This window comes from Diabrotica virgifera, chromosome 9 (assembly GCF_917563875.1).
Source record: "Diabrotica virgifera virgifera chromosome 9, PGI_DIABVI_V3a".
In the NCBI taxonomy this organism is placed as follows: Eukaryota; Metazoa; Arthropoda; class Insecta; order Coleoptera; family Chrysomelidae; genus Diabrotica; species Diabrotica virgifera.
Genome location: NC_065451.1, coordinates 100791032 through 100863120, shown reverse-complemented (window position 1 = coordinate 100863120; position 72089 = coordinate 100791032).

Sequence of the window (72089 nt, the reverse complement as noted above, 5' to 3'; positions counted from 1 at the left end):
ATTTTTGTAGGTTGCAGTTGGTCATCTCTTAAAGAAACGGCATACTCTTCAACTGTTTTGCGTAGTCTGCTATATTACCTTTTATAGTGTTCAGTAAGAGGAGGAATTGAAGGGAATAAATAAAAAATCAATTGGTGCAAAAAAATATGTAAAATATTACGACTAAATACCTTTATAAAATTTCATACAACTTATTAAATTCCTTAGAAATAAATGTTACCCTAAATTACATATATTATAGATTTTGCAAATAAATTAACACAATAATATCAAAACAAATTTAGTTCAATCTAGTGTCCCATCACAACAATTTGCCTCTGTACTTTATGGAAACGATTTTCTTTAACTAGTTCCCTAGCAAAAAACTCCTTCTTTGGTTCTGCTTATAAAAACAGTACTTCCTAACAAATGTTTTATATCTTCTTGGTGGTCAACACTCCTTAGCTAAGACCCTCCACAGGACTAGTAATTTGTTTGTAATCTTTGCGTCAAGATATAAGAAATTTGGCCTGGCGCTGGTGGGATGTCCCTACCGATTTAGTATCATAATAACAAACAACAAACCCTCCAGGAGCGGATTCGCTAAAATTAAGGGGAAAGGTACAAAATGCAAAATTTTGACGCCTGTCAAATTTTTCAATGTGTTTTAAATGTAATCATTTTTTTCCAATCCTGAGAAAACTAATATGTAAGTATTTTTGAAAAATTTAAACACAGAATGAAAAATTACTTTATTACCGAGGGCCGAAAGTCCCTTGGAATGAATTAAAAGTTTCTTTTGAATGAGATATTTGAAATTAAAAATCGCACTAAATTTTCTCTTAGTTTTTCACCCCTGTAACTAATTAATATAAACATAGAAGTTTTCAGGGACTTTCGGCCCTCGGTAATAACGTAACGGCTTAAAGCCTTAAGTTCGTACCCATCCCCTTAACAAAAAAAAAATCAAGTCTTCAAGTAGATATAATATTTTAATGGGGTTCGAATAATAAATATAAATTTAAATATCATATCATTATATTTATTACGTATTTATATCTATGTAGTTATAGGTATATTATTATGTACAATGAATTAAGAGAAATGAGCAAATTAAAGAAATTAAGGAAATTAATGATAATAACAATAAAAGATTAAAAGAGTGGTAGCAAAAATCAGAATTAAAAAAGATAACATAATATAAAATAACAGAAAATAACATAGAAAAATAAAATTTTAAGTTTAGACGGAAAAAAATAAATACAAATTACAGCTCTATGTCACTATCGCTGTCATCTTCACCAGAATCGTTATCTAATGTTATAATTATTGGTTTAATATGTGGGGTTAATGTTCTGTAATGATCTTCCGTTTTTATAACATGTGAAACGCAATTTTGCCACAGTGTTGGGGAAATCTTTTTTATTTCTTCTGCAACATGTGACACCGATTCGCTACTAAATTTGGGACAGCAGTGTTTCGCCGTAAACTTTCCTTAAGTTGGCTCCAGATTAATTCAATGGGGTTGAAGACACAGTAGTAAGGAGGTAATCGCAATACATTATGACCATCACGTTTGGCTAATTCGTCTATAACAAATTGTTTCTCAAACACTTTTGTGTGAAGAACTTCCAACATTTCTTTTTTTGTATATGTTTCTTCAAAGTACAAATCATTGTCATACAAAAAATCAGATATCTGTTTTTTTGTCGAACCTACACCGGGGATTTTTCTAATTTGTTCGCTGTGATACGTTTCGTTATCCATTACAATTACACATTTTGGAGGCAAATTTGGCAACATTTTTTTATTTAAAGATAGAAAGCTGCATTATCGGAAGTCCATTTTGTTTAAAGTGAAAACGATATAAAACACATTATAATCTAACTCAATAAAATTCACGTAATGAGCGCATTGGACATAAAAATTGTTTGTGATCGTTTGTAATTGATTCCAAGCAAGTTAATTTCAGATGAGTAAACGAATTCGTCTACAGCAAACAAAATTTTTAATACATTGTCTAGAAATTTTAATTTTAATAATTTATTTGCATTGGTAGGTAACGAGTCAGTTCTGTAAATAATATAAACTACGGCCCTAGTAGCTGTTCCAAAACTATTGCCACCCGTCGCAAAGATAATTGAGGGATTAGTAACGTCAACTATTTATTATGATACTAAATCGGTAGGGACATCCCACCAGCGTCAGGTAAAATTTCTTATATCTTGACGCAAAGAATACTTACAAATACTGCAAACTAGGCTTGGAAATAATTGCTCATCATAAAGAGCGCTCAGTTTAGTTCAAATGTGAGAAGTGAACTAGGTCGCTCCTTTAGTTCACTAGTTGCAAAGTTAAATAAAAAAAAAACAAATTGACCAACTGTAAGTTTAAAATACTAATTATTCCTAATACTATGTAATACTAAATTATTGTTTGTAACAATAGCCTTATCTACGACTTGCGGAACAAACGAAATAAATCAAAAATAAATCAGTTCTGTTTTGTCAAACTTCAGAAAGTAATAGTTTTTCTCGAATATATTGTAATGCGATTAAATCTGTAATAATTGAAGGGGTCGGGGCAATAAGGGACCTAAGCCTCATTTGAAAAGTTTTGAGTAAATCACGTTTAAAGTTTTTGACAAAATCCTGAAATCACATTTTTATATTTTATAATGTTTACCTTAGTTCCTTACATGCATAATAAATTCTTAAATATATTTTTTCAAAGACAGACACAAAATGACACTGCATCTTTTAAGAAAAAATTTATTAAACAAATAAATGTGGCTTATGACCTTTTTTAAAATAACAAAATGAACCACCATTCTAAAATCAAGAGTATACCTACAATATTATTTTTTATTAAAAAATCGGTTTCATCATCCCTGTCTACTTCCTCTGCTTCATCAACTTGGTTATAGTCTTATTCAATGTTACTTGTACTGATTCCAATAATACTGAGATAAAATTGCTGTTTTGTGAGAGGAATATATTGTAAAAGTTTCTTTATATCCTGAATTTTTTTGATGTTCAGTATTATTGGTCCTCCATATGTATATTTTTAAGCTTTTTGTTGTCACCAAACTTTACAACCCTCTTACCAACATTTACTTCATCAAACGCTCCATTTAGGGTGTGTTTAATGAATATGGAATTTGGGTGTTGGCTATCGAACCAAGAAGGGACCAAGCCACCTACTAAATAAAATACTTTTTTGGTCTTAAAACGTGTTATTGACAAACGAATTTAAATAGAATATTAGTGTTAATGGCTCTTTATCAATAAAAAAATTTAGAATAGCCACAAGCCACATATCCTACAGCAAGAAGGTCTCAAGCCACTAAAATGTTTACTTACCTTTTTCGGAGAAGATTCATAACTTTCACTGGAACTCGTATGCGGAGAATATTCTCGATCATTTACAGAATCGTCAGAGTCAAAATCCGAACCAGAACTACTGTATTTGTCCTTATAAAATAATTGTTTTTCTTTCAACACTCTCCGATCATGTGTCGCCATGTTGATTTTACTGTGGCTTATGACGTTCTTGCTTAAAAATTTTCCATGATTTTGCAAATCGGCAACAAGGTCATTATAGCCTGGTGGCCACATTTATTGCCCAATAGCCGTAAAACTTCGCTGGTGGCTTGAGACCATTGTTACAGGGCCTGTTTTACTAAAATCTTCAAATTTCAAAAAATGTGGCTTAGGTCCCTTATTGCCCCGAGCCCTTCAGTTATATTATGTATTTATTTTGGTAATGCAGGAATGTCATTTACGGATGAGATAAGTTTCCTAGAGCCCTTGGCGAGATACATAAATTTTACCTTGATAATTCTAGCAGTTTTTTATAGTTACAGTTGACCGAACTTTTTTTAACAATTCATGACACTGTAACGATAGCATTTCACTAACACCAATATTGCACCCTTTAAAATTTCGTTTTTCAATAAACACTTTATCTCTAAGCCATCTGTTAACAAACACGATAGAGACTGCTCGGGGTGTTTTCATATTACAACTTGTTTTTTACCGTAACAAGTTTTAAAGTCGATAACAAGTAACTAGATTTGTAGGTGCTACATTTGTTTTAAGTGTATTTGTAATAATGTCAGCAATAGAAATCGGCAAATCTTCCTTCTCTTTCTCTTCTATACCATTTATAATAAGAAATCTCTGACGTATGTCCAGTTTTAAATATTCAGTATTTGTATTGTATCGAGGTGTTTATCTGATGTGTGTGTTGTTACCTGAGATTTTGGTTTCGTATTGCCTTTTTTAAGAAACTCTTCTAGCTTTGCAACACGTGGTGCATTTTATTATCAATTTCTGAGTTATTTCTTGTATTTGGCATTTTATTTTAACTGTGGAGCTTCTTATAGATATTGTTTCACTAACTGACGCTCCAAACTAATATAATAACGCACTTAAACATAAATTAGATTTTCTCGAAGACATAAATTAGATTAAATAACTTATTTTACATATTTGTATGTAAAAATATTAATTTCGAAACTTTACCAGATTTTAAAAGAGTTCTACGTTCATACAAATTACTTAGTCAACGCCATATGCAAAATGTCAAATGTGAAGTAGCTATAATGAGTACATTATAAAAGAGATTGAAATAACTTATTTTACATATTTGTATGTAAAAATATTAATTTCTAAAAACTTTACCAGATTTTAAAAGAGTTCTACGTTCATTTAATATTTGAAATCGATTTAAAGTTAATGAATATAAATTTGGATAAATATTTTGTCTGTGATCCTACCATTCTACACGGAAGTTCACATTCAGATGGCAGCATTACAGATATGCGCCTGCGCTTTCTATATGGCAGAAATAACTGCAAGGTTGTCAAAGTTTTTAATCGTACGTTATGGGCTGACTCCTATAAAAGAATTATAATTTGGGAAATATTTATGAATCTAAAATGGAAAAATACTACACTTTTATGAACTTTTTTTTAGTTTGGCCCTGCTTATTTTAAAAAAGTAGCAAAATTTACAATGGCAGTAGAATTGACAACACTGTTATCCTTTTTCCGTATTCTGCCATCTGAATGTGACTTACACTATAGTGGATCATTCTTTCTATCTAGATGGTCCTCGGTTAAATATTTGTACAACTCTATAATGCCAGCCATTTGTTTATTTTCTGGTCTAACGATTTTTACAGTTTTTGCACCATAGTTATCCCAAATGCTTTTCTGCTGGCTTCTGTCTTTACTAAAGACCTTTTGACTCCAAAGACCTTTTGGCCCTCTACTAGGACATGGTTTATTTTCCTCATCGGGACTATCAAACTGATTTGGATTCGACATTATGTTGTTTTGTTTATAATAAATGCTAATTTTGCTATCACTTTCTGGTTAATACAATTTTTTCAAACGACGCGTTACTGTAACATTTATGTTTGTATTGTTTGTATCATTTTCTTGATTGACTTCCGGCAATAATACGACATCTAGTTTATTTCGAAGTCCGTGGAATGCCTTCTCATAAGCTTCGACATTTGTAGAACCTCAATTTCTAAACCTTATTATAAACCTTCATTATCTTCTATATTTTGAAATTGACTTCTCATTTACTCTTTTAAAACATCTAATAACGCGTCTACTTTTGGATTGTCTGAAGAACTTTTTGCTAAAAATTTATTAATAATTTTACAAAAAACAATAACTATTGATAGTGTTACACTTTTTTTTCGGAACAAAGTTTTGTTGTTACTTCATAAAATGGCTGCAGGAGCGGTCTTACCTCTTCGATAATGTCCCAATCGTCCTGTTGCATGGAAAGGTCGTAGTCCAGGGCGCATCTGTTTTGAGATGGACGTTGAAAGGTGACTCAAATTTGTTTGCAGAAATTGCTTGAAAATAAATCAAATAATAATATTTGAGTTATCCTCCCTCTCAAAAAGGTCCGGAACATTGTTTAAATAATCAAAATGTCAAAAAATTAAGGAAAAATTCGATTTTTTTTCGTTTTTTGATTATAACTTTAAAAGTATTCATTTCCAAGGAAAGTTTTACTGACAAAAGTTGCGTATTTAAATTTTCTACAATATAGAATTGTTAATAAATTTAAAAAATAGTCACCCTTATTGCAAAATAGCAATAATTGCGAAAAACCCATACAAAAACAAGTATTCGCATTTTACGTTTTTTAACCATTTATGCTATACTTAGGACCTTCATATTTCACCCAGAAAAACTTTATGATACAGTAAAACAATACTGTAAATTTTATTAAGATCGGTTCAATAGATTTTGCAATCCAGCTTTCGCAAAAAAAAATTATTTTTTCAAAATGTTACAGGACTGAAAATAAAGCAGATAGCAAGTTGAAATTTTTTTTGCTTATCGAAGTGTACTGTACCTTTCATTTGCAATTTGCAAAATTAAAATTGAATAATTACCACGGCGCAGCGTCAGGAAATTTTTTAAATAAACATTAATTTTTGGTGCTACGCGCAGAACAGCGGTGTTCGATTCACACAAGTTGATTTCTTCCAATCTTTATCTAATATATTATTTTCTTACTCTATATTTTGTTGTATTTTAATATTTTAATTCCACAAAAATCAAACTAATTTTATTATTGTTTGTGAAATATTGTTTGAACAATTGCATATGTTTAAAAATAATAAACTTTTATTATATAAGTTAAAATTTATGAACAATATAGTTTTTGCTAATAAAAGTGTTATTGCAAAGGATAGGGTATGTGTTTGTATTTTGCAATGAACAAATTTATTTATTTATATCGAAATGTAATAAAAATTAAAATGTATCAATCATTATCAAAGGTCATTGGAATGCCCAATTAGAGCAAACTATCCGTTGTCCTGCGCGTAGCACCAATAATTAATGTTTATTTAAAAAAATCCTGACGCCGTGGTAGTTAATCGATTTTAATTTTGCAAAATTGCAAATAAAAGTTACAGTACACTTCTATAAGCAAAAAATTTCAGCTTGTTATCTGCTTTATTTTCAGTCCTGTAATATTTTGAAAAAATGAATTTTTTTTGCGAAAGCTGGATTGCAAAATTTATTTTGCAAAATCTATTAAACAGATCTTAATGACATTTACAATATTGTTTTACTGTATCATAAAGTTTTTTTGGGTGAAATATGAAGGTCCTAAGTGTAGCATAAATGGTTGAAAAACGTACAATGCGAATACTTGTTTTTGTATGTTTTTTCGCAATTATTGCTATTTTGCAACAAGGGTGACTATTTTTTAAATTCTTAACCAATTCTATATTGTAGGAAATTTAATTACGCAACTTTTATGTTAGTACAACTTTTCTCGAAAATGAATACTTTTAAAGTTATAATCAAAAAACGAAGAAAAAAATCGAATTTTTCCTTAATTTTTTGACATTTTGATTATTTAAACAATGTTCCGGACCTTTTTGAGAAGGAGGATAACTTAAATATTATTATTTGATTTATTTTCAAACAATTTCTGCAAAAAAAATTGAGTCACCTCCCAACGTCCAAATGTACTAATATTTTTACAGATGAGCCCTGGTCTATCGTTCTTTAAAAGTGCTGTAGCTGTAATAATACTATTATTATAATAGCATCTTTTATTTTAAGTATACGATCTAACATTTCAAATGAAGAATTCCAACGAGTTGAAACCTCTTGTTTCAATTTTAGAAGTGGTAAGTTCATTTGTCTTTGGGCATCTTGTAACTTACGTAGTAGGTCTGGATCCCGCGTATGAAAAAAAAGTTGATTAATAGCAAGCTGAAAATTTGTTAATAGTTTAAGGGTGGCTAGTCGGATAAACTTTGATAATATGGCAACACTGGAACAGGGGCAGTTTTAATTGTGGAACAGGTTAAAAATTTGGAACGGTCAGACCACGAAAACGGCACATTTATTTTTTTCCGACAGAATAGACTTAAACTCTTCAAACAGAGATTAATCTCTCATGCAAAAAATCAGACTGCTATTTATCACCTGTCATAATTCCCGTCACTTGACATATTCTACATGTTCCACTCATTAAAACGCCCATTTGGTAATAAATAGCAGTCTGATTTTTGCATGAGAGTTTAATCTCTGTTCGGAGAGTTTAAGTCTGTTCTGTCGGACAAAATAAATGTGCCGTTTTCGTGGTCTGACCGTTCCAACTTTTTAACCTGTTCCACAATTAAAACTTCCCCTGTTCCAGTGTTCCCATATATCAAAGTTTGTCCGACTAGATACCCTTAAGCTATTAACAAATTTTCAGCTTGCTATTAATCCACTTTTTTTTCATACGCGGGATCCAGACCTATAGTCCCTAAGTGCTTCTTTTAAAATATTCTACAATGGATATACTACTTTGCACTAGTATCTAATATTGTCTGTTTTGATTTCTGAACAACCAAATTTAATGAATGTGCAAAGAATCCAACCAATGTCCAATTGCCCATTTTAACAGTGAATAAAATAATTGGCGCATTATCACTTACAACAGTATTTTATGAGAAATTTGCGATTGTTTCGTTATGTTTTTGAGGAAAATAAACATGTTTTCAGCACTATACCTTTTATTATATTGGATGTAGTCTAACGTAGAAGAACAAAGCTTCGATTGTTCGTCAATATAATGAGTTATGTTCATTATTTATTTTTATTTGTAATTGTTCTGCTATTTGCTGGTGTGTTTTTATAAGCAAATTTTCAGACAATTTTTCCTAGACGGAAATTGATAATTTGGACAATGCGGTACTATTTTAATTAGTTCTTTAAATTGTGTTTCTTCGACCATTCTTAATGATGTCCTTTAGCGATCATTTTGATAATTTGTTTATAGATTTGTTCTATTTTATGTATTGATGAAGGCTTTGAAAGTAATATCTGTGGCCAGAAACATCTTCACTATTCATTACTTGGATTTCAGGTGTCAGTTCAGATTTCGATGGTTTCACTGATGATAAGACTAGGGGATGGTTGCTTTTAATATGGCAACTTAAGTTACCATTTGAACCATTAGCAATGCTAATGGACTGGGAGCAGTAATTGCATTTGGCTTTTGTGTCTGTTCTGTAAAATAGTCCCAAAGAGTACTGTGCCTTCTTTTCGAACTCACAGTATTTTTTCGAATCCATAAATAAAAAAGATTCAATTAATTTCTTACAATTGAATCTGTCATTTTGAAAACAACATTAACATAAGTCCGTATTTAAGGTAAAATGATTTTTCGACGTATTGATGATTTCCAGACTGGAATCAACCATTCCGCGCGAAAATAACGCAAGTTATTGGTTTAAATATTGTATGGCTGGTCGGTATGTTTCTCGGTCAGTTCGAAAATAACATATTATGTCCTTATCCATATCAATATTAAAAATGATGATTCATTTCGAATACAACGTAACTTCACAAAATTTAAAACTTATTATCAAAAAAACTAAGTAACATTTAGTCTTTTTTGATCTTTCAGAAATATGCATTTATAACTCATAATACTTATAAATAAGGATAAAATATAGTATTACCTCAAAATACCCAACTATTAATGGACAGATTTTTACGTTCCCTGACAAATGTACATGTTGTGACATGTGCTACTTTCGAAATGACCGATTCAATTATACACAAAAACAATTTTTACTTACATAAATATATCACCAGTTATCAGTTCACCTTAAAGTAAACTAAATTATAATATATTATGAAAATAAATGCACCACAAACTTGAAATTAATAAGCTCAACTATATGATTTCGCATCAGATTCAGCGCTCACCTACGCCAACTGATCCATAGTTCTTTAGTTAACGCTCTTCCGGCTATTCCTTCCTACCCACTCAGCTCCTAAGCTTACGTATTTCGTTCGTCACGTCTCGACTCATCTCGGAAGATTCGAACTGAACCGCTCCTGCAGTGGGACCTTGTAACTGTTAAAGCAGTTGTGAAAGCGAAACCAAGTCGTAGCGAAGCAACGGTTCAGTTCGAATCGTAATCTGTATTGTGTGAGTTCGCTTCGCTATACTATCGCAATACTCTACGAACTAGACCGAATTGAAACGAAAGATTGGGTAAAAAAGTAACGGGAACACAGCAAGTCATTTAAGATTTTAGGGTTATGTAATAATTGTCTTGTTCTATGCCGTAGATAAACTCCGTCCTGTGGAAGTGTGATTAGTGCAGTCACTGAAGGTTTTCAGCTCCGATTTCGTTGAACCTTCATCGATTTTCATGAAAATATTGGTGAATAGTTAGAGGATACCACAAGGAACAAAGGTGACATGATGCCAACTTGCGCTTTTACCTTGGGGGTGGTTGCCACACCTTCTCGGGGGTGAAAATTATTTTAATAAAAATAATACTATAAGTCGATAGAGGGACAAATTTTAAGCAAAATTTGTTATATAAAGGTACATCAATACTTTTTGAGTTATTAAAGATCAAACATTTTATTTTTTCCTAAAAAATGCCTGTTTTAAAGCGTTTTTCACGTATACCTCAAAAATATAAGCTTTTGCAAAAAGTTATTATTACCAAAATTGAAGCTAATAAAGAACTGAACTAATGCTAATTAACAGTGAGTTATGGGTAATTGAATGTATATTTTTTTCGACGAGTACTCAAATCTAAGTATTCAGGCTTAAATAACGGGAAAACGATGCAATTTATTAAATGTATCTTTTAACACTTGTCAAAGCACTTCGGAATACCTATCAAATGGGCTCCAGAAAAAGTTAATATTATCAATATTAAGCAAGTTATGATCAAAATAAGAGGACCCTTTCGAATTTTTTTGGAAAAAGTGAAAAATAAAACATAATATGCTATTTCCGGAAAAATTAAAATTTATAGTAATTCTTACAATAATTTTGACCAGTTTAGTATGCATATTTTTGAAAAAAAGATGTAATTTAAAAAAATCAGAATTATTAAAATTATTGTAATTCTCATATTCTTTTGATAATAACTCCAAAAATACTCAATATACGTAAAAAATTATATATAACTAAATTTTAGTTTTTAAATATTTTACCGCTTTTACTATTTTTATAGGGTAAAAAATAACCGAGATAGAGACGTTAAAGCTTACATTTTGCTGCGAGAACAATGTAACCGGGGCCATTAACCATTTATTAAAAAACGAAGGGGTTTAAAAGATTAAATTTAACGCGGTTTTATAGCCCTTGGAATAAGCTTTCAAATGGATTTTAGTTGAACCTGATAGCATAAAAATTAACGGAGTTATTAAAAAAACAATAACATTTTTAATAAATTGTTTAAAAGATAACTTTTGAAAAATTTTTGGCGCATAATTTTTAATGCTAATCGACTCGTTCGGGTGCTCATTTGAGCACCCTAAGTACTTTGACAAATGTTTAATAAGTTTACGTTATAAAATACATTATTTTCCCGTTATTTAAGCTTGAGGATGAAAACACAAGTTGGCACCATGTCACCTTGTTCCTTGAGATATCCTCTAACCACTCACCAATTTTCATGCAAATCGATGGAGGTTCAACGAAATCGGAGGTAATAGCTTATATCAACCTTCAGTAACTGCACTAGATGTGGTTCTACGCATTTGACAGATTTAACTAACCTAATTAAAAATCATAAGGTAAACAAAAACCTAATAAGTGTTTATTGTTGGGATGAAATAAAATGTTGCCTATAAATTTAATAATTTTCGACGAACAAGAACGTAGGGATTAGGGATCAGTTACGGCTGATTCGTGAAGAAGGTATATTTTTAAAGGATAGAAGTGATTATTTTGGTTTACCGGATTTACGATTCATAGAGTTGTTTAGATTGAATAAAGATTTAGTCCATTACCTTTTTAATGAATTGCAACCGTTGATGGATAACAATATAAGGAAAATCAGAGTTCATTACCAAATACGAATACTGGTAGCTTTTATGCTAGTGGAAACTACCAGCGAGGAATAGGACAGGAATATATTCTTTCTCTAATCCAACAAGTTGTCAGTCGTCGTATATGGGAAGTATCTGAGTTGATACAATATCATTTTGGAGCACTGTGGATCAAATTCCCTGATAATAATGAATTTGCAAATAACATAATAAAGTTTTTTGAACTATGTGGGATGCCTGCTGTTATAGGTACAATTGATTTCACACATATTGCAATAATTTCTCCACAAATTGAGGAGAATAATTATGTGAATCGAAAAGTTTCCACTCAAAAAATGTGCAATTAATATGTGATACAGACTAAGAGATTTTGAATGTCAATGCTAACTTCCCTGGAAGCTGTCATGATGCGTTTATTTGGAGACAGTCAATAATAGAACGGCTTCAAACTAACTTTTAAAATGGACAGAAAAATACTTGGTTATTAGGCGTTTCTGGATGTTTTGGCAATATAAAAACACCAAAAGTGGAATTTCGAAAACTCTGTTTAAAGATATGTCAAAAGAACATTTTAACCATCCATGTCTTAATTTTCCAATATCGCACATTGTCTGTTTATCAGATTATGTATTATACAGAATCCTCTGTATTATTTTGTTGGCTTAGCAGCAATAATAAAGTGCATAATAAAGAATGTGTAACTGAGGTATTTCTAAAAATTGTTTTAAACATTTGAATCTTAAGCAATAGTAAAAAGTGCAAAATAAAGGATTCGTGAAGTTATTCCTAAAAATTGATTTAAAAAATTAAATATTTACTATAATTATTTTAAACTTTAAACATGGGATGATATTTTCAATTTTCTATCTTCCGTCTTTTTTTTACTTTTTAAATCCGCGTTAAAATATTTTAAAGAATAAAATAATCTTACACAAATAAATAGTTTAAATACATATGTATATGGAAAGGAATCACATGGATGTTAAAAATGAACTTCTTTCATTACCCTTAAAGTATGAGTGTAATATTCCACCTTTAGTTAATATATCTTCATAAGAAGCAGTAAACATTTTTTCCAACTTATAAATATATTGTTGACTATTAGAAACTTTTTTACATTTCAATCCATTAAACGTTTATCTAAATCATCTTTGCAATTCATTTTGTTAGAATACATAAAATTTTGACAAAACAATTTTTTAAATGCCCTCTGAAATTGTATGGCAGTTTCAACAGAGTCTTGGTTAAGTCCTCTTGTTTTTAAGTATTTAAAACCGCTAGATGATAAGTTATCCCAAAGGTTTTTAACACCATTAATGTTACAATCCAACTATTTTTTGATCTAGAACATGTTACATCTTTTCCTGTTTTATCTAATATTTTCAGGTTATGTAGCAAATCTATCATGGAATTTAGGAAATTGATCTGAAATTCAGTTCCCTCAAATACATTTTTATATTTGTTAGGATTATTCGTATCAGTAGTATTTAAAATATCAAACAAATTATTAAATTTTTCAATAATCTCTATTGTTCCTGATGCCTCTGATGAAAGAATACCAAGAGCAATATATGTATTGATAGAACTTGCAACAGTTTTACTTAAAATTTGGGATACTAGTTTTACTCGCATTTTCTCAAAAGATGTGGGGTATATATGAGAGTATGTTAATTTTGGCCCACACATGATAAAATGTTTCTATAAAGGACCAAGAAGTTTTTTTGGTATTAAAATGAAAGACATTATTAATTAAGTTATTTCTAGTGGCTTTAATTAAATAACATGAGTCAAATACATAAACAATTTTTTGTCCATTGACATCAAATTCTGGGTAAGATGGAGAAATCCCAAGTAATTTACTCAATTTTAGAAAATTCGATCCCATATCAGTAACAAGACAATTTACATATAAACCTGATTGAAATAGTTTAGAAATACATTCTTTTATAACAGGAAGAAGGTGATTTGCTTCAAAGGTAGTATTCACAAAGAAATATGCTAGTTGCTGTTTCCAATTTGAATGCAAACCTCGAACCATTATCACAAGTACATTTTGTGCAACTATTGATTCCTTTTTCCCAGTTCCTATATCATATAAACCAACTATTTCATCATGACCTACATCAAAAAATAAATTACTTTTAATTGACATTTCATCAATACAAATACTACAGTGCTTGTCCTGATCTAACATTGTGTCCACTTTTAATTTTAGGGCATCAAATATTTGTTCATTATTTAAACCAGGTTTACAGACCAAATTTTCAGTAATTTTTTGAAGACTTCATTTTGAGGGCAAATACAATATTTTTTCCATAAAAGCATATGCTCTTGGACCCAAAAAATATAGTGTTACCGCAAATTGTTTATATTCATCAGAATACCTCCTACTTTTTGGAAGTTTACTTTTTAATAATGCCTGAGCATTTACTATTTTGCTAAAGGCTTGTTTAATAGTTTGTCACACATTTGATTAAATTTATTTAAATAAGTAATATCACTTTCCTTCTTCTTCTTGAAGGACTGGCATCTCTTAATATTTTTTCGTAGAAATTTTATTTTCAACCTCAATTTAACTTTTCTTGGGGTACTACAGGACAATTTGAGTGGGGTTTGTGTTCCAGCTGATTGTACTGGAGTATGAGCTCTGGAAGACACTTCCTTATTGATATCAACTTCTAAAATATAAAAGTATATGTAATAACCAAATAATGTATAAACATTCAAAGCAGATATGGTTGTTCCATTATATCTTTCCACAAACGTTAGATTCATTTGCAAACAAACCAAAACATTTTGAAATGTATGTCGATATGTAATATCATTGATATTGTACTGTCAATATAATAATTAAAGAGTTTGGTGTAACAACTGGTCAAATACCACTTTTGTCGAAATTAAGCTTATAATAATTCTTGCCTTCAAAAATACCTCCGCACAGTTTGGAGCAAAAATTGTATAGACTTCAGTCCATGATTCTTTACCTGTTCGTCATCATTCAAAGCATACGAAATAAGTCGGAAATATATTCCATGCAACAGTAAGTAACAGAAAATGGCTATTACTACGATCATGTATATAAAATTTGACGTTATAAGATAAATCAAATTTAAAATTCTGGTGCAGAATTATAACTACATTTGAAGTAGCTTAATAAATTCTTTTTTCTATTCTCATACTATAATATATCAATTATGATGTCACTATCTGTATCATAATGAACTTCATTATGATACAGATTTTCATTAAGATACAGACTTTTTAACCAATAGAATCGCGATATGGCATTCGCGATAAAGGTGGTACACGCGCAGTGACCAATGGCGAGTCAAATACATACGCTTTGACAGTTCTCAATATGTAAACAAACCGTGAAACTGACAAACTACTGAATTTATTTGACTTACAAAGTTAATAAATTTGGATATATTTTTTGTTGTGAATGATCATAGAAAAATAGTGTATACAAATTGCATTTAATTATCATTATGAAGCTCGTACTCTATACGAAATTCGCCGCATACGGCTCGTTTCGTAACCCTCATACTCGCTTCATAATGACCATCATTAAATGCTCGTTGCATAATATACTATTAATATCATTAGTGATATTAAAATTTAATATTTGTTATAATATAAATATTTGAAAATAAAATATTTTCTTTTTGTTTACTCCCCCTGGTTAAAAAATAAACCATAATAGAACAGTAAAATACCCAAATGCTTAAAAACTTAAAAACATCTTGTATAATTTATCTTTTGTACACTGACCGGCAAAAAAGTGGGCTCCCTATAAATTTCGGAAAATAAAAATTCATTGGAAGCTTTAACCTCTTTCATATTGGGTCTCAATTTTTAAATTTATCGTGATCATATATATCGCCAATTTGATAGTTATAACTTAACCACAAGATAACTTTACATTATATTTAACATAATTTCATGCATGTGCAAAGATATAATGGAAGAACTACATTGATGCGCTATGAGCTAATAACCGGCAAAATAACGCAAAAGATGGAAAACAAATTAAGTTGTGAGATAAAAAGAAATGAAACTAGTGGAGGTGGGCGATTTAGTGATAAAACCTGTAAATTTACATTCTACTTATTGTTTCCAACCTTTAGAAATATCAGATGAGTTTGGCAACTGCCACTGTGATAGTGGCAGTTTTAGTTGACATACTCCTCTAATACATCTAAAGGTGGGAAACAATAAATAGAATGTAAGTTTATAAGTTTTTATTGCTAAATCTCCCACCTCCATTAATTTCATTTCTTTTTATCTCACAACTTAATATGTTTTCCATCTTTTGCGTTATTTTGCCAGTTATTAGCACGCTCATCACTGTATATGTTATACATATTAGTGATTAGTTGAATGCATAATAGAGTTGTAGGAGCAATAAATAACATTGCCTGTTACCAGAGATTCTTCCATGATAGTATCAGGTACATTATGAGCGGCATCAGTTTTGTTGTCAATAATTGCAACTGGCTGTATAATATATCAGTTTTACCTAAAACCAGAACATAAATATTACTTAGTATGTAACCCTAAGATAGCTTCTTACAAAATAGTGTTTTAAGGCTGATATTATTCATCCACTCTAACTTTTTCCAAGCGTCACAATTCATTTTCAGACAAATTAAGTCAAAACATAAAGTGAAACGAACATCGATGTGTATATATGTACATTTTTTGTACTGTATACTATATATACTACACACATCAGCGTACGCTTCACTTTATGTTTTGATTTATTTGTTTGAAAATGAATGGTGCCCCATGGGCAAAGATAAAATGGAACTACGATAAAGGATCATTAAATTTCAAAATTCCAGATCCTGTTTATATTATGAAAAACAACAAGCAACTTATATAAGTAGATACTGATTTTTATGACTTTTATGAGGCACTATAATTGTGAATAAATAAGCTGTACCTACCTTCAAGTCTTATGATTTTTCTTAATGGTTCATCTGCAGATAGTACATCTTGGTTTTGGTTGTGTGGTGGGAATATCGTAGGATGGGCTTGCATAAATAAATGTTTTCTTTCGTTTCCCCCCTTCGATATGAAAATTTCATTTCATTCACATTTAATGTGGTTGAAAATGTTTCTCACATATTCTACAATATTTATGCCATTCATTTACATGCTTTGAAAGCAAATCTTCCCTATTAGCAGCTTTTAGCCATAATTCAGCTCTGGAAAAAAGTATATTAAATTAAAATATTAATGTTCAAATAACTTTTGTAATGCGTTTCAATTTCAAATTAATTTGTTTACCTGCGAGGATCTCTATGTAAAAGACTTATTTGTTCCCCAGATCGAGTGGGGCATCCACGAACCACACAAGAAAATCCACCTTTACCTTTTCGTGCAGCCATCACGATGAGTTTATTAGTTTATTTTAACAATTTTGAATATTATTAAACTTTACACACTAAACACTACACTACACTAAACACTGTTTAACACTAAACAACACATAAACAACAAAATTTTAAAAATATAATAATATTTACGTTCAACAAACAGTCATTTGTCTTTCTTTGTTGTCACGTGTCACGTTGAGAAATAGCACTTACACATAATCAACTAGAAAGATGGCGGCTGAATCGCACATGCGCAAAGAAATTTGGATCCTGAAATAGTCGATGCTTTCGCTTCTTGTTGGGTGCTATATTCTTATATAAACTGGCTAGTGATTTTAGTAAGTAGTTTTGCCAATTTGTTAAAATTGGCAAAAAAATAATTACTAAATAGTTAATAATTGCTAACTAGTTAGTAATTTTGTTAATTTTGTCAATTTTGGCAAAATTAGCATCAAACAAAAAAATTACTTACTAAAATCACCAGCCAGTTGTCTGAGTTTAGCGATTTTAACTACATATCGATACCTAAACTCCAAAACCACTCAACTGTTTTTGTTACGTTTTCGTATTTTGCTCTTTATAAACACACACCCAAACTTATATGGAATCATCTGATATTTCTTATTATTTCGGGCGAATTTTAAAAGACGATCACACGAAGTCAAGCAATATTTATTTTAAAGCAATTTAATAACAAATACATAACAATTAAATAAAACAATAAAGTATTTAACAAACAAATTGAATCTAGTTGTTTTACACTCAACATTATAAAAAATTTCAATGTAAAACGAATAATCGTTTTTATTTATTTTTTTGTTTTTCTTGGTAGTCAGTGTTATCACCTCTAGTCCTTATGCAAGCTTCAGTTTGCGTGGGCACACTCCTAATCAAATTATCTACATTTTGTTGTGGTAGGTTGCTCCATCCTTCAAGAGCAGCTTGTACTAGCCGTAGGGTGTTGGTGGATTATCCCGGAGATCTCTAAATTTTCTTTTAGGCATATCCCACAAATACTCTATAGGGTTAAGCTCGGGTGAGCAAGCAGGCCACTCCAAACAAGGGACACCTTCTGCTTCAATGATGTCTCTAGTCAATCTAATGGTATGTGGAGGTCCATTATCATGCAAGAAAACTAAATTTTCTCACGTTGCACCTTTCCAGAGCCTAACTACAGGTTATCAACATACCTGTCAGCACTTAAAGTTGATTGGATGAAAACTAAAGGGGTTTTTTACGGATCACAATTCCTCTCCAGAACATTACACTTCCCCTTGTATATTTGTGAACAGAACTGCCAGTTTTCGTTCTTGCTTGTCTTCCTCGACCTCTAAGTACACGATTTCGTGGGTCATCTGATTTTACACAAATCCTGACTTTTTCTGAAAATAGCACATTTTGTCAATTCCCAATGTTACAGTTTTGGTGGTGAAGACACCAATTTAGGCGATCAATCTTGTGCTGCCTGGATAACTCGGGAACCCATAACTGTCTCCTGCTGTATACTTCTTGGCACGAACTCTTCTTATCGTTGCAACTGAAAGAGTTACAAATGTAGCTTCCAAAAGCTGCCTTTGGAGCTACAGGTGAGAAATGGTTGAGTGTCTTCCAGCTGATTGGACAATTAAACGATCGTGGCGAGCCGTTATTACTTTTTGGTGACTTTCCTTTGCTTTATTTTTGAGCTTTCTTAGTCCTGTTACCTAGCATAGGTTTTGGACAGAACGCCCTGTGTTACACCTAGCTCTACAGCTATGTCCCCCTGAAAACATTACTTTGTCCACAAGACCAATAATCTTTCCCGGTTGTAAGTTCTATAACCCCACATGACGCATATTTTCGTTTTTGGACGCAAAAGTTAGTTTATTTATTTTCGTTCAATTTGCAACCCAAGCAAATAAAATATACCGTACCGAGCTGTACTATTTGATTGTCTTATAGATTTGTTTATTTTCAATTTAAACCTTTATTCTTCGCCACAATAACAAGTTTTTTCAAAACATTTTATTACTTAGAAATACATGGTGATTCCATATAAGTTTGGGTGTGTATATTATATATATACATAAGGACCAAAATACGAAAACCGAACAAAAACAGTTGAGAGGTTTTGGAGTTTAGGTATTGATATACGAATACAACTGCACGATTCATGATAATTACCTAAATATTATATGACAAATCTCATCATTGTATCTTCTTCCTATTTTGTAGATTTTTTTGACGACGCACATTCATCTTTTTTGAAGTTATACTTCTTTACGGGCGTAATGACGGTGAAATTTTATATGGGAAAACCTAGCGACCGGGCGCATGCGCATTATAACTTTGTTCTGATTGGATGTTCAAATGACATGACAAAAATTATCCAATATGGCAGCTGTGGCACAGCTGTGGGACTGTGTTTGGTTATAATGTATGCTTGTTGCGTTTTAAAATTTGTAGGAAGAGAAACAACAAACAAAAAGTTAGTTAATGGTTATACTGCCTTTTTAAATAGTTTTCATATTATATTTTTGGACTTATTTACATAGAAGAGATGATTGTTGCATGCCAATGTGAAAGCTCATCAAACTGTGCCTAGTATGAGTGCCGCAGATCTCGCTTATTCAAAGCTAAAGAATCTTTCACTGGTAAGTGTTTTATAAATAGTTGATCAAATTTTGTTATGATATTTGAACATAGCCACTTTGCACGACGCAAGTGATTGCGAAATGTATTAGTCGTTATACGGGCTCCGATACCTACCTTGAACCTACCAAAATACATAAGTAGTATGTAATACTTTTTTTTACATAATTTGATTACCATCAAAATTTATATCAATATTCACCTAATATATTGTCTTCTTACTCTATGTTTTGTTGTATTTTTTCAATTCTAAATCATTTCAATTCAAAATCAAAATAATTTGATTTACATAAGTTAAAAATGTCAAAAGGTTAATCTGTTTAGTTAGACGATCTTCGCACATAATGACAAGCTGCCTCTGTGGTGCAGTTTTAATGCGGGTGAATCCCAATACAACGCAAATACCAGCCGCGTGGTAAGTTGGTTCGAATCCCAATAGAAACTTTTATTTTTTTATTTTTTTTTATACATTTTATGATTGTAAGTATATTTATTATATAATTTTATTTTCAGAAAATACGTATTTAGTTAAAAGTTTTTCCGACAATTAATGTTCAGAAATCATTTGTGGCATTTTTAATGTGTTTGTGTGTGTTTTATTTTTTTATTATTTTAATTTTTGGCACTGTTTTAATAAAAATGTTTGAGAAGTATTAAGTATAAATTAATTTAATATTTAAATAAAATATAAATAAAAAGTATATTAATTTCGTTTATAATCATATAATCATATAATCATATAATAGAAGTATAACTTCTTACGTGCGTACAAAGTACACACACATTCTTTTTTTTATTCCATTTATTAAAATACAATAATAACAATATACAAAAAAAATACATTAAAAAATCAAGAGCCGTAGCTATGCTGGTTTTGTGGTAACATAATAAACATAAATATAATAACAGATTACATAACAAAAAACTTTTTAGACTGCTTTACACTGAAGGTTAAGCTTTCCTATATAGATTCATTAAAGAATTGATTAAATTAAAGGATTAAATTATTATTTATTTTTAAATTATTATAGAATTTTACTCAATTAAACTTTTTATACAAAATCAAACCACTTGAGTATATACTTCTTCGTGCACCAGTAGTTCGCATTCTTACGGTTGGAAAACTACCTCCCTGTCTGGTATTATGGTCATGCACTTCTTCTATACGTCTTAGAGTAATATTTGTAAGTGTTTAAGAAAGCTTAATTTTATTAATGAATATACAAACTTGTAAAATGTATAGCGACTCAATGTTCAGAATTCCTCTCTGACAGTACAGGTCGTCGGTTGGATGAAGTCTTGATAGTTGAAATATATATTTCACAGCCTTGTTCTGTAGCACCATAAGGGGATGTAGCTGTTTTTGATTTGTATTACCCCAAACGATTTGTATTACCCCGAAATGTGAATTCATTAAAGAGTGATAGATCATTTTACGCTGTGGGATACTTATAAATTTCACAATTCTCCTAAGCATACCCACTGCTGGAGCTATTTTTTGACACGTCTTCAATATATGATGTTCCCATATCAGTAGATTATCTATGTGTAAGCCAAGGTATTTGGTAACATTTTTTTTAATGAATTTGAATTTTCCAAAGTTTAACTGTAACTCTCTGTGTTCTTCTATATTTGAAATTATTGTGTAACTTCACTTACTCATATTAAGTGAGAGCTTGTGATATCTGAGCCAGTCATCTATATCTGTCAGATCTTTTTCTACAGCATATTCTAGCTTTTTGGGATCTTTCTCAGCATACAAGAGTCCTGTATCATCAGCATATAGAAATAGCGTTGATTTTAAAAGTAGATTGGAAATGGAGTTTATATAAATAAGGAACAATATTGTTCAAGCACTGAGATAAGTAACTCATGGTTAACTGTATCAAAAGCTTTTTGTAAGTCTAGTTATACAAATACACAGCTTAATCCTTTGTCTAACGAACTATTTTATCTGTAATCAAGTTGGTAGCTGCTGACACTGTGCTGGAATTATGTCTGAAATCATATTGTCGATTAAACCAGGCACCAGTTGTATTCAAGAAGTTTACTATTTGAAGATCTACACATGATTATAATATTTTTGACATAGCTGTTAAGAGAGATATTGGCCGATAACTTTCTGGCTGTTTTGAGTCTCCTCAAGAGAGCGACTACTGCCATTTTCATAGAGTTTGGGATTGTTCCAGTGATAGAAAGGTTAACTAATTTAGTTATGATCGGTAGAAACTCCTCCTCAAACTCCCTGATAATATCAACACCGAAGTCATCCTAGCCAGGAGATTTTCCTTTTTTTAGTTTTCTTACAACCTCTTGAACATGAATTTCTAAGACTTGTTGCCATTCAAATATATATTCTTTTGACGATACATTTTGAAACAAAAAACGAAGAACTTCTGTTGGAGTGAAAGTAAAAAGAAAGATATAATCCAACAGAAGTAAGGAAAAAAGAAAGTAACTAGTGGGACAAAAATGAAAATAGATGGGGTATAAGGAAGAGAGTGAAGTGGCATCTACGTTGAGAAGCCGCAGTAGGAAAAATACTACTTTCCGGTAGTATTAGTGGAGGAAAGTGGAAGGATGTAGAAGTGAAGAGGAGAAGGCTAACTGAATAGAGTTGGCTAGCTATAGATGCAAGAGAACAACTTGACACTCAAGGATGGATACGGCTCGTTTGCATGCCTGTCGAAGAACAGTAGCTCAAAGTAGAAAATGATCTTCGATCATTCTCCCAGGTGTCTTACACTGCTGTCAAATATTAACTATATTAAATCAGTAATAATGAACATAAAGGGAATAAAAAAAACAAATGATGTACAAAAGAAATAAACATTTATTAAAATTAACTACCAGATCTTTAACAATCTCTGAGTTAGACAAAGCATATTATACTGTGACTCTAACATGACAAAAGTTATACAAAAGTAATATCTAAGATAACAATAATGTTACCTATTACAAAATTATGTAAGTACCTCTTACTTACATATAGGGTACTACTCACACGAGTCCTCTTTACCAAATGGTTATAGTACGGTTGCTACGTACAACTAAATTAAAACCCGAAAAATATTGAAAATATGTAAATAAATAGACACAAGCCTGACGAAGAGAAAATACAATGATGAACTCAGCAAAATTAATTAATAAAAGTTATAAAAATGAAGCTAAGATAAATACCGAAACGATGATCTAAATTAACCGAACAAATGGAATAAAGCAAATAAACAATAAATATTTGGGAAACAAGCAAGTAATATTACAAAAATAAATATCAAACCAATAATAAAATATAAAACCCTAATTTTCTAGGCCTGATTACCTTGTGCACACAAGTAACTTACCATAGCTACAATAGTTTGGGAACCAAATATTAATATACAAATATGTCATATAAAAAACCAAAGGTAAACTAAATCTGAAAAAAATTAATAACATAGTGCATTAAACCAATGTCTGAAATATAAAAACCAATAGTTACTCAATGCGCAACACTAAACGTTCCCAAACAAACCTATTCATCGAACGACTTCCAGATAAGGTTCGATGCTGCAATCCGTAGAATGAGCACTCGGAGAGTGCTAACCTGTCCTATCCGTAGGTGCAGGTGGAAAGATGGCAGAAAATGGGACTGGAACGTCCCAAAGTGTGTTTCCCAAATTGACATATTCCCGTGATGACTGTCGCTGTAATGGTTTCCCTGGGTGCTCAAAAGGGCTACGACTTCATATTAGGGTTTCTCCCGAATGGCTAAAAACATTCCCAGTTTTATTTCCCATATAAACATGAGCAAAAAGTAAAGAGAAGAAATAAATGAGGAAACTTTTTAGAAGCATTAGAAACATAGAAAAACCGACCATTAAAATGGAACAATAACTAATCTCAGGTAGCCTTGAACTATTTTGAGTGTGAAAACATGAACAAATGAACCTACAGAGAAATGATAATTATTTCCAATATTAATTGAGAATTGCATATGTTTGGTTATGTCTAACCAAAATCTATTAATATATAAGTTCCCTTGAATGGATATTAAATAATCGAAATAATCTATATATTTCACTTAATCAATGGACTAAGAAAGTTTAACAATGGGACTAATATTTGAATATTCAAGGCTAACAAAAAAATTATTATAAAAAAGATTTTATTACCGGTGATTTTTATTCCAATTCCAGAATGAGTTGTGTTACACATGTCTCCCTACTCCAGACAACCCTTGGTGGTAACTTTTTCACTTTAAAACTGATGTTGAATAAAATAATTATGATGGAAATCCACCGCCATTTTATGGTACCAACTACCCACCTCACAGCCACAAGTCAAGTAAGTAACCTTCCTCGATACTTCAAAGATGAGGACCTCAAACGACCACAGAACATGAATTAAATGTCCCGGAACTATTCGACAAGTGTTCCATGGACGTCGACGTGTGACGTCACATAAGTGGTCCTTTACGAGAAGGTTACAGAAATTAATTAAGCGATCAACAGAAAATTATAAAAATAATTAAAGCGCTAAAATGATATAACGGGTGGACCGTTACAATTTATCGGAGTACTTGTTGAAGGTATTATGTTCTTTGAAAGAGATTTTCCTACTTGTAAAAAATATTTGTTTAATTGGTTTGATAGTTCCTCAGATTTATTATATATCGAGTTCTGATAGTGTAGATCATGTATTGTTATTGGTTTTTTGTATTTTCTGCATTATGAATAAGGTGATTGATAGTTGCCCATAATTTTTTACTATTGCCCTGTGCATCGGATAATTTATTCGAGAAATAGTCTTTTTTTGCTTTGCCCACTGCTTTCAGTAGTTCGTTTTGCACGGACTTATAAGCATCTTGTAAGAACTTACTATTTGGGAATTGTCTATGCCTTCTATAATGAAAATCTCTTTTTAAAACAAGGTTATGTAATGTGATGTTAAACCAAGGTGCACTTTTTGGTCGAAATCGATTTTTGATTGTTTTTGTATTAAGATTATTTAAATAAACCCGTAATATTTCATCACACAAAGAATCAGGTTCATTCCAAATTTAATCTTGCAAGCTGTATATTTCATTTTTGAATTTCAGTGTGTTCAAAGTTGTTACTGTATAATACTTGTCAGTGGTTATAAATAATGTGTTTTTTACCTTTAATAGCTACAGTTGATGATCACCGAAACCTTCATCTACTATATATAACATTGCATCAAAGTTTAAGGTGTTTGTCATCACATAATCAATTCAGGTAGCCGAATGATTGGTGATTCTGGTAGGGTTCTCTCTCGTTCCATCCCTCCTTGTGGAATATTGGGCGCTTATGCGTTTCTTGGCCAAAAGTGTAAGATTGCTGTCTGGCCGGGACAGCGCATCTTCTTTTGTTTTTATTCTCTGGATAAATTGTGAACTAACTCCCTCCACTCTCTTCTATCTTTTGCTCTCTTTTTGACTTTGCTCCATCTTAGTCCAGTTTTTTCGAGTTGTCTCGTCGTTGTTCTTTTCCAGCTGTTGTCTGGTCTGCCCCTCTTTCTTTTCCCCTCTGGTTGGTATTCAAGTGCTTGTCTTGCTATGCTGCTTTGGTCTTTCCTCAAAAGTGTGGCCGATCCATTTCCATTTTTTTCCTTGACTGTAGTAGATATGTTAGATTGCTTTGTCCTTTCCCATAGTTCTGTATTAGTTATTTTGTGTGGCCAGTATATTTTCAGGATTTTTCTTAAAGATTTGTTTACAAATGTTTGTAGTGTTTTAGTTGTATTTTCGTCCTGTTTCCATGTTTCTGCTCCATAGAGCAGTGTACTTTTAATGTAACTATTAAAGATTTTAATTTTTGTTGTTTCTGATATTTCGTTTGTTTGCCAAATTCTATTTAAAGCGTTGAATGCGTGTTGCTCCTTTGTTATTCTCGTCTGTATATCCTTTTTGCACCCCCCGCTCTTTTCCATGGTCGATCCCAGATATGTGAACTACTTCTTTACCGTTTATCATTATTTTATTATTTGGATGGTTATTATTTTTTAGAAGTTTAGTTTTTTCTTTGTTTATTCGAAGTCCGATCGTGTCGGAGTACTGTGCCAATTTGTCAATTTTTACTTGCATATGATTTCGGTGTTCAGTTATCAGGCAGATGTCATCTGCAAATTCTAGATCTTCTAACTGTTTGAAAAGGTTCCACCTGATGCCTGTTCGATCGTCGATTACTTTTCTCATTACCCAATCTATCATAATAAGGAGTAGGGTAGGGGATAGTACAAAACCCTGTTTGACCCCACTTTCTATGGATATTTCTTCTGTTACTTCACCTGAATGTTCTAGTTTGGCTTTGTATCCTTCGTAGAAGAGTTTAATAAAGTTTATGATTTTTAGTGGTATCCCATATAATCTAAGGATTTTCCACATCTGTGCCCTATTTACACAGTCAAAGGCCTTTTCGAAGTCGATAAAACTAACATCTATATCTTTATTCCATTCATTTGTTTGTTCCTAGATAATTCTAAGGGTGCAGATGTGATCAATAGTGGAGTTGTTGGAACGGAAGCCTGCTTGGTTGTTTCTCAGTTTTTTATCTAGTTCCGGCTTCAATCTTTCCAATATGATTTTGGTCAGCACTTTGGATGTGGCACTTAATAGTGTTACTGCACGCCAATTGTTGCATTTGCTCAGGTCTCCTTTTTGGGTATTTTTATAATCAATCCCTCTTCCACTCCTTTGGCAATTCTTCGTCCGTCCATATTTTATTCAAAAGTGTATGTAGCATCTCTACTGACTGCTCGGTGTCTGCTTTTATTATGTCAATGGATATATTGTCGATTCCTGCGGCTTTGCCATTTTTTAGTAGTTTTAGGGTGTTTCCAATTTTATCCCTTGTAATTTCTCCAGTATTCACTTCTAGCTCTGGTGCTTCTACTTCATCTTCTATGATTTGAGTTATTTCATGCTTAGCAATATCTTCGAAGTATTCCTTCCATCTTTGTATTATTTCTTTCTCATTTTTTATTCTATTTCCTTGTTTATCCTTTACTTCTCGTATATTTCGTTGTGGTTTTTCTGTTAAGATTCGTATGATTGTATATTGTGTTCGTAAGTCGTTTTCTTTCGCTGCTTCTTCTGATATATTTAGCATCTCATTTATATAGTTTCTTTTATCTTTTCTGGCTTGTTTTTTTACTTCTGCGTTTTTTCCTTGTATTTCCTTTCAAGCACCCTCTCTTCTTCCGATCCTTCCTTTTGTAGAATTTCTTCTTTGATTTTTTTTCTTTCTTCTATCAGTAGTAGAGTATCTTTGGTAATCCATTTTTTATTTTGTCTTCTTTTCAGTCCGATTGTTTCTTTTACTGTATTCATCATCACTTCTTTAAAATATTTCCATATTTCTTCGCCTGACTCTCCAGTTTGTTGTGATACTATTCGGTTAATTGCCAGTTTCTCACTGAATTTATTTCTTATACATTCTTGTTTTAGGACATCAACGTTGTACTTGTTCCTTCTGCTTGGTTTTTATCTCTGGCTAATTTCATTTTTAGTCTCGCTTAGCATGTGGTCTGATCCCACATCAGCACCTCTTAAGCTCCTGGCATCTTGCAGCCAGCTTCGCCATTTATATTCAATTATTATGTGGTCTATTTGGTTCTTGTATCTCCCTCCTGGTGATTTCCATGTTTCCTTATGTATCCGCTTATGTTTAAAGATACTTCCGCCTGTTAAAAGCCCGTTTTGCTCACAAAATTCGATTAATCGATTTCCATTGTCGTTTCTCTCTCCGATTCCCTCCTTTCCCATCACATGTTCATGTCCTTTATTATCATTTCCTATTTTTGCAATAAAGTCTCCGATTACTATTTTTATATCTCTTCTATATTTAGTATTAATCCTATTAAACGTTGTTTGTAGTTCCTCGTAAAATTCTCCCTTCTCATTTTCGTCGTTTTTATTTGTGGGAGCATATACATTTATTACTATTATGTTATAATATCTTGCCTTCAGTCTCGCCCAAATAATCCTTTCTGACACTGGTTCCCACTCTACTAGAGCCTTTCTCCCCTTTTGGGCTAGCAGTATTGCCACTCCCTTTTCGTGTTTGTCATTTACATCCGTGTTCCCAGAATATATCATTAGTTGCTGGTCACCTACTCGGGTTAATCCACTACCATTCCATCTTGTTTAGCTTAGTCCGACAATGTCTAATTTGTACTTATCAATCTCTTGGCTTACCTGCTCCAATTTTCCGGTTTCGTGTAGGATTCTTACATTCCATTCACCTATAAATATGTTCTCTCTTATGTCTATTTCATGTTTATCTTTCGTTTTTGCTCTATTTCTATTTTCGTCCTTGTTCAATTCCTTTTTCTGTGCATTGTCTGTCGTGATTTGTGCTTTTGTTTGTGTATTTTTACCTTCTGTTAGTTTTTTGGGTTTTCCTGGTCTTCTTCTAGTTGGTTGCTATATTGATTCCATTTGTGTGTTTTTCCATCTATTATTAATTTATTATATTTTATTGTAACACTTTTACCCTTACTAATTTCTTCATTTGCGACTTGTCTTATTTTTTCTGTGTTTGTAGTTCTTCTTTTGTTATGTCATTATTTATATACACTTTATAGTCTTTTATGTGTTTTAGTTTAGCTTTATTTTGCATGATCTTTTCTTTTTCAAACTTGTTCGGTAGTTTGACCAAACATGTCTTTTCTCCCAGTTTGATAGCTTCTTCGATTTGAACATTGATATTCATTTCTTTTTCCATGAAGTTTCCTACAGCTTGTTTCAGTGCGTTTATATCGATTGTATCTATTGGCAAGCCTTGTATTACAACATTATTTACTTTGGTTTCCTTTTCTAGTCTTTGTACACGTATTTTCATATCGTTTAGCTCTTTTTTCATTTCTTCCTTCTCCTTGTGTTTAGTTTGGTTTTCTTGTTTAACTTTCTCCAATTATGTTTTCAGGTTGTTTAATTCCTCCCAGTACTTTCTCTGTTCCTTCTTTATCTCTTTTACTTCCGTTTTTAAATTTTTTGTTTCTTTGGTTGTCATGCATCATTTTAATAATTTGATCGAGCTTATTATCTTCGTTACGGGTTTTTTTTAGGCGATCTAGACACTTTCTTACTTTTTCGGAACAATTCTTCCTCTTCTTCTCTGTTCCTCTTTCTATGGTCTTCGGATGTGTCGTCGTCCGAATCCACTATGTATCTATCCATTATTTTTACCGGTGTTAACAAATTCGAAGCCATTTTTTGTGGCGCAGCGTGCATGTATTATTCACTCCCGTTACTTAATAGTCCAATCGTTATTTTGTAACTGTTCGGTTTGCGAAAAAGTGCCGAGCTCGCCTCAAAAGCTCAGAAGCACGTCACCTTATCAAATCCAACTAGTTACTGTTTTTATAGTTCGTTAATTTGCATGCGTTATTTTTGTTCTTTCCCAATAAATTAGGAAATTGTACACATATACAGATTATTTTCACTTACTTATATTCACTCCCGTTACTTAATAGTCCAATCGTTATTTTGTAACAGTTCGGTTAGCGAAAAAGTGGCGAGCCCCCCTCGATGACTCAAAATCAAGTCACCTTATCAAAACTAATTAGTTTCTGGTTTTTATAGTTCTTAAATTTGCAAGCGATATTTTTGTTTTGTTCAATAAATGTAAATATAAGAAATTTTACTAACAAACTATTCTGCTTGTTTTCTTGGCTCACTTTATGTACAATTTCACTTTTTCACTTTATGGTTTCTTTGGCGCTTTAAAAGCTTTTTAATTATATCCGTAATAATCACAAAATTTGATAAAAATTACGAGCACTCATAAACACGTCTTACTAATTCAATTAGAGATCGCTGCCCGATTATGGTAGGGTTAGTTTTATTTAATATACTAAAACCGTTGGACACAATTGTTTGACAAATTAATTTTTGTGGGATACTCTCTTGAATAAGGTCTATGTTAAAGTCACCTAGTATCCAAACTGGAATTTTTTTATTCACAAATATGTTTAGTGCTGTATCCAGTGCATCAAAAAGTTCATTACAGTAGAAATCTTGAGGTCGATATACTCCACCACATTGTGAATGTAAATTGGCTCAGAATCATCAGATTTTCGTACATATTCCCTACTAATTTTTGTCCAACAGTATTTGTATTTCCTTTCCATTTTTAGTTTATATGCCATGTTAAACAAGTTTCTGTTTGTAAAGGTGAGCTACTCGTTTATATAGATCTTTGAAGTATTGTCTTTGTTTTTTTGCAACTCAACATATTAGATTCCATTTTACGATTTTTTCGTGCTTTGATAAACTTAGTTTTTATATCACGTGATCTCGTCTTTGCAACAATTATTGCATTCTTGGTTTATTGTTTGAAGCAGTCTGACACATCTTGACTATTAAAATTACATGATAAAAGATCCTTGCTGTATTTGTATGTATTGTATTTCCTTTCATTGCTCCAGATTTTTCTGCACACTCTCGTGAAAATAATTTCCCTTACAAATGCTGCACATTACAGCATAAACTACCCTTTTTTTTTAGAAAAACAAAATTTTTCTGTAGAGCTCATTTTTGTACTGCTTTCTTTTATTTAACCTCAATCATTATCCATAAATACTGCCATTTTGTAACAAAAACACCTACGCCGAAGTCGTTCATCCACCAACTTCACTTAAACTGAAGCAAATACTACTGAACTAGCAAATAACTCAAAAGTGTAGTACATTCTTCTATGCACCTAGTAAATAGCAGCATATGCTACGGAGGAAGTAAGTGCTTTGTCAGTGTAGTAAAAACTTCAAAAATGTAGAACATACTTAAATTATTAGCAGATATTACGTTTTATGCATTCCACCCATTATTTGTTTAATTGTTACCATCAATTTAACGTGTATACTGACTAAATGGCTGCATAAAATACAAACTTGTACATAGAGGAAAATGCCTAAACCGGACCCCCATTTTGTTTTTCAATTTACGTGTATGAAAAATAGCAAAAAAACCACTGCATTATTTCCTCACTGTAATAAGTTTTGAGACAATGAAGCTTTTATGCAAAGGTTTTTTGTGAAGAGTGAGGTGGTATGGACACAATGGTGGTAACATGGTGTGTTTTTGTCAAATCGATCACTTAAATATTTTGAGTGTAGCTATAATGGCCATCTACAGGCTTCTCCTTTGTAGGATGGATAAATTCGATAAAGTGCTTAAACCATTGACTTGAATCCAACCTGAAGAATGCAAGGCAAAATTTGTTCCAGATCGAGCTCTTTTTTTCAATTGTTCAGTCATGTTTTTCTCGGACAAATTACTAAAGGAGGGATGAAGTGGCATTCATACAAACAACAAACTGTCTTTTACCTTTAAGGCCTATAACTTTGGGTATTTTAGACTGCACCCCACTAATTCCGCTCTAGTTTACGTTATAGACTCTATCAGGAGTAAATTCATTTTTAACGTACAAATCCTCCAGAAGTTCATAAAATGTTTGCGTATTTTTCTTATTGAACCCAAAAGCCCTGCTATAAGATATTCCAGTGGGCTTTCTTTCCGACAGTTTTGTTTTGTGTCGTTTAAGAAATATATTGGCCCACATTTATTTGGGCCATCTGTGCGGCCATTCTAGTGAGTACAAAAAACTACTTCCATTGCACAACAATATTTAACTAGCTAGTCTTCCAGATATTCGCCCATTATTGTAGGTCTCTTTTTGTTAGGTCTCTTTTTGTTTGTGCTGCTTCAATAGGCGTACTTAACTTTGCTTAATCTCATCAGTGTTTTCTTCGGAATTGGGGAGGTTATTCGCCACGGTTGGGTGAATCTCACCCCACCGTGGCGAAAAGGGGTAATTATTCCCTTTTGCCTAATTGGACATCGGCGAATGTTTTAGGACCACGCACAACGTCCGAGAGAGAATGCTGTCCTTCGATAATGAACTTTAAGATAACTGGTTCTACGATGTATTTGGTATTGGTTTAAAGCAGCAAAGAAACGGGAATAAAGGGTTGTACCTGAGGAGAGAATGAAATTAAAATTGTTAAGCGACAAAAATTTATTAACACGTTCGCTACCAAGATCTTAAAATTTTGGACATTGAGGACCACAATTTTTTTTATTATTTTGAAATAAAATTATTTTAATTGTGCTGTGAATCAATGTAGTAAATATCAGATGCATAAAAAACACATTTGAAAGGATTTTTGAAAGCGACTCATATATGAGACACTGGTGTATTATATGAATTTTTCTTTGATATACCATGTGTCTAACTTATGAGCCACTCCAAGAATAATAATTTCGACTGATTTTTTTTTATTTTTAATTTCTGTTGTTACAAAACGAGCATACATAATGTTAAAAAGAAATTAGATCTTCGATTCGTGATATTCACGAAAACAAGGGTCTACACAAAGTCCAATAGTTTCTCCATATTTGTCCTTACAGTCTGCACAAACAAAGTACGTTTGAGTTCTCTTCTTTTTTTAAGAGCAAACACGACATCTTTTCCTCTTTTCCACCTTCTTTGGATAACGTGGCTTTTACGTATATGTCGGTTTTTTTAATGATGGAGCACGTGTGTTTGTGTTTGCTTTTAAATATTGAAATACAAGCACTCTCTAAACTTCAAATAAGTATTTTTTTCTTTGCACTTTATTATATAGGTACGTGCTATTCCAAATGCAAACATCCAATAAGTGGAAAAACACTTTCAGGTACCAACGGACTGTTTTCCGGGGCGTTGTGTAGTACGACACCATTTGGTCACTTCGATCTATGCCCGACATATTTTTGTTATAGTCTAGTATGACATTTGGTTTCTCTAGTTCAACACCTCTCTTATTAGTGATTTTACCAAAAGCAGCGTTATGTTTTGTCGATATTAGTAACACGTCCCGCTTATCTTTCCACTTTATCACAAGTACATTTTTCTTTTTTCGAAACACACTTTGTCCTTTTCTTAATTTAGTAGTTATAACTGATTTGGAATTCCCCTTACGATCTTTCCGTGACGTTCCAACGATATGTGTTTTTTGTTCATATAAATATTCAGCCAGACTTACACTGTTGTAATAGTCATCAAGGAACAACGTATGTTCTTTGCCTAAATAGCGTCCTGCTAGTTTCGTTACTACCGATTGAGCGTGACTAGTCTCTTGAGAAACTGTCCCTTTGCCCGAATAAATTAGAATTTCTAGCACAAATCCATCTGGAGTGCAGAGTTCGTATAATTTAATTCCGTATTTGGCACTTTTATTTGGAATATACTGACGAAATAAAAGTCTCCCACGCCAAAGTAATAATGCTTCATCCAGTGAGAGATTACCATCGGATAAAAAATACTCTGTATATTTTGGGTGATGTGATTCAACAGCTGTGAAATTTTATGTAAACGTTAAGTTTTGTCATCAGCTTCTTTGTAAAAACACATACATCTAAGGATAGATTCGAAGCGATTTCTAGACATTGTATTTCCAAAAAGTGGATCAAAGTATAAAACATTTGTACTCCAATAATTTTTAATGCTGGGCATACTAATGTTACCCATTAGTATGCATAAACCAAGAAATGTACACAGCTCATTAGTATCGACTGGTGTCCAATGTTTCATTGTCGAATACCTTGTCAAATTACGCCTGAATATTTCGGCACGTAAATTTATCCACTCGCATATTTGTTCCTTCAATGATTGGTCAAATATTAATGCAAATATATGCAGCTTGCTATGTAAATTTAAACAATGTGGGTTCACTGTCGATATCTACCCACTCGTCGTCGTTTTCAATTGGACCACCATCAGGATTTCTCTCGGCTTCCTCCTCAACATCTTCTTCAGTAGTATCTTCATTATGTACACTTTCATCAGACGACTTGAGGTCTTTAGCGCTTGAGCTATTTGGTAATGAAGGTTCATAACTACTTCCTGAATCCGAGTAAGCTTCCGGTATTTCCTCAGAAGTACATGCCAAAACTTCATCGTTGTTTTCAGCCATTATTTTATCAGCTTCTTCTTGAAGCTGTTTTTGAGTTAAGTCTTTACGTCGTGACATATTTCAGAAAATCTGAAATAAAATTCTAATATTAGGTACTGCTTTATTTTAAGTTCAACATAAATTAAAGTATGCAAAATCGTAATTATAAGAAAAAAATTATATAAACCAGGTTGAAAAGATACTTAAAATAATATAACGGATCATTAAATGTGATAAAAAGGTGCTATTGTAAAATTTAAAACCAGAATATCAAAAAAGAATAGTTGAAACCCATATTTATTAACATAATGTAAGTAGTATATTGAGTATATATGTAGTTACTTATGACATACTCTGTATATACAATTATTTGTAAAGAAACAATATAAACCATTTTCAATATTGAAATTTTAGGAAACAGTTTTGACTTACAAATACGTATAAATACATACAACACATAGTTATAACGCACCACAGTACTTTCTAAAATATAACCTCACTTTTACACATTTTACGTAGGTAATTAGCCGTTTACATTACTATTAAGACTACAAAATAAGGAGTCAGTAATAAAATAAAATACTTACTTGCATATAAACACCAAAACAGCGATTTCAATCAATAGAATGTGTTAAAATAGCAAAACACAGCAGAGCAGCAAAACACGTCTTGTTTGTCGGCAGTTACAAATGAAATTATTGGTTAGTGACTGAGAGACCATCCGACACAATCACGAGCCAGACCTTACTATAGACCACTGAAAAATATGAAACCTTTACAGTAGACGGGTACAACGGAAATCGAATAAAATAGTAATATTGCTGATGGCCCATATTTGAGACGGCAGTCCAGCAGAAAATTGTGAGTGGCTGTTATATGGGACGCGTGGTAGCGAACGAGTTAACAAACAAATGAATTTAACAAATAAGCGATTTAACGATTAAATTGTCTTTATTAGCGAAACAGAGTCTATTTATACCGGCTTATCAGCGAGGGTACACGCTAACAGAAAAAAGTATTCCATACCATTCATTCGCGAGAAAAACACACCGAGAGACAACAAACTGCTCGTCAAGAAGGCTGAAAAGGGACTCTACGCAGTCCACGCTAAATCACTGTATATGCGTATACACTTGCCTTGTCGAGGGTCACATGTTAAAAATGTAAACCATTTATGTCTCTTTTATCTTTGTGCCTAAGCGTACGTTCAGAGTGGACGAGCAAAGAGCAAAAAGTGCACGTTCAGAGTGGAGCGAAGAAAGAGTACGAGCAAAGAGCAAAGAAGTGCTAAACCAGAGTGGGAGCTGGTAGTTACGCGAGACTAGAGTTTAGTTCTTTCCCACTGAAAGTTATTTTCTTCTTTTTTTTTTTTCTAAAACTCCTCATTGAAAACGTGGTACTTCCTAACTCGCGGAAAATGTTAGAGAATTGATCGTAAAGGCAGGTATACATATGCGCTCTGCTCGGTGTGCGAGCCGCTCGCGCGCAGCATGTTCGTCAGAGTAGTACGTGTTTTCAAGTGGCGCACAAACGGCACGCACACGGCGCACCACAATCTAACTTCTGTCGGTTTTTCAACAAAAGCTTTGATCGTTCGCAATACGTATTTGGACGAGTTTGCGAGTGGTTTGTTGGTTTTGGCGCGCTTGAGTTGAAAATATCAAAAAACACATTCATAAATTAAAAATTTAACTTTGTTTCCACATAAAAATGGTATATGCTTATTTATTCAAATAAAATGTTTTTAATAATTTTATATTGTGTTCCCAGCATTCTTCAATACCGACATCATATATGATCGATTTTGAAGGCATCCAGATCACTAGCTGGCACACCTTCATTTTTATTATTTATAAGTTGCCTTGAATTTGGTTGTAATAATCGTGCTTTGTGTTCACTACTCATTTTTTTCTTTCATTAAAATATATGATATAGTCCTTATAAAACATATCATTAACCAATGATTTGGACTCTTCTTTGTTCTTTTCCAAATTTTATGGCTTTTATTTTCTGAAAAAATAATAAGAAATATACTTCCATTTTACCTACTTTTAAATCACTTTATTGTCTTTTATTTATTTATTTCACTCTGAAGCAACAGTTTGAAGCCTCATCGAAAGATCAGTTGTTTAAACTTTGCTTAGATTTCATTTCTTTATTGTGGAATGTTGAAGATGATGTGTCACCATTATTGCAAAGTTAAAACGAATTTTCAATTAGCTAAATAATGGGCTTGAAATGAAGCAACTAAGTAAGGTACCAGATGTAATGATTATATGCAAAATTCTAAATTATTTTACCTGGTCAGTATGAGAGGTAACTTACAATTAGCAATTCAGTGCATGTAAACAATGATTTAAGTTGTTAAAGATGTTCAAAATTTATTATGATAGCTACAGAGATGGCGAGACTTAGCAGCATCCAAACGAGATGTAAGCCAGATGAAAATCACTAGTTTTTTTCACGCATTCAAAACTATTCTATCTACAATGTCCGATGTAAATCAATGTTAAACTGATTCTAGTTTTGTTTTAATCTTTTTTAAATTAATATGTACATACAGTATACAGTACATAATTAAAGACTTTGAAGAGTAAGTCCATTACAATAGACGTAAACTTGTGTTTCATTTAATCCTCTCTATTATCCGCCATTTTAGCTTATCTGCCCTTTCGTTGGCCCATTTATGGCGGTAACTGAGACTCTACTGTATTTATAGTAAATTAACAATAACAATGGACCATCTTCAAAATAATATTCTAAAAGAAAAATATGTTACCTGTTAATGTTTTAAACAAGGATGTTGGGAATCTACTCCTGTTTAGGCTCTAGGACATTTTGCCGTCGCCATTTCGCCGTCGCCGTTTCGCCGTCGAGCCATTTCGCCGTCGTTGTTTCGCCGTCGAGCCAATTCGCCGTCGCCATTTCGTTGTTAGCATTCGTACTTATAATTTCGGAATGATCATTACTTGTATATAAGTTTTGAATGGTTTTCGAACGATTATATACTATCACTTTTGCATAATGAAATTTTTTATATTTGATACAGTAAAAACAATTGAAATTGAAATCCCTTTTCTTAATATTGTTTATTTCCGGGAATCTGATAATAGTCTTCTGATAATAGTTCTTGTAAACTTAACCAATGCCGGGATGGCGACGGCGAAATGGCCGACGGCGAACTGGCTCGACGGCGAAACGGCCGACGGCGAAATGTCTCGACGGCGAAATGGCGACGACGAAACGGCGACGGCGAAACGGCGACGGCGAAACGGCGACGGCGATACGTCCCAGTCCGCCTGTTTATGGCTCACAAAACAATTCCAAAATTGTTAGAAGTTATCAGTTTTCTCAGATATTTCTTCTATTCTCCTTTCAGAAATTTTTAAATCCAGGTATTGTTGGAAAAATACAATGATTTCTACATCTACTATATCCTATATAGGTTCCCAATTAAAAAGACATCTACGATTTAAAAAGAGGAAACAAAATATAGAAAAAATTGAAATGCTAGAAGAACATGAACAAAACATGAAATAAAACTATTCTATAAGGAAATAAATCTTGAAAAAAAAGGTTTCCAACCAAGAACAACTTTATGCAAAGACAAAAATGGTGACCTAATAGCATACAAAAAAGCAGTGCTAAAATGAAGGAGAGAACATTTCAAAGAACTGTTGGATAGACAACTAAGATAACAACTAGAAGAGCTAAGATTAGTCAGAGAGGCTGAAGTAGACCAATATGCACTAACAGAAGCAGAAATACAAGACGTAATAAAAAAATGAAAAATAACAAGGTCCCAGGATGCGATACAATAACTGTAGACATATTAAAATATGGAGGACATAGAATACAGAGTGAAATATCAAAGTTAATACTAGAGATATAGACCACAGAAATAATGCCGGAACAATGGAAAGTTGCAGTGATATGCCCTATACATAAGAAGGGAGATAAGTTTGCAATAATCACAAGGGAATATCACTACTAAACGTTGGATACAAAATATTGGAAGGAAGACTGAATAGCATAATGGAACAAACAACAGGGGATTATCAAGGAGGATTCAGAAAAGGCAGGTCAACTATACATCAAATATTTACAGTAAGGCAAATGCTGGAAAAATTATACAAGCGGAATACCGAACTACATAATCACATCATCTATTTGTAGATTTCAAACAAGCATATGACTAAGTAATTAGAAAGGAATTATATAGCTCAATGCAAGAGGTAAATGTGTCAAAAAAAAACTAATCAGATTAGTAAAACTATGCCTAGCCAACACCAAGGCAAAAGTAAGGATCCAAAATCAACTGTCCGATGAATTTAACATTAATGAAGGTCTAACACAAGGGTATGCGCTGTCAGCAATACTTTTCAACCTTGCGTTGGAATAAGTAATCAGGAAAACTCTTATAGATAGGTAAGGTACAAATTTACAAAGCTCAATCAAGTCGTTACTTAGGCAGATAATATAGACATAATCAGTTGAACATTAAAAGACAGAAAAAATTTATACATATTTTAAAGAAGCGGCACAGACTATGGGCTAGAAGTTAATGTCTCAAAGACAAAGTACATGATAACAACTGGGGAAAAAGTGCAAACGAATGGCAACAACATATCCCTGAGTGGGCAAATATTTAAAAGAGTAGACCGTTTCAAATATTTAGGATCAATAATTACAGAAGGAAATAACAGTGATGAGATAACAGCGAAAATTTCACTTGGAAACAAATGCTTCTAAAGCCTTCAGAATATAAAGTCAAAATCAGTATCTATTAATTCAAAAGTAAAAGTATACACAACAGAGACCTCTAGTAATGTATGCATCAGAAACATTGACTTTGACTAGTGAACAAGAGGAACAACTTCTTAGATGGGAAAGAAAAATATATGGACCTATACAGGAGAAAGGCGTATAAGGATGAACCACAAACTAAATAGAGTGTTTAACAGACAGACTATCATAAAAGAAATACAAAGTAAAAACCTGAGTTGGTTGGGACACGTAGAAAGGATGGATTAAATACAAAAAAGTACTTAAAAATTAATAAACGGGAAGAGACCGAGAGGTAGGCCTAGAAAGAGATGGATTGATGGTATTCACCAGGATTTGAAAGACCTAGAAATATGAGAATGGGAAAAAAGCAAAATAAAGGAAAACATGGTCAACTGTAATCAAGCAAGCAATACACATAACGCCGAAAAGACCTCCTCAAAAAAGAAACAAGAAAGTAATATATGGTAGATAAATAACGTTTAAAACTTTTGAGGTGTTAGGGGTGTAGCTGGCCTTTGCCTTGCAAAACTTTGGAGCCTAGAAACCCTAACGTGCGTCCATGGGCTGTTAGTGCTCACCGATGATGATTTAATTTAATAGATAAAAGTGAGGTTAACATACTTTTGTCTTCAAATAGCACTAATCCATGTTTTTCTTTGATCCTGCCTATATTTGATGTAGGAAAACGAAAGAATTTCATTCCACTATTTCTCCATGTAAAACGACAGTCAAAAACGACACAAGAACCGTGATGGGGCATTTTAAAAAAAATTACCGGAATAATAATTATTATGTATCATTTAGTACAGATTAATAAATAATGTTAAAAACCTACTTGCCTTAAGTATTTCATATTTAAACATGATCAATTTTAAGATTCCTATCCTGGCTGCAGTCTTTCTTTTTCCTCATTTCAATATAAGAAAGATAAATATCCTTGCTTACAATAAATTTGTTAAAATAAACCTTCAATAATTTCAAAATAGTTTATGCTTTCATTATTTACTAATCATTTGAGGTTAGAAACTGCTTCTTTTACTTTTGACGTCGTTTTAATTTTTGTCAAGACTAGTGTGAATCGAGGCAGTGTGGTTCTATGGTTCATAGGACTACCTATTTTTTGAATTTCTGTGTTCGGGGGAAAGGTGGCGTTTCTCATAGCTGACTTGCGAGCTTTCTTTTGAATTTGAAAGGGACGCGTCTTTGGATCGTGTAAGTTAGGTAAAATTTGTATGCCAATTATTTTGAGGCATCTGGCTTTCCTGGATAAATTTACCTATTACACATAGTGGAGCTAGATAATAGGTGTAGTGTGTATTGGATAATTTAGTATTTAGCCCAAGCCGAAAAGGGATTATTTATTCAAAGACGTAGTCACTTCGCACGCTAGGCAGCGCCGTATATGAGGTCTATAGGGAGTACTATTTTTAGTAGAGAAGCTGCATAGGAGATCGTAGCATGATTGACCGTAGTAAAAACCCCGATAGGCTTAAACGGGTTTTTGTTGGATTTTTGGATTTTTGGTTTTTGTATTTGGTTTCTGGTTTTACTTTTTGTGGATGTTTTTGGTTATACATATTTGGAAGTTAAGGGTCGTCATTGGATACAAGTATATGTGGTGAATAAGTTTTCTACTAACGATTTGTAGTTTGATACCAGACTATGGAGGATATCAGGTTTTTATAACAATGTTAAACATTTAAATACATTTGTCCTATTTAATTTATATATTTAATGATAGTAAACATTTTAGGTTCTTTTTTTTTTGTTAACAAATTAACGTGTTCTCTTTGTCATTTTTTTATTATTAGAAGTTATTGGGATAGTTATAAATTTAACTTTATATACATAAAACTTATTATAGGGATCAATATAGTACATTACTTTTTAGATTTGTATTAGTGGCACTCATGAGCTCATGTGGCAACTATAGGGTAGGCACTACTAGTGCCGCACTAGTATCGCCAATATTTAAAATGTTTCTAGTCTGTAAATTTAAATTAATTTGATATTCGTTTCCTTAGCCACTTTATACTAATAATGGCTGTACTTGTTTATTTTCATACTTATTTGTGTTGCAACTTTTTAATAAATAGATGTAAGTAAACCTATATCGAGATTTATTGGTCAACTGGTAAATCGGGTGAATTCTTTGTAGCATTTGTAGTACGAGTTGACTGGCACCCTAAATTCCATCATTTTTAAATAGTTTTAGCTAACGGACCCACTCCGTCTCCACTGTTAACTTTAAAAGCTAGCCGCAAATGCTTGTGTCGCCTCCACATTCGTTGTGATAGTGTGGGAGGGTGACACTTATAGTCACGGAAGGAAACCGCGACAGTCTTCTGGGTAGAAACTGGTTTGAGAGGTTAGGATTAACCATAGCAGGGGTAAGTCAGATTTATTCCATTATTAATTATCCTGAAGAATACCCAGATGTATTTAACACGGATTTAGGATCTTACTGGGGTCCCCCAGTAAGTTTTTCGTTAGACAAAAATGTAAGGCCAATTATGCTTAAAGCGCGTAAGGTTCCCTTTGCACTAAAAGACAAGATTGAAGCTGAATTGGACAGGCTTATAACGCATGGTGTTTTAGAGCCGATTACACACCCAAAATGGTGCACCCCAATTGTGACCGTTTGCAAATGCTTGTGTCGCCTCCACATTCGTTGTGATAGTGTGGGAGGGTGACACTTATAGTCACGGAAGGAAACCGCGACAGTCTTCTGGGTAGAAACTGGTTTGAGAAGTTAGGATTAACCATAGCAGGGGTAAGTCAGATTTATTCCATTATTAATTATCCTGAAGAATACCCAGATGTATTTAACACGGATTCAGGATCTTACTGGGGTCCCCCAGTGAGTTTTTCGTTAGACAAAAATGTAAGGCCAATTATGCTTAAAGCGCGTAAGGTTCCCTTTGCACTAAAAGACAAGATTGAAGCTGAATTGGACAGGCTTATAGCGCATGGTGTTTTAGAGCCGATTACACACCCAAAATGGTGCACCCCAATTGTGACCGTTTGCAAATGCTTGTGTCGCCTCCACATTCGTTGTGATAGTGTGGGAGGGTGACACTTATAGTCACGGGAGGAAACTGTGACAGTCTTCTGGGTAGAAACTGGTTTGAGAGGTTAGGATTAACCATAGCAGGGGTAAGTCAGATTTATTCCAATATTAATTATCCTGAAGAATACCCAGATGTATTTAACACGGATTTAGGATCTTACTGGGGTCCCCCAGTAAGTTTTTCGTTAGACAAAAATGTAAAGCCAATTATGCTTAAAGCGCGTAAGGTTCCCTTTGCACTAAAAGACAAGATTGAAGCTGAATTGGACAGGCTTATAGCGCAGGGTGTTTTAGAGCCGATTACACACCCAAAATGGTGCACCCTAATTGTGACCGTTTGCAAAGAAAACGGAGAGGTTCGGATCTGCGGAGATTACAAATCTATATTGAACTTAGCGCTAAATCCAGAACCTTATTCAGTACCAGCGGTACAGAATATCTTATCCACTCTCGCGGGCGGTAAAGTGTTTGCAAAACTAGACATGGCGCAAGCTTATCTACAGTTAAGTGGCAACCGCGAAGCTGAGGAGGCACAAACAATTATTACGCATATAGTCCAGTCGGCAAGTACTTTTAGCGACGAAAAATTCCGAAGTTAATGATAGGGTGTTGTTTGTACATGTTTAGTGATGTCAAATCCAAGTTTTCGACCTCGAGGAAGTTGTGGAAAATTTTTGGCGGCCGAAAAACCTCGAAATTTTCGGACTTGTTTCAGTTTGTTGCTCATAACTCTAAAACGGTCAATCCTACGTGAAAAGCTATTATATAGTAATTTAAAGAAGGCACAATTTCCCGTCGATCAAAAAAAAGTCCGGAATCGGTCCAATAGATAAACTTTTACGGGCGATCAAAAAATGACAATTTTTTCTAATTTTGTTAAAATCTGGCATATCCTCATTTTCAAAGTGCTGTAGCTTTACAACATCACTCCCAATTGCCTACCCCCCTCCCTAAACGTTGTAGAGCATCAACAGGAGAGTTCAAAAACAACAAAAATTTTAAAATTGGCCTAATTTTTCAAATTTTAGATACTGTTTTCCTAAAATTGGCATTTCTCGAAAGTAGCTCCCACTTGGTTTTATGCTCTTTCCTGGGGCCTATTCACTCCTATAACCCAAAATCGTCTCTGATACCATTCCGCAACCGTTACGTAAAGACCTAAGGATGTAATAAGGATTTACCTTTGCATGTAGGTGTACTCGTATATGCGGAGAACCAGGTCATACCCAAATGGTAAAAAATGTAGTAACTTCAAAACACTTCATTTCGCTCAAAAAGATTATATTAGTAATTAAAATGGAAAGTACAAAAATGAAAATACATGAAAAACTAATGCATAATGTGTAAATACATTTCTTCTTGTTCAGTGTTCGCTGAGGAGAAGTCTCGTACATAAGTCTTCTCTGCGGAAAGAAAGGCAAAAATGAAATATATGATGTGAAAGCTTTATGATGCTAATAAATAATAATGAAAAAAGTTACTTACATTGATAGCGAGATCTTTTCGACTGCGGTTCGGTGTCATAGTCCTCGAGTTCGTGCTCCTCCTGAGCGATGAGTTCTTCCAGAAGGTCCTCCTCATCAACGTCCTCCTCGTCATCGTCCTCATTTAGGTCAGGCTCGGGCGAGTTCTCGCAGGCGTGGCCGGAGCAATGTTTGCAGACCACCGAGTACCGCAGGCCTGCCTTCTTGCAACTGCATGCCGCGGTGATGCAGCCTGTGGCACACTTGCAGGCAAGTATTTTTAGGAGGTGATCCGGGGCTGCGTTCTTCGTGGTGGTAGTAGGTATCAGTCCTCGCTTGGTTACGGACCACCCCCAGACTGAAGGGATCTTTTGGTTCCCTAGCCAAGTTTGTACCTGCTGGTACGTTCGATAGGAGTGATACCTAGCAGCATCACTTGTCGGTGGAAGCCTGGCAAGCTGAAATTTGGTTTTCGCCACCGACTTCGTGAACATTTTGTAGCGCAGGTCATCCAGTTTGTCTCTGGAGTCTCCTCCATAAATTGCTACAAGAAGTTTTTCACCAGCATCACAAATTTCCGAGGCAGTGACATCCGGTTTGGTAAAAGTTGCCACGATTGGCTTAAGGGAGGCATCCTTCTCGTAAATGCGGCAAAACTTTTTCTTACCCAACCCATAGGGTGTAGAGGTTGTATCGCATCCGCTTGCAGCGTGTAGAACAAGGATTTCCATGGGCTGGAATTTACATGATGCAGAGGAGTACAATACGTTGGGGGCGTTCCCTTTTCCACTCTTCTGGAACCACACATTTTTAACCGAAGACCCTAGGGCTGTGAGAAGAACTAGCACGTCGATATCTTCGGCTGTGATAACCACGGCATCGGAGTTCAGAGCTTTCGCGATGGCCGTGGTGACGATCATGACGTCGGCGTCTTCAATAGCTTGGTGAACCTCAATCCCGTTGGCTTGCATCTCCGTCATCACCATGGAAATGAGGTTCTTCTTATTGAAATCATTGGATAAGAATTTCTCTTGAGCCGTGGTGACAACGGTGGAAGCGTTGAAGGCGAATTTTGTTGACTGCTGCAGAAGAGCCCGACGACACCGCTCGGCTGCCTTAGTACTCTGGTACATGACATCAGTGGGGTACCCATCAAAAATTACGGTAGTATTACTCCCGAAGTGTCTCAAAATATAATCGACGTAGTTCCTACACAACGTGCCGAATGTGGCTGTTGGAGACTTTGGCCAAACCACTTTGTGCAGCAAGTACCCCCCGTCGATAACTGCGGTTACTCTGCTGCCAAGCTCGACATCTTCTTGAGGTGTAAACGCTGAATACAAGGAAGACTTGGTGCCGTTCCTTAGGCCTTCCTCAGTAAAGAGGAACATTGGAAATGGCGCAAGCTCGTACTTGAGCAAGTCTTTCATGTCATCTTCTGACTTCTTAGCTATACACACTCGTTGAAACAATGTAAGAGGGTCAACTGCAACCTTTTTATTTGCAATTTTCAACGTACAGGAAACCGAGGCAAGAGTGATCACCTTGTCCTTCCTATTCAGCTTCACATCGTCGAAATTCTCTCCCACCATCTTCTTCAAGCATCTAATGCCAATTTCTCGTGCTAAGTAACAATTCACTTCATCAAAACTAATTACTCCAGTGCTTAGCGATACTATATCCTCTATACGCACAAATGGTGGGTGTTGTGAGAGCCATTCTGTCAGCTGTTGTTTATCCAGGTTATCTCGCTTTACACGAGTGGGCCTCATGTCCACATGTTGTTCACTGGTTCCTGTTTCAACCTCAGTGAATACCTCTATTTGCTCACAGACCTCTTGAAGACAAAGCATACCCAATATCCAGCGAGCGAGCACGCTGTCGCTTACTCCTCGACCTCTCGTCAATCCTCCATAACTATTCATGGCCCTCATGAGGACCTGCTCAATGCTCATATCTGACCAAATCCCTGACCAAAATTTTTCAGTTCGGCGAATGGTGAAACAGCCTTGCGTTGTAAAACTCATAAACTCCTGGGGATCCATTTTTTCATTCAGATTGATCATGTCTTGGTAGTACAGATGCGAGCTCTTGGCATAGTTTAAATGTCCTGCTGCATGAAAGAAGGGTATCATTTCTTTGACGGTTTCAAGATGGAGATCCCAATCACCCATTCTTTCTGCTTTGATAAAACTTTTCATGAGCGTACACATGCGGAAATATTGTACCCAAAGAGCAGCTGTTGGTCCTTGACTTTCAATCGTCTTCAGCATCTCTGCAAATTTGACAGTCACTGCACGGAAGGCTTGGTCATCATTTGCTCTCAAAATGTCTGGGGAATTGATCACGTTATCCAGAGCTTCCAAATCTTGAGCATTCAAGTCTAGCTGCTCAAAGATTAGGCCAGCCAACGCAGAATGAGAAAGAATGTGTGCACGGACAGCTCTGGCGTACGCATGACCAGAGAAAATATTTTCCACGCTGTTCCCAGCATAGATCGTGCTAAACATCTCTCTTAGCCCACTCCCTTCCATGATTGATCCCATAGCTCCCATGAACGACATCAGGAGATGAAATCCTCCCAATCTCACAACAACATTCTTCAGTTCTGGAATGGACTGATCGGCTACCACTGCACGGACTTTCCAGAACAATGGCTGGTCGAATGTTACTATGCAAGTTTTCTGTCCGACTGCTTTAGACTGACCAAGAGCAGCAAGCAAGGATGTGAACAGTGTGCTATAGTCGCCGGGAGGGGCGTTGATGAATGGGAGACAAACAATTTTGGAGCATTGGTAAGTCTCACCACGGGTGCCGAGTTCCATGAAACCGTTCCATCCGGGAACTGATGACGAACATCCAGAGTTCTTTCCGTACAGCCAAGCGATATCGTCGGCAGATGGCACAATTTCGTGTGCATCGTCAATGTTTACATCAACAACTTTAACAGTTTTCAAACCACCATTCACTGGTCGGTGATAAGGGATAACTTGTACACTTCCAGCCTCAGCAATCAATTTAGAGGAAGACCTTAATTGCAAGCGGGACACTGTGGATTCTGTGATAACAGCTTCTCGTGGGGTCACTGCCATGATTCCTCCCATGGCGTGGAAAGTGTCATGCCCATCCAACGTATTTACGTTACAGTCCGCATTGTCAAATACGCACTGTAAGAATGGCCGAGGTGTCTTTCTGATTGTGGCTTTCTTTGACTGCAGAACGAAAGAGCCCTCCAATCGATTAGCTTCCTCGTATGTGGCAGACAATCCCAAACATGCTAGAAGATTTAGTAGATGTTTAGACCCAAACTTCTTGTAAATATACACTCCCACTGCTATCATGATTGAAGATAGAAAAGATTTGGGTCGCGTTGCTATCATGATGGCATGCGCCAAAGCAAGACACTTTCTCCTCCACCCTTCCAGTGAGCCTCGTTTGTGGGTCAAAATTATGGTGTGAAGTAGAAGGATGAGGGTTTCAGGGATAACAGATCGAGCGTTACCCAAAAAATTCTCCATTGGAGGGTAATCGGCTGTGTTAAAAACTTTGCAGCGGATATCTTCGAGTATAATTTTGCCAGCAGCCTCCACAACTCGAAGCCTCTCAGCCTGTTCGTCTGCTTTTTTTCCAGCGTACCAGTCGTTGGAAAGGATTTTTTGGCTTGTGCTCTTCAGGCATAAAACAGTCCCATTCCGTGTTTCCGTGAATATGAGGTTATCTCCGTATTTTTTAGGCAGACGGGCTTTTATAGTCTCTCTGTGTGGTCGATTGTCTCTATCAATAAGCTCCTCTATATGCTGAATGGAAAATTGACATTCATCACAATTGTCGTCCAGATATTTGAAGATAACTTCCATGGCTACATCCACCCCTGTAGACGGAGGTCTTCCCTTTTGTCGTTCCCCCGTACTTAGTTTGTAAAAACTCGCGAGACATTGTTCGTGGTATTCAGCGTTGACAGCAACTAAATCTGTGTTCATTAGGGTGAGTTGGCTAATACGATCATGTATTTTCTGTCCAAGAGCATCACCACGCTTTTGAGCTGCAGCCAAAATTTTGTTTGCCAACCCAGAAAGAGTCACTTTCACTGGGTTGTTACGACTGGCAGTAAGCAGCTTGGCCTGCAGTTCCCTGTATTCTTTTGTAAAGTAGCCATCACAAAAAAAAACATCGATTATTATAATCAAATGGTTGCACTTGTCCTCGTGTCACGGTGGTAGGTGGGGGAAAAGCACATCCACGACCTAGGTAAGCCTGAATTAATTTTTCGTTGGTGTAATTCTTTTGGCATGCAGCGTGCACTCTGATTTCCTGCACCCCTCGTAGGAATCGTTCATCATCATGTTTTTTCCTCTTAATACTGCATTCCAGAAGTTTGGCAACACCTCTTACCTTCACATGATTCACCACACCCTCTGTCAACGATGATCTGCATATGAAACACTCCTCTCTCGTAGGTGTTGACGAAGTTGAGGCCATGTTTTCTTCACTACACTACTAACAACTATATACTACTGTACACACACTACTATAATATACTATAATAATAACTATATAGTAACGAACGTTTTGGAAGGATATCAAGTAAAAGTAGAAAACTTCGCACGATAAATACGACCCGATACTTTGGGAGGCTTCTACACAACTGGCCTAAATATTTATATTTGTTTTTACTTCTGAAGGGACGAGGTCGAAAGGGAGGAGGGAAAAGGAAGGGTGAAGGGAGAAAGAAGGCATGATTGACCCAACCAAATCATACTTTTGACGTATTTCCCGTTAGCTTTTATTGCTTTCACCTTAAAACTATTCAGTAAAAGGTCATTTGCCTACTGAAAGGATTAACCTATTGTTGCATAGAAAAGAGTTTCAACTTATACCTGTAAAAGATAAGTGAACTTTTAGTCAGGGAATTCCTTTAAAATGTGTTCAATTTTTATAAACAATAGCCATTGATTCAAGTGTTTTTATTTTCTGGCAAATAAAATGAAAATTTCCAATCAAATTAGTTTTTTTTTCACATATACATTTTGGATATTTTTCCTCTTATTCAAAACAACACTAACTTTTACAACTATTTTATTTTAATTTTATTTTGCTTTTCGTCATAACATCAGTCAGATTTTAGTAGTATTTATTAAATAATATTGAGAACCGTTATAAAATATACATGAATTTATTAAATAAATGCAATAAAAGTAAGGAGTTTGAAGTTTTAAATTAACTTGAAAATATGAATCGGGTTTTAGGGTCCTGCACTGAATGTGTTAATTCTGCGGTATAATATTTACGTGTATTTATATTTGTATATATTATCAATTCTATCAATAAACCGCAAAATGTAGGTGCAACCTTATTTTTTTAATCACTTTGTGTATCAAATACAAATTCAACTTAAATACGTTCAATCAGTTTTTATTTATATATCAATACATTCGTTTTTGTTTCATTAAGAATTGAAGAAAAAGTATTTAAGAAATTTTCAGCCTTCTTTCAGCTTTAGAGGCGCATTTTTCGCTCAAAGCAAGATATGTTGCATATTCATAACCTTCTATCTTTTACCGTAAGTTTGATAGAATAAAAGATTTTACATTAGGGAACCAGTTCAAAAAACATATTAAAAATTGGAACAACGGGATTATTTCTTAGTTGACCCATTTTTTTACGCTATTTTCATTGGCCTATACCTACAGATATTTTCTACTAAAGGATAATAAATCCTGACCGATGAAATATCCTGATAATATGGATACGGTAGATTTAAATACATATATCTTCAATAATCCTACATACATAGGTAAATCCTTATTACGTCCCTAGGTCGATACGGAATGGTATCAAAGACGATTGTGGGTTATAGGGTTGAATAAGCCCCAGGAAAGAGCATAAAACCAGGTGGGAGCTACTTTCGAGAAACGCCAATTTAAAAAAAAAACAGGTTCTAAAATTTCAAAAATTAGGCCAACTTTAAATTTTTTGCGGTTTTTGAACTCTCTGGTTGATGCTCTACAACTTTTAGGGAGGGGGTAGGCAATTGGGAGTGATGCTGTAAAGCTACAGCACTTTGAAAATGAGGTTATGCCAGATTTTAACAAAATTAGAAAAAATTGTCATTTTTTGATCGCCCGTAAAAGTTTATCTATTGGACCGATTCCGGACTTTTTTTTTGATCGACGGGAAATTGTGCCGTCTTTAAATTACTATATGATAGCTTTTCACGTAGGATTGACCGTTTTAGAGTTAAGAGCGACAAACTGAAACAAGTCTGAAAATTACGAGGTTTTTCGGCCGTCAAAAATTTTCCACAACCTCCTCGAGGTCGAAAACTTGGATTTGACATCAGTAAACATGTACAAACAACATCCTAAAATTTCATTAACTTCGGAGTTTTTCGTCGTGACGCCCCTTTTCCACAACCTGCCGACTGGACTAATAAGGGAGCTTTTAAATGCAATAGTTTACAGTTCGATATATCCGTGGCTCCACAAATTTTTCAAAAATTCATAGACACTTGATTAACGGGTATTTCGGGTGTACTACCGTATTACGATGACATTTTAATAGTAGGTAACTCAAAAATAGACTTAGACTCAAAAGTGCGCGCAGTATTATGGCTTTTCCAGGAAGACATTATGGCATTTGCGCAAGGAAAAGTGCGTTTTTCGAACAAAGACAATAGAGTTTCTCGGGTTTCAAATTAGTGAAGACGGTTTACGTCGCGGCCATCACCAATGCGCCTGCTCCGACTAATAAAACCGAATTACAAGCTTTTCTTCGACTTCCAGTGGCGTACCATAATAATAATAATAATAATAACAGAACTGCACCCTGGGAAAAAAGACTTCTCGGAAAAATTGAATTACTGCGTAGGGATATTGGTCAAGTTACAGAATATATAAGAGGTGTAACAAGTAGAAAAGTCATTAAGAGAGCTGAAGAAATAATGCGGAGCACTGCAAGACACTCGAGATACGATCAAGAAAATAACACAGCCCAACAGTGTCTGGATACATTAAAACAAAAACTCTCCATCTGTTCAGGACGATTAAGAAGGTATAAAGTTAGTAACAACCGAAAATGTGACAATGCACTTTTTGAGAACTCTGAGAAGGCATTCTACCGAAAACTCAATTCCACCGTAGAAAGTGTCGACCAGTCTTACCCAAGCCAAGAAGAGATTCATGAGTTTTGGGGAAACCAACTTACCACACCAGCTGCTCTTAACAACAATGCTGGGTAGATAGAAGATACGACGCACAACTGTCGCCACTACGTCACAGCTAACTACGAACCATTCACTACCGATGAGGTCTCAAATATCATCAAAGAGCTTCATAACTGGAAATCTCCTGGACCAGACGGAGTTCAGAACTTCTGGCTTAAGAAGTTTTGGAGTATTCATGAGTGCTTATCAACGTTAATGAATCATGTTATTTCTAACCCGCAGGAAATTCCATCATTTCTAACTCAGGGAACCACTTATTTAATACCGAAGGATCAAAATAACACCCAAGATCCAGCCAAGTACCGCCCAATTACAGGTCTTCCAACTTTGTATAAATTGGTCACATCCTGTATAACCCGCCGTATCTACCAACACTGTGCTCTAAACAATATCATAGAGCCTCAACAGAAAGGATGCGCGAAGGGTTCTATGGGTTGCAAAGAACAACTGATCATCGACTCAGTCATTTCTAATCAGGCATTCACCAAAAAAAGGAACCTCTTTACTGACTTTATTGACTACAAAAAGGCCTTTGATTCAGTGCCGCATGAATGGCTTATAGATATATTGAGAATATACAAAGTCGATGATAACATAGTGACTTTTTTAAGGCATATAATGGCAAGTTGGAAGACTAAAATTCGCCTCCAAATACCTGGTGAAAACAATATCGAAACGGAAAATATCGCAATCAACCGGGGCCTGTTTCAAGGAGACTCGCTGAGTCCATTGTGGTTCTGTTTGGCTATGAACCCTCTATCACAGCTATTAAACTCCACTGACTCAGGTTTTAGCATTAAAAACAACAATACTGTAGTAGCGAAGCTTAATCATCTGTTGTATATGGATGATTTGAAATTGATGGCTTCTACTCGAGACAATCTAGAAGAGATGCTAGAAACAGTAGAAACATTCTCTAATGATATTAATATGCACTCTGGACTAGACAAGTGCCGTATTTTAAATATAGTCAGAGGAAAAGTACAGCCCGGAGGATTCGATATGCAAAATGGCCAGAACATCGAGGCCATGGGTGAAAACGATATATACAAATATCTTGGAGTAGAGCAGGCGCGGAAAATTGACCATAAGCAAATGAAAACTGAAATAACTACTGAGTTTATACGAAGGATAAAACAGCTGCTTCGTTCACAGCTTAACAGTAAAAATTTGTTTAAGGCACTAAACACCTATGCTTGTTCCGCGCTTAGCTATTCATTTGGTATTGTTAAGTGGACAAAAACAGATATAGAAAATCTTCGGCGAAAAGTAAGAACGAACCTCACAAAGGCACAAAAACACCATCCAAAAAGTGCAGTAGAAAGAACGACATTACCACGGAATTTAGGAGGAAGAGGACTTATGGATATAAGTGAGCAATTAGACAAACAAATTGCTAATTTAAGATCTTATTTTCAGATGCAGGCTGAAACATCTACTCTACATCGCGCTATCTGCGCAGTAGATGACACAACACCGATAAAACTGAGGGAAGCAGAACTACGCATAAAACACCTTACTAAGGACGAAAAAGTGCGCGCCTGGATGGGTAAACCTCTGCACGGGCGACATCCCAATGAGGTCAGCCAAGATTATGTCGACAATATAGCATCGAACTACTGGTTGACTTCAGGAAAGATGTTCCCTGAAACGGAGGGTTCATTACTGGCCATTCAGGATCAGGTTATACCAACCATAAATTACCTGAAATATATCATCAAAGACCCTCATGTTCAAAACGACAGAATGCCGATATGGATGTCAAGCCCAAGAAACCATCCAACATCTTACACGGGGCTGCCAGGCATTTTCTGCAACTGAATACAAGGAACGGCATGACGCAGTGGGAAAATTCCTTCATCAGGAGATATCTATCAAGCTGGGACTTCTCCAAACCGACCATCTCCCATATTTTCAATACGTCCCTGAGAGTATGCTTGAGGATGGCAACTACAAGCTATACTGGGACCGCACTGTGCTCACAGACCAAACAGTGGCGCATAATAGACCAGATCTCGCATTAGTCAATAAATTAACGAGACAAACAACCCTCATTGATGTGGCGATTCCTAACATCAATAATCTACGTACTAAATTTACTGAAAAGATCGCCAAGTACAGAGATCTGGAAATTCAAATACGGAGACAAAGGAGAATGAAAAGTACCCAGACGATACCGATTATTATGTCTACTACTGGAGTCATTCCGAAGACCCTCCTCGAAAGCATAAAAAAGCTGGGTCTTAATGAACATCTTTATAAGACCATGCAGAAAGCAGTACTACTCGCAACGGCCAGATGTGTACGAAAATTTTTGGGAGATACACCTGCATAATAAGTCACCTAGGGCTCGATAACACGGAAAGAGTCGCACCAGAGCTCAATCCTTTTGATACCGTAGGTATCTGGGATGAGTCAATTTTCCCCTTAGAGGGAGTGTGAGCCGTATGGCTAAATCTGGATAATAATAATAATAAACACTTTATTACAGAGACAAAATAAAGAAGTACAAGTACCAAATATAACAATATAGGAAAAACATCTCTGTAAAAGGGACAAGAGAACAACATGGCACAACACGAATGCTGTGCCTTCTAATCAAAGCTTTGGCCCTTTTTTAACAATTAAAGAACATTTTCTGCTGGCATATATAAATCAAATATATAACAGTTATATTACAGTTAATTAAATTTAAATAATAGAAATAAAATAAAAAAGAAACAATACAGGTGATAGGACATGAAAAGTAATGTTTATAGGGTATTATGTGTTGACTCAAGAAGATGTAATTTCATTTTTCTTTTGAATGAGTTAATAGGTAGTTTTTTCATTGATTCAGGGATACTATTATATAAATTGTAAATATTATAAGAGTATAACTTACGGAATGTTGTTTTGTACGTGGGTGGAGATATCAAACCTTTGGATCTGACATTAATATTGTGAACGTCTGTCCTGAACTTAATTCTGTCATATAGATATGGCAAACATTTTGTTACTATTATACGATGATAGAGACAAAGAGCATGGAGTTTTCGTCGGTTCACCATATCAAGCCATTTAGCATCCTTAAGCTTATAGGAGACACTCTTATACTTCCTAATACCGTAAATAAATCTGGCATGACTTCTGCACTTTTTGTATTCTATTTATATCAAACTGGTCAAGACAAGGACCATACACGACATCTCCATAATTGAAATGCGATAAGACTAAAGACTCCGTTAGTAATATTTTATGCCTAGAGCTTAAAATATGTCGATGCTGAAATAATATTTTTAATGAACTGTATGCTTTTTGAATACAAGCCGATACATGTTTTTTAAATTTAAGATAAGAATCTAGGAATAAACCCAAGCTTTTGGACACATCAGTGCAATTAATTTTATTATTTTGCAACAAAATTTGAATATTTCTCCTAATACTGTCTTTGTTTTTACCGAAAACCATAGCGGATGATTTAATAGGATTTAATTTTAGTTGATGTTTTTCAGATTTAATTACGAGTTTAGATAAATCACTATTAAGCTTTTCTGAAGCACTTGCCAAATCTGTAGGAGAGAATGTATAATACACTTGAGTATCATCAGCATAACAATGAACACTAACATTATCTAAATTGGATGTTAAATTAGAAATATAAATACTAAAAAGAAGTGGCCCAATGATAGATCCTTGCGGAACACCTCTAGTTATATTTAATAAATCAGAAGCTCCACCGTTAGTTTCGACATATTGCTGCCGATTACTAAAATAACTTTTCAATAATTTACCGTATCTAACGAAAATCCGACATAGTGTAAAATACCAAACAGTAATTCATAAGAAATAGTATCAAATGCCTTAGAAAAGTCAAGAAGAATCAATACAGTACATTTATTCAGGTCTGTCCCTTTTAGAATAGCATCCACAATATTTAGTAAAGCAGTGCTACAGCTGTAGCCACTGCGAAAGCCAGACTGGAAGGAAGGAAGTATTTTATATTTATCTAAGTGACTTTTGATTTGGAGATACATAATTTTTTCTAAAACTTTTGATAGTACAGGTAACAGACTAATAGGTCTTAATTCACCAAGCTCTTTTACTTCCTTTATTTTAGTAATTGGTAGAACTCTAGCAATTTTCCAAGCATCGGGAAAAACATTATTTGCCAAACAAGTATTAATTATGTCAGTTACATAACGAACAATGAGTGGGCAACACATAAGTATCATATCAATAGTGAGTAAGTCAGAACCTGTAGATTTGGATTTTATTTCTAATAGTAATTGATAGACGAATATTTCCCCAACAGTCTCAAACTTAAACAAATGTGAAAAATTTTTTCTAACATTATTATTATAAAAGTATAAAAGATTCAGATCAAGTGGCATATTTGTTAGAGCATTAGACAAGAAATGAGAATTTATTTCATTGGTCCTATTCAAAAATTCTGGTAGAATATTGTTTTTCTTTGTACTGTTAATATTTAACTGATTAAATTTTTTCCACATTATTTTACTTGAATTACCCCCCAAGAAATTTACTTCTAAATAAGACTTCTTCTCATTGCGTAACATAATATTGGCTTGGTTCCTTAAAGTTGTATAATAATTCCAATGAGCTAAATTTTTAGTCCTTTTACAACGTGTAAATGCTTTATTTCTAAGTGTAATAATTAACTGAATATTGTCTGTGAGCCAAGGTGGCCGATTTTTCTGTATTTTAATTAATTTAGAAGGAGCTACAAAATCAAAAAGATCTGTTAAAATACTATTAAAAAGCAATACCTTTTCATTAACATCAGGAATATTTAAAATATGAAAAAATGGTGAGTAAAGTAACAAATTTTGAAAATATTCAAGGTCAATATCTTTTAAATTTCTTCTGTATATCATTTGAATTTCAGATTTATTTACAAATTCCTTAAGAGAACAGTAAACAATAAAATGATCATGACTGTTCTTCTGGAATAACTATAGTATCTGCCTCTAATGTTGGAGTATTATCTGTAACCAAAATCAAGTCAAGTAAAGTAGATGTTGTTATTGTGACGCGAGTAGGTTTATTTATTAATTGTTTCAGATTAAATGAATCAATAGACTCACTAAAGAGAACCGTTTTTCTTTCACTAACATCCAACATGTCAATGTTGAAATCTCCACCCATAACCATATAATCACATTCAGGTATGTAGCTAGAAACAGTGTCTTCAAACGTGTTAAGAAATTCGACAAAATTCTGCTTTGGCGGCCTATAAAAGTTACCAATTAAAAACTTGCTTTTATTAACTTTAATCGTTATCCATATGTGTTCTAAGTGATTTGAAATATTTTTAAATAATTCTACAAACAAAATGTTACAATTTATATAAAAAGCTACACCTCCTCCATTTGTATTTCTGTCACATCGAATAAAATTATATCCCTGAATCAACAAATTTTCAGACAATAGGTCAGGAGATAAACGAGTTTCCTGAAGACCTACAATATCAAAACGCCTATTCAATAACATAGATTTAAATTCAACAAAATGCAAAGTTAATGATCGTACATTAAAAAAAGCAATTGATAAGTTTTTCATATCTTACCACCTATTTTGTTTTATAAAAATAAAAAAGTATTTGTAAATAATAACAAGTAAATAAAACTATGTACTAAATAAGAAAAAGAGAAAAAAAAACAAGGCTGTTCACTGCGCACCTGCTGAGTTCGTATACTTCTTTCTTCACTCCTGCTAAAGACCGGCTAAATCATCTGAACCATTAATTAAGCGTTTTTTTTTTTTCAGAAAAGAAAGCATAAATCTTCTCCTCTCTGGACCAAGCATTTTTTTATCCACTTTGTCTTTGACTTCCCGTAGAAGTTCGTAAGGTTGTTTCGTTAACTCTTCAACAATAGAGGTACCTGTTCCTTTTAGTTTCGTTTTATTGGCATAAATATGATTTCTGGACACCAGTGACGAAAGTTTTAGAATTACCGGTCTTACTTTTTGTGACATTTCATCTTTTTTACGAAAACCAGTACGGTATGCTGCTTCAATTTGGCAATCAGAAACATTCATTTTTTCGTTAAAGATATTATTTAAATTGTCTTTCAAGTTTTCATTTGTGCTTTCCGATAAACCAAATACTCTTAATGCATAATTTTTTAGGATGGTTCCAAGAAGTCGATGGAATTTTTTAAATCCTTATTTTCCGCTTGTATATCAGACATTTGGGCCTCCATTGAACTAATTTTCTTATCGATATCATCAAAACGAGTTTTAAATTTCTCTTGGAATATATCCGTAAGTTTTTCAATAATAGTATCTAAAAACCTCTTATCTGACAGAAATTCATTAACAATATCTATAGATAGTTTTTTAATTCTGATTTTTGTCTTTCTGTAAAAACCATTTTATAGAAGAAATAAGGTACTCACTGTAATTATAGATCAGATTTTTCAAATAACTATACTTTAATGATAATCACTTTAGCTGGAGTGCAAACACGTCTAGTCGCTACCAACAGACATGAACGAATGACTCAGTCGTACCATAGTCGTACTCTATCGCCTGCGGAACAAAACTTCGCCCAAATCGACAAAGAAGCACTGACCATAATATCGGGCGTTAAAAAGTTCCATGAATATGTATATGGCAGGAGAATAAGCATAAAAACGGACCATAAATCATTGCTGGGTATTTTTAAACCAAAAAAAGGTGTTCCATAGATACTGTCACCCAGAATGCTTAGATGGGCTCTTATGTTATCTGCGTATGATTACGAATTATGCTACATACATATAAATGCGCCAGAACCGCCAAACTCAGATGACGTTTTGATGCTCGAGAACATTCCAGAAAAACTAATCTGTGCCAAAGACATCGCTAGTGAAACTAAGAAAGACCCAGTGTTATCTAAAGTTTTGCAGTGGGCATGGAAAGGCTGGCGTGAGGAGAAAATTAAATTTTCAGACCAATATACTCCTTATCTATAACGTAAACACGAAATTAGCTGTTATCAAGTGTTAAGTATTTGAACATTCTTATTTTTGTAACCGGCAACACTGGCAACATTGGTTCTTCTTCTGCCCACAGCAGCCGTTGTGACAGCCGACGAAGAATGCATGCGCAGAAAGAAAAAGAAGACGAGAAGACGATTCTAACCTAATAGACATTACCACTACCACGCATGTAAAAAATCCTTCTGTTTTTGTTGTATTACTAAAATAAATTTAGTAAAGAGTAATCTCCAGTGTAATACTTATTTATTACGAAATTAATAGGCCTTAGGTGGTAACAACATAAAATTTGGTCCTTCACCCGATGAAACAGCAATAAACACGATTTATACTTCAACACATGAGACACGAGGTCATATTATCTAGTAAGTGCGTATCCTTATTTATCCCATACTATCCTAATTGTTTTATTTAATTGTTTTATAGTGGCAGAAAACGTATCTTTAGAATCTTTAAAAAATACTAGAAAATGTTTGAAAAACTCATTAACTAGGTTCGAAAATTACATTAAAACAAAGGTAGATAATCAATCCTGACTTGGCTGATTTAGAATCTCGTTTCGAAAATATATCAACGCTACTTGATAGATTTCTTCTTCTTCAAGTGCCGTCTCCTAATCGGAGGTTGGATATCATCATCACTATCTTTACTCTATCCACCGCTGCTCTAAAAAGTTATATAGAACTGCATCTAAACCAGTCCCTTAAATTATTTAACCATGACACTCTCCTTCTTCCTATACTCCTTCCTCCTCTTATCTTTCCCTGTATTATCAGTCTTAACATTTCATATCGCGGTCCCCTCATTACGTGTCCCAGATATTGTAACATTCTTATTTTTATTGTGTTTATTATTTCCCATTCTTTACCCATTTCTCGCAATACTTCCGTGTTCGTTTTCCTCTGTGTCCATGCTATTCTAAGCATCTTTCTGTAACACCACATTTCAAATTACTGTAGCTTATTTATGTGTTCTTGCTTTAATGTCCAGCTTTCAAGTCCATATTGTAGTATCGAGAACACGTAGCATCTCAAAGCTCTTACTCTCAGTTCTAAGCTAAGGTCTTTTTTGCAGAGAACTGTTTTCATTTTTACAAACGCATTTCTTGCTATTTCTATCCTGGTCCTTATTTCTGCTGTTTGATCATTTTTCTCTGAAATCCAGGTTCCTAAGTATTTGTATTTATCAACCCTTTCTATCGGTACATTTCCCAAATGTATGCTTGTTTGTATGTTTGTTTTCTTAGTTATTATCACGTATTTGGTCTTTTTTATATTCATTTTTAGTCCATATTCTTCACAGAAATTGTCTGTTTTGTTTAGTAGTAGTTGGAGTTGTTCAGCAGAGCTTGCCATAATCACGGTGTCATCTGCATATCTTATGTTGTTAATAGATCTTCCGCTAATTATTATTCCTTCACTTGAGATAGCCATGCTTCTTCAAAAATGGCTTCACTATATGCATTAAAGAGTAATGGAGACATAATACATTCCTGCCGAACTCCTCTCCCCATTTTAATTTCTGAACTGGGTTCGTTATCTATTACAATTTGTGCTCTTTGATTCCAGTAAAGGTTTGTTATTATTCGTAAGTCACTTTTGTCTATGTTTTTTGTCTTTAAATTGGGACTAATTTTTCATGTCTTACTTTGTCAAAAGCTTTCTCAAAATCAACGTAACAAACATGCACATCCACATTCATGTCCATGCATCTTTGAGCTAACACATTAAAAGCAAATAACGCCTCTCTGGTTCCTAGTCCGTTTCTGAACCCAAACTGACTAACACCTATTCCTTCTTCTAGTTTTTTATTTATACGACCATGTATTATTTTCAAGAATAATTTGAGAATGTGACTTATTAATGATATTGTTCTGTATTCACTGCAATCTTTAGCGTTTGTATTTTTAGGGATAGCACAAAAGGTTGAGAGTAACCATTGTTTTGGTATGTTTCCTGTTTTGTACACTATGTTAAACAAGTCTACGATAATGTCTAAGGTTTCATTATTTATGCATTTTAAGCTTTCTACTGGGATTTGGTCTGGACCTACTGCTTTACCATTTTTGCTGTTTTTTAATGCCGATTTAATTTCTTCTTTTAATATCTTCAAAACCGTATCATCTTCTACTTCGACTTCCATCTGCTCTGTTCTATTGTCTTTGAACAATTCATTTATGTATTCTGTCCATCTCTTTAATTTTTCGATAGTACTCAACACAAGTTTCCCATCTGTATCTTTTAGTATTCCCGGTTTTCTTTTTCTGTTGTTCTGAGACAGATTTGATGACACGCAATCAATGATTGAAGCCTTGACTAGCAAGGATGAATTTATTGTAGATAATGATGAAAGAGCTGCATTTGAGGACTTATTTTATACAATTACAAGTAAAGCTAAAAAACTTCTTTCGTACACTTCTAGAATCTCAAATACACAGGCTTCTCAGTCAGCTCAACCATTTAGCTACATAAAGCTGCCGGATTTCTCCCACCCTTCGTTCTGCGGACTTTATAAAGATTGGATTTTCTTCAAAGAAACTTTCGTTTCTGTAATTGATCAACATCCTCATATGCCACAGTCACAAAAGCTAAACTACCTCAGAATGTCATTAAAAGGCGAACCCCTTCATTTAATTGATACTCTTGAAATATCTGATGGAAACTATGAAATCGCGTGGACCATATTAAATGACAAATATGAGAATATTGAAAAACTTATAAACAATCAGATTAAAGAACTTTTCAACCTTCCCGTAATTAATAAACTCACTCCTCCGTAAGTCAACTCTTTGATAACACAAGTAGAATTTTAAAAGCTCTCAAAGCCCTAAACGAACCTGTCCAACATTGGGACTCTATCTTAGTATATTTAATAACAACAAAATTAAACTCTAGTGCTAAACATGCTTGGGAATTAAAAAAGACCAAACGTGAGAGGCCTACTCTTAAAAAATTATTGAGTTTTCTGGTAGACAGGTGTGACATGTTCGAATCTATCGAGGAGGACAAGCCTTCCTCCACAAACCATCAACAAATTAGCTATAAAAATAAGTCTTCAAGCTCTAAATCACTTGTGATGTCTGACAATAATCCTACACAATCTTATAAACACAAATGTACAGTTTGTGATGAAGAACACAGTGTATATAATTGCAATAAATTCCTTAAATCAAATACTAATGGTAGATACAATGAAGCGAAACGCTTAAAGCTTTGTCTCAATTGCCTGAGAAAGGGACATGGTGTGCAACAATGTCATGCCAGTAAGTGCAGAAAATGTTCTAAGCCCCACAATACTGCCGTGCTTTGCTTAAAAGTGGTATCTGCCAGAATTATGAAACTGAGAAAAAGGAGTTTAAGGTTATTAGCACATTCCGACCCCATGTAAATTTATATTGTGTGATACTATGATGCATTTTATTTAGTAATAGGTAGATTTAAACTTACTGAATAAAAAAAGTAGTTATCTTTGGTTTTTATTTAAAAAATGGTAGATATCACTTTCAAGTCAAGAATTATTTATATTATTAACAGTGGTATCGTACTGCCAGTGAAGTTACCACTTTTAAGTTAAGAAAAATCATAATTGTTATATTTATAGATATAAAGCAGGAGGAGAAAAAAATGTAAACGAGTACATATAAATTGTTTATTCATGTTTATTAAAGAAAAAAAATATGTAGGTAACGTTAGTATACTAAAGAAATTAATTTGAAAATAAAATTGAATAATTATTTTGCAAATAACCACGGATATTCTTTAATCTTCTACGTTGCTTAGCAAATCAGTGGCTTTGTTGTTAACTTGCAAGTGTTCCCAAAATGTAAGCCTATTTTCTGGCATTAAGGAAGATAAGGTTTTAATAATATTGGCTTTTCGTTCTTCAGTGATACCTCTTATTGGTTTATTCTTTTTGGTAAAAAGTCCTCCATTTTTCAAGTTCTCATTTTTCAAAAAAAATTAGCTAAATTCTTCAACTTGAGTTTTTTTCCTCTTATTGCTCGAATTTGCAGAATATTCTTTAGATAAATGCGCGGTTGTTGTTTCTTTAATTTATACATTGAAGAGTGATCATCCCACTCATTAAAATTTTCAGGTGTACTAACTTTTACTTTGCTGGAATTAGCTTTTTGGATAACATCAACAAAATCTTTAAAATCATATATCTTTGGATTTTTTTTCATCGAACCTTCTACTTGATGATGAAAATTGTCCGCAGACATAAACGTATGCCCAGGTTCAAAGTATTTAATAACAATCTCGTTAATAGAGACTTCTGGTGAGTTAACAATGTAAGTTAAGAAAATAAATAACCTCCAATTTTTATTTTGTGACGAGCAGTTGTCTACCCATAACACAACATGTTCATAATCTCTCATTTCTAAAAATAAATTGTAATACATGGTCACCAAGTCTCCTTTTTGCCTTCCTGCGAGGCCTTCATGCCAAAGTAGGGCAATTGGTATAACTTTTTTTCTGTTTTGTGCCAATCGGAACAAAACTGATTGAATACTATGAGTCTTGGACAAAATATCGCCTTTTTAAACATATCCAATCTGAGGAGCATGATAACTTTTTGAAGATCTCCCGAAAAATAGGTACACAGTTTTGTCATTTAAATATTCTTTGTCTAGCTGGTAGGTTGAACGAGCTTCATTTGCCTTGAAGATATGGTTTTGCCACGTCTACACAAGGATTTTCTTTTGTATGTTCCAGATTATGTAGCAAAAACGTTTCACAGGCTTCACACTCTTCATGGCCGAGTTTTGTAAATGAAATATTCATTTCTTTACTTACTATCATTCCATATATTTCGTAAGAACAAAGAAAATTGGGGTGTTTTTCTTTGAAATCTGAATACAAAAGCTGGATAGTTAAATCACTCGGTACTCGGATAATGAGATACAGCAGGATAAAACTTTTCAACATGAGCTCTTATCACATTTCTATCAATTTTGGGAGTCTTGGTATGCTTACCTTGTTCACTAATACTGTGACAGATAATTTTTTCTAAGCTTCTAGAAAAGCAGTCTTGTAGTATTCGATCATTATTTTTACTGTGTCTCTATGTCGATATAAAAAATTGTTTGCAAACTTGTACTTTTTCCACAGAACTACACTTACCTAAACTGTGCCCACTTCTAGGTAAAAACAAAATTATAATAAGCAAATTTACTACGTAGAATGAAACACTAACACATTTGTTGCTTTGATTTAAATAAAATGAAAACAAACATTGCATTTTTAGGCGCGCATTCATAAGCCGGTGAATTACTTGTCTTAAAAGTGGTATGTACAGAATTTTGAGAACAAACCACCTACCAGCTAAGAAATAGTAGATACCACGTATAAGACTATAACTGCGCTGTTTTGTTGTACATACCACAATTTTTTTAACAATATATTTTTATTTTTATAAGCTTTTACAACTTTTAAGTTAAGAAAAATGATGTAGAATGTAAAGGTTTATATGTATAACATCATAACCCCATTTGGCACAAAATTGGAGATACCACTTTTAAGCTAAGCACGGTAGAATACTCTTTTACACATCCAATCGGAATCTAGGACAAACTCTGTAGGTCAATTGGAAAATTCATCCACAACCACAGTTGAGGAAAATGCTGTTGGAACTTCTACCTTTAAATCTCATTGCTCAATATTCCCTAACAGTTGTACCTTGCTGTCAACTGCCTTAGTAAATATTCTCGGCAGCAATGGTCAAACGCAAACCTGTAGAATTCTTTTAGACAATGGCTCTCAATGTAATTTCATAACCAACAAACTTTGTGATAAACTAAACCTTCCGAAAACCAAAATACAAGCCATAAATTCTGGTATTGGTGATTCTTCTTCTAAGGTGACCTCAAGGACGAAGGTCATAATTCAGTCCAGATTAAACCTTTACTAAATTAACTTAAATTGCCTTGTGGTCGAAACTATTACTGGCTTAGTACCTTGTAAAACTTTTAACAAAAATCAATTAAATATTCCACCCAATTAATTTTGGCTGATCTCAGCTTTGATGTTAGTGCTCCAATAGATATATTGGTTGGAGCAGATACTTTTTGGGATTTATTATGTATAGGGCAACATAATTTAGGTCCAAATGCACCAGTCTTACAAAAGACTAAATTAGGTTGGATAACTTCAGGTCCACTTAATCTAAGTAGTAAGTCCAATGAAAAATCTCTTTGTTATTTTAATACTATTGATTTAAATCAACAGCTGGAAAAATTCTGGCAATTAGAAAGTGTAAAGGAAACTCCTTTCACGGGAGGAAATATTTTGTGAACAGCATTTTCAAACAAATACGTGTCGGGACAATACTGGTAGGTTTTACTCGAGGTAACAATTCCTTTTAAGTTAGATACTTCAAAGCTCGGGGATTCTTTTCAAATTGCAAGAAACAGATTCTACTCTATGGAAAGAAAAATGCTGAAAAACGATCCTCTTAAAACTCAATACACTGAATTCATATCAGAATACTTAGAACTAGGTCATATGACTAAACAAGAATCTATGAACGACTATAGCGGGTTTTTCTTACCCCATCACGCTGTTTTCAAACCCTCTAGCCCTAGTACAAAACTTCGTGTAGTCTTCGATGGCTCAGCGAAATCTACCTCTGGCTTATCTGTGAATGATCTCATGATGGTTGGCCCCAATATCCAAGATTATTTATTCTCTATAGCAATTTGTTTCCGAAAACACAATATTGTCATTTCAGCAGATATAGCCAAAATGTATCGGCAAATACTTGTAACCAAGGAACAACGCCAATTCCAAAAAATACTCTGGCGATTTGATCCAACTGAGCCGTTGTCATTCTTTGAACTAAACACTGTAACTTATGGCCTAGCATCTTGTTCATTCTTAGCCACAAGATGTCTACGGAAAATAGCAGATGATATTAATCAATCTAATTCCAAACTTAGCTTCATAATAGAACACGATTTCTATGTTAAAGACCTTCTTTCGGGTGCAGATAGCCTAGAAGAAGTCTTAGATGTCAAAACTTCTTTGATACAAGTCTTCAAATCTTATGGTATGGATATTAGAAAATGGAACTCTAATAATTTGATGCTTATTGGTGATGCTAATTAATTAGAAGCCATTGAAATAGGAACCTCAGAAACTCTTAGACTTACTTGGAATCCTCAGTCAGATATCTTATCATATTCAGTTATTCAACCTTCGCTAGTCACTGTAAGTAAAAGATCTATTCTTAGTTCTGTCTCTCAGCTTTTTGACCCACTAGGTTTATTATCTCCATTGACTATAAGTGCAAATATCTTTATCCAAAAACTTTGGCAATTACATGTATCATGGGACGAATCTGTGCTAGCATCAATTCACACAAAATGGTCCACATTTCAAAGAGACTTAAAGCTAATAGCTGAAAAATGAATAACCATTTTCAATTTCGTTGCAAAACAAAAATACAGCCGAACCATATTCTAGTCCAATCAGAGAGTGCAGCAAGCACCTCTACCGGTTTCGCAACTTATTAGTCTCTCATCAGGAGGCACATATGCTGCTCTCCCCGATCCAACCAAAACAAACCCCAGCGTGCAGACCTGGATTGCAACGAACGAAATGGCAAATGCCCTAGCGGCAACTGCTAGCAAAAAGACTAAGTTTTCACTCTAATGGCATATAAAACAACATAATGCTATTCTACATCCCACCAGAATGAAAACAATGGGAATCTTCTCTGGTTACACCTCCGAGGCTTCTACAATTTGCAAGCCATACGGATGCTGAGACTAAGGAAGATGAGGGAATTCTACAATTTACAATTCACGTCTAATCTGCTCAGCGCGGTAAAGTTCCAACGAGAATGGTTCCCTTATACTCCAATCAGAGTAAATGTAAATCAAAAATGAATAACCATTTTCAATTTCGTTGCAAAACAAAAATACAGCCGAACCATATTCTAGTCCAATCAGAGAGAGCAGCAAGCACCTCTACCGGTTTCGAAACTTATTAGTCTCTCATCAGGAGGCACATATGCTGCTCCCCCCGATCCAACCAAAACAAACCCCAGCGTGCAGTCCTGGATTGCAACGAACGAAATGGCATAGATGCCCTAGCGGCAACTGCTAGCAAAAAGACTAAGTTTTCACTCTAATGGCATATAAAACAACATAATGCTATTCTACATCCCACCAGAATGAAAACAATGGGAACCTTCTCTGGTTACACCTCCGAGTCTTCTACAATTTGCAAGCCATACGGATGCTGCGACTAAGGAAGATGAGGGAATTCTACAATTTACAATTCACGTTGGAACTTTACCGCGCTGAGCAGATGAGACGTGAATTATAAATTGTAGAATTCCCCCATCTTCCTTAGTCTCAGCATCCGTATGGCTTGCAAATTGTAGAAGCCTCGGAGGTGTATCCAGAGAAGGTTCCCATTGTTTTCATTCTGGTGGGATGTAGAATAGCATTATGTTGTTTTATATGCCATTAGAGTGAAAACTTATTTTTTTTTCTAATAACTGAACTTAAAATAGACTTGTTTTGATCAATGATAGAAAGGTCGTAGAATTAATAGGATTCGCAGATGCTTCCGAATCAGCCTATGGCTGCTGTGTCTATCTTCGCTCCACAAATTCCTCTGGTAATTCTCTGTGTCACTTGCTGTGTGCAAAAACCCGTGTGGCTCCTTTAAAAATGGTTACCATTCCAAGATTAGAACTTTGTTCAGCCTTACTTTTGGCTGAAGTAATGGATAAGGTAAAATCTTCACTACACTTACGTGTAGATAAAATCTTATATTTTTCTGATTCTACTATAACACTATCTTGGATTAATACTTCTCCTCACCTATTAAAGGTGTTTGTAGCAAACAGAGTGGCACAGATTCAATCTTTAACTAAAACTACCAATTGGAGATACATAAATACAAAAGAAAATCCCGCTGATTTACTAACCCGTGGAATTTCCACACTTGAGCTGATAAATTTCGATATTTGGTGGAATGGCCCCAAATGTCTGAGCAGCTTCGATTGTGAATCTAATCAAACCTTTGTACCTTCGTCGTATGAGAATCTCCCAGAAACAAAGCCTAAGGTTTTAATGACCACCTTATCTCCTGTGACAGAATTCCTAGAAATTGCTAAACTCAATGATTACTCCACACTTGGAAAACTTCAAAGAGTGTTTGCTTATGTACTACGTTTTATTCGTTTTTGTCGTACCAGTTCTTAGGATAGAGGCTTAGGTCCCTTGACATGTGAAGAATTGGAAGATTCCTTAAAACAATTAACTCGCATTTGTCAACAGGAATCATTCCTCCTAGAAATTAAATCATTAAAGGTGAACAAATTGAATCCTTCTAATGGTTTGTTTTCTTTAAACCCCTTTATAGATGATTCAGGTATCTTAAAAGTGAGAGGACGCTTGGCTAAATCCCAATTTAACTATGATAAAAAGCATCCAGTTATTCTTCCTAAAAACCATCATCTTACTACACTTTATGCCGAATCTAAACATATTGCTCTTCTTCATGCTGGACCTCAACTCACATTATCAGCAATTCGTGAAGAATTCTGGCCTATAAATGGTCGAAATTTAGTCAAACAAATCGTTCATAATTGTATTCGATGCTTTCGTTTTAACGCTAAAACTGTTAAGTACCTGATGTCAGATCTACCAATTGATCGAACGCGACCTTCTCGACCCTTTTCGATATGTGGCACTGATTATGCAGGCCCATTTAAGTTACGCGATAGAAAAACTCGCAATTATAAGGTCCACAAATGTTGTATATGCCTATTTGTTTGTTTTAGTACAAAAGCCGTACACTTAGAATTGGTCAGTGACCTTACCACAGAATGTTTCATAGCCTCACTTCGTCGCTTTACAGCGCGACGTGGTATTTGTCGAAAAATATTTTCGGATTACGGTACTAATTTTAGGGGTTCAAAAAATGAATTGAGGAAATTCTTTGAAATCAATTCAGGCGAGATTCAGACTAGACTCGTGAGGAAAACATTGATTGGCGGTTTATTCCACCTAATTCTCCGCACTTTGGCGGACTTTAAGAAGCCGGTGTTAAATCGGTATTTTAATGTTAAAATATTTACGCCGTAGTATCGGCGAAAATATTTTAACATTCGAAGAGTTTTCAACCCCCTTAACTCAAATAGAGTCTTGTTTAAATTGCCGACCAATTTCTCCCCTATCTGATGACCCTAATGATCCTAGTCCTCTGACCCCTGCGCACTTTTTGATAGGAGAACCACTGTTCTCTAAACCAGACCACAAATGGCTTGATGTTAATGAAAATCGTCTCAACAAGTATCAGCTGATCCAACAAAGACTTCAATTATTTTGGAAGAGATGGTCATCCGAATACATTTCACAACTACAATCTCGAAACAAATGGAATAAATCAGAGGCCCAAGTATTGACTTCGGGTACACTTGTACTAATCAATGAGGATGGGCTTCCTCCCCTCAAATGGTCTTTAGGTCGTGTGCAAACGACCTTTCCCGGAAGTGAGGGTGTCATCCGTAGTGCAATGGTGAAAACTGCAACTGGAGTGATTCATCGTCCAGTAGTTAAATTGTGCGTCTTGCCTTGTGCTTAAAGGCATATCAGCCTTCAAGGGAGGCGGCTATGTTAAGTATTTGAACATTCTTATTTTTGTAACCGGCAACACTGGCAACATTGGTTCTTATTCTGCCCACAGCAGCCGTTGTGACAGCCGACGAAGAATGCATGCGCAGAAAGAAAAAAGTAGACGAGAAGACGATTCTAACCTAATAGACATTACCATTACCACGCATGTAAAAAATCTTTCAGTTTTTGTTGTATTACTAAAATAAATTTAGTAAAGAGTAATCTCCAGTGTAATACTTATTTATTACGAAATTAATAGGCCTTAGGTGGCAACAACATCAAGACTGCCTGTTATGGGGTACAAGGGTAATAGTTCCACTTAGAGGGAGGAAAACAATACTGAATTTGCTACACTCAGCACACTCTGGAATCGTGAAAGTGAAGCCACTGGCACGCTCATATGTTTGGTGGCCAAATTTCGACAAGCTAATTGAACACCTAGTAAATACACGCAGCGAGTGCCAGGAGTCTAGAAATATGCCAAAAAGGCTCCAATTCATCCTTGGGAGTGGACCAGAGGTCCATTTAAAGGGAAAATGTTTCTGATAATCATAGACTCATATTCAAAGTGGTTGGAGGTAAAAATCGTTCCAAATACCTCTAGTGCTGTGACCATAGACATTTTACGCGGTTTATTTGCCACTCATGGCATCCCAGATGTTGTCGTATCGGATAAGGCAACTAGTTTTACGTCGGCTGAGTTCCAAGATTTTTTAAAGAAAAACCTTATTAGACAAGCATTGGTTGCACCGTACCATTCAAGTAGTAATGGGCAAGCGGAACGCATGGTACAAAATGTAAAAAATGCACTTAAGAAAATGACAGATAGCAATGAACAAACCAACATACAAGTAGCATTGCACAGATATCTCCTTACTCAGCACATTACACCCCATTGTGCGACAGGGAGATGCCCATCAGAAATATTAATGGGGCGGAAGTTAGGCTCACTTTTTGATCGTCTACAGCCGGATTTTAGAAAAGAGATGCTATCCAAGCAAGAGACCAAATATCCTAATGAAGCAGGGCCCAGAGTTTTTCACGAAAACAAGACTGTATTTGCAAGGTCATTTCTCTCTCTCTCTCTCCTGTCGTTTCCCCATTACTGAGGATCGTGATTTCTTTCAATATTCCTAACAATGTTTCTCCATTGGTCTCTATCTTCAGCTGCTCTAAGAGCTTCGCAGAATGACTTTCCAGCTGAATGCTTTATTTGGTCAGACCATCTAGTCGGTGATCGTCCTCTTGATCTTCTCCCCGGAACTTTTCCAGAAACAATTAATCTCTCCAAACTGTCGTCACCTCTTCGAACCACGTGACCAAAGAATTGCAGAATTCGTTGCAGACATAATGTGGACAGCCTTTTTTTAATATCGAGTTGGTTTAGAATGGAAACGTTTGTCCTATGAGCTGTCCAAGGTATGCGCAGCATTCTTCTCCAGCACCACATCTCAAAGGCATTAATTTTTGGCGCTCGCATGCGCGAAGAGTCCAAGTCTCTGCTCCGTATAGAAATATTGAGAATACAAGGGCATTCACCAGTCTCATCTTGATATTTTGAGAGATAGATCTGTCTTTCCAAACTTTAGTTAGGCGACTCATCGCATTTTTTGTCATACCAATACGTCTCCGAACTTCCGTTTCACAGTTACCATCGTTAGTTATACTAGACCCGAGATAGACAAAGGTGTTTACTATCTGGTATTCCTGTAATATGTTAGTCAGTTGAATAGTGTCAAATCTGTCGACCACCATTATTTTTGTCTTAGCTTTATTGATTTTCAGATCAACTTTATTGCTCTCGTACTCAACTCTTCGCAGAAGATCAAACATTTCTTGCTCATTTGCTGCTATACGTGTAGTGTCATCAGCAAATCTTAAATTGGAGATTTTCCTACCAGCTACTGTTACTCCACCGGCCCATCCTTCTAAAACCATCCTCATGACATGTTCACCATAAATGTTAAATAAGTCAGGTGACAACACGCATCCTTGTCTAACACCTCTCTCGGTCTTGAATTGGTTTGAGAACTTCTAATATAGTCGTACTGTCGCTATATTAGACTGGTACAGATTTTTAATAAGTGTCACCAGGTGCATTGGTGCGCCCATTTCTATTAAAATTGACCACAGATTTATCCAGCTTACACAATCATATGCCTTTTGGTAGTCAACGAAGCATATAATCATAGGTACTTGAAATTCTCTAGACTTTTCAATGAGTTTTCTCAGGTTCAGGATTTGTTCCCTTGTACATTTACCCTTTACAAACCCCGCTTGTTCCTGAGGTATTTGGTAATGTAGATAGGTTTTAATCTGTTTTTGATGATATGCAACAATATTTTACTAGCATGTGTTATTAGCCACAGTGTGCGGTAGTTTTCACATCTGGTAGTAGTTCCTTTTTTGTGTAGTGTGATATAAATTGAGGTACACCAATCAGATGGCCATTTTCCTGAATTCCAAACAGCGACACAGATATAATGGATGATATGTAATCCTTTGTCACCTAGTAACTGTAGTATTTCACATGGTATTGAGTAATTTACTCCTGGTCAAAAGTGGCTTCCTTCCAAAATAATTGAAACCACCGGACCATTAAGCTACAAGGTTCAAACACCTGATGGTAAAATTTTACGTCGTAATTCTGACCAAATAAGAACTCGTGTATGTTACCAGGAGACCACAGACGAAGTTACACCGTCAACCTCGATGGAAACAGGAACACGCGTAACTCCGCAACAGGGAACTAGTTTTAAAGTTAAGTTTTAAGGGTACTAGTTTTACGTCGGATGAGTTCCAAGATTTTTTAAAGAAAAACCTTATTAGACAGGCATTGGTTGCACCGTACCATTCAAGTAGTAATGGGCAAGCGGAACGCATGGTACAAAATGTAAAAAATGCACTTAAGAAAATGACAGATAGCAATGAACAAACCAACATACAAGTAGCATTGCACAGATATCTCCTTACTCAGCACATTACACCCCATTGTGCGACAGGGAGATGTCCATCCGAAATATTAATGGGGAGGAAGTTAGGCTCACTTTTTGATCGTCTACAGCCTGATTTTAGGAAAGAGATGCTATCCAAACAAGAGATCAAATATCCTAAGGAAGCAGGGTCCAGAGTTTTTCACGAAAACGAGACTGTATTTGCAAGGTCATTTACTCCTCGTCAAAAGTGGCTTCCTTCCAAAATAATTGAAACTACCGGACCATTAGGCTACAAAGTTCAAACACCTGATGGTAAAATTTTACGTCGTAGTTGCCCGCACAACACGCAAACCAACACGTATACCACCTTCTCAAATGCCTCAAAAAATATGGGCCTGAAAGTAAACGAGGGGAAAACTAAGATGATGGCATCAACACCCAACAATAGAGCCAGAAACATCGGTCACCAATTCTCTATTGATAACTCTACCTTTGAAGTGGTGGACAAATTCACATACTTAGGCTCCCTGATCACCAAGAAGAACGTCATGACGGAAGAAATCAAGCGAAGGATAATCCTAGCGAACAAATGCTATTTTGGACTGAGTACACATATGAGAAGCAGAAACTTAAGCCAAAAAACAAAAATAACCATATACAAAACCCTTATAGAACCAGTGTTGACATATGGATCGGAGACTCTCCAAGGCAGATGAAAACCTTCTGCTTATATTTGAACGAAGGATACTGAGAGGCATATTCGGTGGCATCTGTAAAAATGGTGTTTGGAGGAGGAGCTACAACTACGAGCTATACCACAGATATAAACATATGTTTGGTGGTAAAGACGTAGTATCTCTTATAAGAATAGGAAGACTAAGATGGGCAGGACATCTAGCAAGATCACAGCATAACAACCCTCCTAGAAGAGTCCTTATGTCACAACCTGTGGGAAGTAGAAATAGGGGTATTGACGCAGCCAGATGAATCATTTCAAGCAACGTCAAACGAAAACATACCTGAAAATAATACTGAAGAAAATAATAAGAGTTCAGTAATCGAATCATCAAAAAGTGTTCAGGAAACTATCTCTAGCCAGAGAAAAAGGAAAAAAGGTATTAGACAAGGCGACGCTGTTGATCAAGCAGTTTTACAATATGTAAATAAAAAAAAAAGATAGAAATACCCTGGAATCACCAGATGATGATCGAAAA